Source organism: Pseudophryne corroboree, chromosome 9 (genome assembly GCF_028390025.1).
Source record: "Pseudophryne corroboree isolate aPseCor3 chromosome 9, aPseCor3.hap2, whole genome shotgun sequence".
Taxonomy (NCBI): Eukaryota; Metazoa; Chordata; class Amphibia; order Anura; family Myobatrachidae; genus Pseudophryne; species Pseudophryne corroboree.
This window is the reverse complement of record NC_086452.1, coordinates 335,895,481-335,967,569: the sequence shown is the minus strand read 5'-3', so window position 1 is coordinate 335,967,569 and position 72,089 is coordinate 335,895,481. Positions and strand designations below refer to the sequence as shown.

The 72,089-nt window shown below is 47.9% G+C and overlaps 1 protein-coding gene across 1 annotated transcript; it reads left to right on the top strand.

The window, feature by feature from the left end:
* Positions 1–19,788: 19,788 nt before the first annotated feature.
* RAB43 (RAB43, member RAS oncogene family) lies at positions 19,789–52,813 on the top strand. Its single transcript, XM_063940587.1, has 3 exons — positions 19,789–20,190; positions 38,175–38,358; positions 51,815–52,813. Exons 1-3 carry the CDS (start codon positions 19,999–20,001, stop codon positions 52,066–52,068), a joined length of 630 nt encoding a protein of 209 aa, XP_063796657.1. The 5' UTR covers positions 19,789–19,998; the 3' UTR covers positions 52,069–52,813.
* Positions 52,814–72,089: the final 19,276 nt, after the last annotated feature.

Here is a 72,089-nt window from a genome sequence, read left to right as displayed (position 1 = left end):
AAGCTGGGGGGCGGGGCTAAGCTTTGGGCAGTGAAAGCCCATTAAAATAATCCGCAGAAGCGGCACTTACTATAAGTGCCTCTGTGACAGGGGGCGTGCTTTCTGCCTAAATGAAAGCACGCCCCTGTCACTACCAGTGATGTAATTGGCCAGTCGCGAATCAACGGGATGGAGGGGAAGGGACGAGACACAGCGTGTGCGGCCGCCTATTAGCTCCCCGCCCTCCTATCACCCGGCAATGCAGTCCGGCCAGAGGGGAGATAGGAGCCGCCACCGCGATACCCTTTCCACTCGGCTACTCCCCCTTCCCCCCCCCACCTCCGCCCGGCGCACAGACTCCTCGTCTGCATGGTGTGAGGCAGCCAGAGCAGAGGAGAGCCGCTTGTAATAGGAGGGAGAGATCGCGGCTGGGGGCCGGGAGCTGCTACAGGTGAGGTGACATAGCAGAACTAGACGCTACCGAGGTGACACTGATGCTTAACTGCCTGCTCCTTCCCAGCACTGTTCCCATCCTGCCCCCCCCAACTCAGCACCATTACTCCCATCCTGCCCCCCCTGCTCCACAACACTACTCCCATCCTACCCCCCTGCTATGCACCACTACTTCCATCCCGCCCCCCTGCTATGCACCACTACTCCCATCCTACCCCCTGCTATGCACCACTTCTCCCATCCCGCCCCCCTGCTATGCATCACTACTCCCATCCTGCCCCCCTGCTATGCACAACTCCCATCCTGCCCCCTGCTATGCACCACTACTCCCATCCTGCCCCCCTGCTCTGCACCACTACTCCCATCCTACCCCCTGCTATGCACCACTACTCCCATCCTACCCCCCTGCTATGCACCACTACTCCCATCCTACCCCCCTGCTCCGCACCACTACTCCCATCCTACCCCCTGCTCCGCACCACTACTCCCATCCTACCCCCTGCTATGCACCACTACTCCAATCCTACCCCCCTGCTATGCACCACTACTCCCATCCTACCCCCCTGCTCCACACCACTACTCCTATCCTACCCCCTGCTCCGCACCACTACTCCCATCCTACCCCCTGCTATGCACCACTACTCCCATTCTACCCCCCTGCTCCGCACCACCTGCTCCCATCCTATCCCCCTGCTCTGCACCACTACTCCCATCCTACCCCCCTGCTCCACACCACTACTCCCATCCTACCTCCCTGCTCTGCACCACTGCTCTCATTCTGCCGCCCTGCTCTGCACTACTACTCCTACTATCCTGTCCCCTTGCCCCACACTGCTCCTATCTTACCTCCCTGAGCCACACTACTATTCCTCCTATTCTGCCCCTTTCTCTGCACTACTCCTCCTCCTATCCTACCCCATTGCCCCACACTACTCCTCCTGCTCAGCACTACTCCTCCTCCTATCCTGCCCCTTTGCCCCACACTAATGTTCCTCCTATCTTACCCCCCTGCTCCGCACTACTCCTATCCAGCACCCCCTGCTCCACACCACTACTCCCATCCTGCCCCCCTGCTATGCACCACCACTCCCATCCTACCTTCCCTGCTATGCACCACTACTCCCATCCTGCCCACTGCTCCACACTCCTCCTCCGCCACAATGTACTGTGCGATGTGACCCGATGACGTCACACCACGCGAACGGTCGCCCACCTGCCCGTGTTCTCCTGCTGGGCCCACCAACTCCACTGATGAGGCTGAGAGACAGTGAAGGGCGGGCGACTGAGAGGCACAGACAGAAGGGTGAGAGGCTCAGAGTGAAATGGGAGAATGAGAGACAAAGTGAGGGGTATTGCGAGAGATTCAGATGGGAGATGATGGTGTGACTGAGAGACGACGCACGGAGGAGATAATGGTGTGGCTGAGAGACGACGGTGTGGCTGAGAGACGATACAGGGCAGAGATTATGTTGTGGCTGAGAGATGCAGGGAAGGGGTTGATAGATACAGGGGGTAGGAGGTGACACGAGTCTGGTTGAACCTCTGTTGTATGATGATCACATTGGTTATATTCCTACAAAAACAGGCATCTTCCAGATCATGTGATCTCCTACATGAATAGTGATTACCGACTGAAGACGCTGTCTGCCCAGGAAGGATACATTTCTTCAGAGGTTCCCCGTTATGAGAAGCCACCATATAGGTAAGGTGCATATTGAATAGAAAAGAATGCCAATAGGCGGTGCTAGACACACCCAGTAGGCGGTGCCAGACACGCCCGATAGGTGATGCTAGACATGCCCAGTAGGTAGGTGGTACTAGACACTCCTCTACGACGGTGCACCCCCTAATAAAATGTGCTGCGCACGCCTATGTGTGGCGGGGGCTGCGGCGGGGGAGAGTGGCGGGTACTTTAGTTTGTAATGGGCTGAGCTCACCCATTCTTCATCAGGGACCCAAGGCTCAGGGCAGTACTCCTTATGTTGTATTCTATACTGCTGGTAGAGAGGGACAGTAATGTGCTCTCTCTGGCATCACCCTCTTTCAGTCACCCTTTCACTGTCACCGACTGCTGTAACCCACAGCTGGCACCGACTGCTGGTATCCTCTCACTGTCACCCTCTCCCTGGCTTCACCCTCTCGACATCACCCACAGCTGGCACTGACTGCTGTCACCCTCTCCCTGTCAACCCCCCCTGGCGTCACCCTTTTCCTGTCACCCACAGCTGGCGCCGACTGCGGTAACCCTCTCCCTGTCACCCTCTCCCTGACGTCACCCTCTCTCCGTTACCCAGAGCTGGCACAGACTGCTCTACCCTCTCACTGTCACCCTCTACCTGGCGTCAACCTCTCCCTGTCAACCTCTCCTTGTCTTCCTCTCCTTGTCACCCTCTCCCCGTTGCCCACAGCTGACACTGACTGCTGTCACTCTCTACCTGGCGTTACCCTCTCTCCGTCACCCACAGCTGGCGCCAACTGCAGTCACCCTCTCCCCCTCTTCCTGTCACCAACACCCTGGAATCAACCTCTTCCTGTCACCCTCTCCCTGTGACCCTCTTGCTGTCACCAGCTTCCTGGCATCCTCCTCTCCCTGGCGTCAACCACTGCTGTCTCCCTCTCCCTGTTACAAACTGCTGTCGTTCTTTCCCTGGCGTCACCCACTGCTATCACCCTCTCACTGGCAACACCCTCTCCCTAGCATCACCCACTGCTGTCACCCACTGCTTCTCCCTGGAATTGCCCACTGCCTTTCTTTGTCTCCCACTGACCCAGGGACAGTGGTGGTAGCAGGCATTGGCTTGGGTGCGGTGGCGGGCATCGCGGGACACAGCAGACATTATGGCTGCAGTGCCTCACCAGCCACTGACCTCACCACACGCCACTGCCCTGGGGCAAGAGTGGAGTGGTGAGGGGATACAGGCCTTTGGGATAGGATGGGGGAACAGGGAGTGTAGTATTGAGTCATTGGGGAGAGACAGACTGTGGGGTGTGTGTAAGGAAGAAGAGAGGGAGCCACATATATATTTATATATGTGTATAAATATATATATATATATATATGCACATTTCTTCTTCTTCTTCTCTCTCTCTCTCTCTCTCTCTCTCTCTATATATATATATATATATAAAAGAACACATGTCCATCCCTCAGCAGCAAGCGTATTTTACTCCATAGTGCCAACAAAGTACATAAGACAAAGTTCAACATATACTCAACATAGTGCAGCAGAAACATAGCATGGGTGGCATCCCAAACAGACGTTTTCTGTATCAAACCTTCTTCAGGGGAATAACCAGCTAAAGTGCCATAGTGCCTACAAGTACAAAGTGTCTGCGTGCAGTGCAAATATTGCTAATCAAGAAGGGCCCTATTTGTACCCTACTAACCATACTTGCCAGCCACACCTGTGATCACAGCACAGCTGCGGAGGTCAGCCGAAGCCAGCAGCACACTGCAGGAGCCCCCCGTTGGTGAAACGCACGCCGCGCACCATGAGACCGGAAGTTCCGATCCGTGGAACGCAAGCTGCGTTTCACCTGAAAGGAAGTAGCCCACCACGGCCCGCAACTGGCATTGAGCTAAGAGCAGTGTGCTGGTTCTGTTCATACCCCAACATTGCTGCTGAGGGATGGATATGTGTTCTTATGAAATCAAGTTATAACCGGACACCTGCAATTTGGTCTGAGAGTGTCAGTGCGGCTTCCCGGGACTGTGTTCTGTGATAACCTCTATTTTAATATTGGAGCTGCACCAGAATTGGATTTTTAATATTGTGTTGTTTTGTTTCTTTAGTTTTTTTGTTTTCCATCTATTATTATTAAGTGTCATTGTGTGCTTTTAGCATTTATTAGCTTCACACATTATAGTATGGCGCATGATATCGGTGACCTTACTGGTACTAAAAGGTTTTTGGACAAAGATGTTACACGTATATTGTTTAACACTACAGACCAACTGGTCTTTGATGTAGACACACAGTCTGAAATTAATTCTGATTTGCTGAAATTGCACAAACGATTGATTGAATTAGAACTCCATGGGCTTACATTGTCCCAATACCACAAGGAGAACCTTTTCCCTAGAGGATTAAGAATTAAAAATCAACCTACTATAGGGCGCAACAGCAAATAATTTTGCAGACAGTGGTGTCAAATTCTAAACCAATGTAGTTTTGGATAGAGATGTGCACCGGACATTTTTCGGGATTTGTGTTTTGGTTTTGGATTCGGTTCCGCGGCCGTGTTTTGGATTCGGACGCGTTTTGGAAAAACCTCCCTGAAAAATGTTTGTCGGATTCGGGTGTGTTTTGGAAACCCTCAAAAACAGCTTAAATAATAGAATTTGTGGGTCATTGTGATCCCATAGTATTATTAACCTCAATAACCATAATTTCCACTCATCTCCAGTCTATTCTGAACACCTCACACCTCACAATATTATTTTTAGTCCTAAAATTTGCACCGAGGTCGCTGGATGACTAAGCTAAGCGACCCAATTGGGCAGCACAAACACCTGGCCCATCTAGGAGTGGCACTGCAGTGTCAGGCAGGATGGCACTTAAAAAAATTAGCCCCAAACATCACATGATGCAGAGATACATTTTTAAAAAAAGAGGTGCAAGATGGAATTGTCCTTGGGCCCTCCCACCCACCCTTATGTTGTATAAACAGGACATGCACACTTTAACAAACCCATCATTTCAGTGACAGGGTCTGCCACACGACTGTGGCTGAAATGACTGGTTGGTTTGGGCCCCCACCAAAAAAGAAACAATCAATCTCTCCTTGCACAAACTGGCTCTACAGAGGCAAGATGTCCACCTCCTCCTCATCGTCCGATTCCTCACCCCTTTCACTGTGTACATCCCCCTCGTCACAGATTATTAATTCATCCCCACTGGAATCCACCATCTCAGGTCCCTGTGTACTTTCTGGAGGCAATTGCTGGTGAATGTCTCCACGGAGGAATTGATTATAATTAATTTTGATGAACATCATCTTCTCCACATTTTCTGGAAGTAACCTCGTACGCCGACTGCTGACAAGGTGACCGGCTGCACTAAACACTCTTTCGGAGTACACACTGGAGGGAGGGCAACCTAGGTAAAATAAAGCCAGTTTGTGCAAGGGCCTCCAAATTGCCTCTTTTTCCTGCCAGTATACGTATGGGCTGTCTGACGTGCCTACTTGGATGCGATCACTCATATAATCCTCCACCATTCTTTCAATGGTGACAGAATCATATGCAGTGACAGTAGACGTATCACTGACCTAGGTTGGGAGTGTTGAGAACTCGGGGGTTCTTCCGATGATCAGGAAGAGGGACCACAGCTGGGCCGGAGTAGAGATGGCCGGATATAGGTTTTCCTCATGCAGAACTTAGCAGCCACCAAAGCTCGTAGTTGATGCTAGAGATTCTCAGAATGGCCGGAACTTGAGTGCGATGCTGAGGAACACTGAATGATGAGAAGCTTGCGAGCGATGCTAAAGAGCACTGAGTGATGTGAGGCTTGTGAGCGATGCTAAAGCACACTGAATGGTATGAGGCTTGTGAGCAATGCTGTAGCACACTGAATGGTGCGAGACTTGTGAGCGATGCTGAAGCACACTGAATGGTGTGAGGCTTGTGAGCGATGCTGAAGCACTCTGAATGGTGTGAGGCTTGTGAGCGATGCAGAAGCACACTGAATGGTATGCTAAGAAATATGCTGGAAACACTGGAGACTTGTACCATAGGAAAGCACACTGGACGCTGGGAGCACACAGAACGGTGTGCAACGAAATATGCTGGAAACACTGGAGACTTGTACCGTAGGAAAGCACACTGGATGCTGGGAGCACACAGAATGGTGTGCAAAGAAATATGCTGGATACACTGGAGACTTGTACCATAGGAAAGCACACTGGACGCTGGGAGCACACAGAACGGTGTGCAAAGAAATATGCTGGAAACACTGGAGACTTGTACAGCAGTAGAGCACAGCAACAGGGGCACTGGAGATCACTTCCAAGAAGAGACGATACTCAGGTGCCGGGGCTCTGCCCGGCATCTGCTTTTGAATTCCCCACCCTGGCTTGATTGGCAGAAGGGGCCGATGACGCCACCCGCCCCCCGCAGCCCCATGGACCATGGGCGCAACGGCGGCGTCCACACTCCGGGAGCCCGCCGGGGACAGCGCCGATGAGAGGCAGAGACCCGGAGCCCACCAGAGGCGACGACCGCCGGGAGACCCAGCGCACACGGAGGGGTAAGCGCGGCAGCGCAGCGGATGTGACAAGACGACATGTCAGTTATCGTTGGCAGGTCCTTCAGTCCAGACCAGATGTAAGCACTCGCTCCAGACTGCCCTGCATCACTGCCAGCGGGTGGGCTCGGAATTCTTAGCCTTTTCCTCGCAGCCCCAGTTGCGGGAGAATGTGAAGGAGGAGCTGTTGACGGGTCATGTTCCGCTTGACTTGACAAGTGTCTCACCAGCAGGTCTTTGCACCTCTGCACACTTGTGTCTGCCGGAAAGAGAGATACAACGTAGGGTTTAAACCTAGGATCGAGCACAGTGGCCAAAATGTAGTGCTCTGATTTCAACCGATTGACCACCCGTGAATCCTGGTTAAGCGAATGAAGGGCTCCATCCACAAGTCCCACATGCCTAGCGGAATCGCTCCGTTTTAGCTCCTCCTTCAATCTCTCCAGCTTCTTCTGCAAAAGCCTGATGAGGGGAATGACCTGACTCAGGCTGGCAGTGTCTGAACTGACTTCACGTGTGGCAAGTTCAAAGGGTTGCAGAACCTTGCACAACATTGAAATCATTCTCCACTGCGCTTGAGTCAGGTGCATTCCCCCTCCTTTGCCTATATCATAGGCAGATGTATAGGCTTGAATGGCCTTTTGCTGCTCCTCCATCCTCTGAAGCATATAGAGGGTTGAATTCCACCTCGTTACCACCTCTTGCTTCAGATGATGGCGGGGCAGGTTCAGGAGTGTTTGCTGGTGCTCCAGTCTTCGGCATGCGGTGGCTGAATGCCGAAAGTGGCCCGCAATTCTTCGGGCCACCGACAGCATCTCTTGCACGCCCCTGTCGTTTTTTAAAAATTCTGCACCACCAAATTCAATGTATGTGCAAAACATGGGATGTGCTGGAATTTGCCCACATGTAATGCACGCACAATATTGGTGGTGTTGTCCGATGTCACAAATCCCCAGGAGAGTCCAATTGGGGTAAGCCATTCTGCAATGATGTTCCTCAGTTTCCGTAAGAGGTTGTCAGCTGTGTGCCTCTTATGGAAAGCGGTGATACAAAGCGTAGCCTGCCTAGGAACGAGTTGGCATTTGCGAGATGCTGCTACTGGTGCTGCCGCTGCTGTTCTTGCTGCGGGAGGCAATACATCTACCCAGTGGGCTGTCACAGTCATATAGTCCTGAGTCTGCCCTGCTCCACTTGACCACATGTCCGTGGTTAAGTGGACATTGGGTACAACTGCATTTTTTAGGACACTGGTGACTCTTTTTCTGACGTCTGTGTATATTCTCGGTATCGCCTGCCTAGAGAAATGGTACCTAGATGGTATTTGGTACCGGGGACACAGTACTTCAATCAATTCTTTAATTCCCTGTGAATTAACGGTGGATACCGTACACACGTTTAACACCACCGCAGCTGCCAAGACCTGAGTTATCCGCTTTGCAGCAGGATGACTGCTGTGATATTTAATCTTCCTCGCAAAGGACTGTTGGACAGTCAATTGCTTACTGGAAGTAGTACAAGTGGTCTTCCGACTTCCCCTCTGGGATGACGATCGACTTCCAGCAGCAACAACAGCAGCACCAACAGCAGTAAGCGTTACACTCAAGGATCCATCGGAGGAATCCCAGTTAGGAGAGGACTCGTCAGACTTGCCAGTGACATGGCCTGCAGGACTATTGGCTTTCCTGTTTAAGGAGGAAATTGACACTGAGGGAGTTGGTGGTGTGGTTTGCAGGAGCTTGGGTACAAGAGGAAGGGATTTGGTTGTCAGTGGACTGCTTCCGCTGTCACTCAAAGTTTTTGAACTTGTCAATGACTTCTGATGAATGCGCTCCAGGTGACGTATAAGGGAGGATGTTCCTAGGTGGTTAACGTCCTTACCCCTACTTATTACAGCTTGACAAAGGCAACACACGGCTTGACACCTGTTGCCCGCATTTCTGTTGAAATAATTCAACACCGAAGAGGTGATTTTTTTTGTAATTTGACCAGGCATGTCAATGGCCATATTCGTCCCACGGACAACAGGTGTCTCCCCGGGTGCCTGACTTAAACAAACCACCTCACCATCAGAATCCTCCTTGTCAATTTCCTCCTCAGCGCCAGCAACACCTATATCCTCATCCTGGTGTACTTCAACAGTGACATCTTCAATTTGACTATCAGGAACTGGACTGCGGGTGCTCCTTCCAGCACTTGCAGGGGGCGTGCAAATGGTGGAAGGCGCCACCTCTTCCCATCCAGTGTTGGGAAGGTCAGGCATCGCAACCGACACAATTGGACTCTCCTTGGGGATTTGTGATTTAGAAGAACGTACAGTTCTTTGCTGTGCTTTTGCCAGCTTAAGTCTTTTCATTTTTCTAGCGGGAGGATGAGTGCTTCCATCCTCATGTGAAGCTGAACCGCTAGCCATGAACATAGGACAGGGCCTCAGCCGTTCCTTGCCACTCCGTGTGGTAAATGGCATATTGGCAAGTTTACGCTTCTCATCAGACGCTTTTAATTTTGATTTTTGGGTCATTTTACTGAACTTTTGTTTTTTGGATTTTACATGCTCTCTACTATGACATTGGGCATCGGCCTTGGCAGACGACGTTGATGGCATTTCATCGTCTCGGCCATGACTAGTGGCAGCAGCTTCAGCACGAGGTGGAAGTGGATCTTGATCTTTCCTATTTTACCCTCCACATTTTTGTTCTCCATTTTTTAGTGTGTGGAATTATATGCCTGTAATATATCAATAGCAATGGCCTACTGTACTGTACTATATATATATATATATATATATATATATATATATATACTGTTGGTCACCAAAATTCTGCACTGTAATACTAGAAGCTATAGAAAAGTATATATATATTATTGTTTATACTGTATATCAGTACAGAGCAGTGTAACTGTGACACGTGTCCTGACAAGCAGTATAGCAGCTATAGAAAATGATTTAAAATTATTGTATATATTAGTACAGAGCGGTGTAACTGTGACCCATGTGTCCTGACAAGCAGTATAGAAGCTATAGAAAATGATTTAAAATTATTGTATATATCAGTACAGAGCAGTGTAACTGTGACACGTGTCCTGACAAGCAGTATAGAAGCTATAGAAAAGTATATACACTGCTCAAAAAAATAAAGGGAACACTAAAATAACACATCCTAGATCTGAATTAATGAAATATTCTTATTAAATACTTTGTTCTTTACATAGTTGAATGTGCTGATAACAAAATCACACAAAAATTATCAATGGAAATCAAATTTATTAACCCATGGAGGTCTGGATTTGGAGTCACCCTCAAAATTAAAGTAGAAAAACACACTACAGGCTGATCCAACTATGATGCAATGTCCTTAAAACAAGTCAAAATGAGGCTCAGTAGTGTGTGTGGCCTCCACGTGCCTGTATGACCTCCCTACTACCCACACAAGTGGCTCAGGTAGTGCAGCTCATCCAGGATGACACATCAATGCGAGCTGTGGCAAGAAGGTTTGCTGTGTCTGTCAGCGTAGTGTCCAGAGCATGGAGGCGCTACCAGGAGACAGGCCAGTACATCAGGAGACATGGAGGAGACTGTAGGAGGGCAACAACCCAGCAGCAGGACCGCTACCTCCAGCTTTGTGCAAGGAGGAACAGAAGGAGCACTGCCAGAGCCCTGCAAAATGACCTCCAGCAAGCTACATTTGTGCATGTGTCTACTCAAACGATCAGAAACAGACTCCATGAGGGTGGTATGAGGGCCCGACACCCACAGGTGGGGGTTGTGCTTACAGCCCAACACCGTGCAGGACGTTTGGCATTTGCCAGAGAACACCAAGATTGGCAAATTCGCCACTGGCGCCCTGTGCTCTTCACAGATGAAAGCAGGTTCTCACTGAGCACATGTGACAGATGTGACAGAGTCTGGAGATGCCAAGGAGAATGTTCTGCTGCCTGCAACATCCTCCAGCATGACCGGTTTGGCAGTGGGTAAGTAATGGTGTGGGGTGGCATTTCTTTGGGGGGCCACACAGACCTCTGTGTGCTCGCCAGAGGTAGCCTGACTGCCATTAGGTACCGAGATGACATCCTTAGACCCCTTGTGAGACCATATGCTGGTGCGGTTTGCCCTGGGTTCCTCCTAATGCAAGACAATGCTAGACCTCATGTGGCTGGAGTGTGTCAGCAGTTCCTGCAAGACGAAGGCATTGATGCTATGGATTGGCCCGCCCGTTCCCCAGACCTGAATCCAATTGAGCACATCTGGGACATCATGTCTCGCTCCATCCACCAATGCCACGTTGCACCACAGACTGTCCAGGAGTTGGCGGATGATTTAGTCCAGGTCTGGGAGGAGATCCCTCAGGAGACCATCTGCCACCTCATCAGGAGCATGCCCAGGCATTGTAGGGAGGTCATACAGGCACGAGGAGGCCACACACACTACTGAGCCTCATTTTGACTTGTTTTAAGGACATTACATCAAAGTTGGATCAGCCTGTAGTGTGTTTTTCCACTTTAATTTTGAGTGTGACTCCAAATCCAGACTTCCATGGGTTAATAAATTTGATTTCCATTGATAATTTTTGTGTGATTTTGTTGTCAGCACATTCAACTATGTAAAGAACAAAGTATTTAATAAGAATATTTCATTAATTCAGATCTAGGATGTGTTATTTTAGTGTTCCCTTTATTTTTTTTGAGCAGTGTATATTATTGTATATATCAGTACAGAGCGGTGTAACTGTGACATGTGTCCTGACAAGCAGTATAGAAGCTATAGAAAAGTATATATATTACTGTTTATCAGTAGTAGTACAGAGCGGTGTAACTGTGACACATGTGTGTCCTGACAAGCAGTATAGAATCTATAGAAAAGTATATATATTACTGTTTATCAGTAGTAGTACAGAGCGGTGTAACTGTGACACATGTGTGTCCTGACAAGCAGTATAGAAGCTATAGAAAATGATTTAAAATTATTGTATATATCAGTACAGAGCGGTGTAACTGTGACACATGTGTCCTGTCAAGCAGTATAGAATCTATAGAAAAGTATATATATTACTGTATATCAGTAGTAGTACAGAGCGGTGTAACTGTGACACGTGTGTCCTGACGAGCAGTATAGAAGCTATAGAAAATTATTTAAAATTATTGTATATATCAGTACAGAGTGGTGTAATTGTGACCCATGTGTCCTGACAAGCAGTATAGAAGCTATTATTATTGTACATATATCAGTACAGAGCAGTGTAACTGTGACACATGTGTCCTGACAAGCAGTATAGAAGCTATAGAAAAGTATATATATTACTGTATATCAGTAGTAGTACAGAGCGGTGTAACTGTGACACATGTGTGTCCTGACAAGCAGTATAGAAGCTATAGAAAAGTATATATATTACTGTATATATCAGAACAGAGCAGTGTAACTGTGACACGTGTCCTGACAAGCTAAGTATAGAGGCTATAGAAAAGTATATATATTATTGTATATATATCAGTACAGAGTGGTGTAACTGTGACCATGTGTCCTGACATGCAGTATAGAAGCTATAGAAAAGTATATATATTATATACTGGTGGTCCCCAGTCCCCACAATGCAGCACACTGATCAGATATTTGCAGCACACTGAGCACAGATATGGAGCTTTTTCAGGCAGAGAACGTAGATATTTTCAGCACACTGAGCACAGATTATTTGCAGCACACTGAGCACAGATATTTTCAGCACACTGAGCACAGATTACGGAGCTTTTCAGGGATAGAACGCAGCCACGTCCTCTCCGTTCAATCTCCAAGGCACGAGTGAAAATGGCAGCGACGCGCGGCTCCTTATATAGAATACGAATCTTGCGAGAATCCGACAGCGGGCTGATGACGTTCGGGCGCGTTCTGGTTAACCGAGCAAGGCGGGAAGATCCGAGGCTGCCTCGGAACCGTGTAAAATAGGTGAAGTTCGGGGGGGTTCTGATCCCGAGGAACCGAACCCGCTCATCTTTAGTTTTGGATTAATGATTCTTATAGTCCAGCAGGTGAATTTAGATACTGAAAATGTGAAAAAGGATATAGCCATATGTGAATCTCAGGGTCTGACCATATTGAGAGCAGATAACTCAATGGATTGGTTGGCACAGCTTGATGAAAACCAGGTATAATTTAAAAATGAATTATTGGCCTTTAAAAAAGTCAAATACAGAAAGGTTAAGGATGACTATAAGGAACTGAGGGTATATCCCTGGATTTTTTTCTCCTTCTAATCGTCGACCCTGGCGAGCTGGACAAGGTTATACGAGAAGGGTTAAGACACAATATACTGATCTAGAACCCCAAACATCACATAGTGACTCAGATCACTCCTCCCAGAATAAGAATACGGCCTCTTTTTTAGGCAAAAGGGCCAACACCAGGAGTTATGTAAGGGGAAGCAGAAACCCAAAAAACCCTGTAGACGAGGAGGCAAGAGGCACAAAAGCCAACAGAAAAAATCAGAGTGGAGGCAGGAGATAACTGTGTTGAACTTGTCCTCGTATACACGCACAGAAGTTGAGAGGGCTGTTTTATCCAAAGGGCTGTCATATGTACAGACATATCGTCAGAATGCATTTGACTGCGAGATTGATCTGTAGAAATTCCAACGGCAATTACGTTTAAAGGACTTTTTTTCTGGTAGGGGTGAGGTAGCGGGACAAATAGCACAATTCAGGGGTAAAAGTACTTTTGATCCACCAGCACGTAATGCCTCGATTGAAACCTTTATGAGATTGGTACGCACAGAGTTGCAAACCATTATTCAGAAAACCAGAAAGCGCTTTTCCAATATGACTAAACAGGAGACAGAGGCTGTTAAAGGTTTGCGTGATAATTCCAACATCACCATACGCCACGCTGATAAGGGCGGGGCAATTGTCTTATTGAATCGTTGTGATTACATTAATGAGATCTTGCGCCAACTCTCTGATACTGATTGTTATATGCCACTCCCGTTTGATCCAACAGAACTGTTTAAGAGGGAAATAGATGTGGTGATTTTGATGGGGCTGTCTAACGGTTGGATTGATTAGTCCACAGTGGACTTTTTGATGCAGGAGTTTCCAGTTATCCCACTCATTTATATTTTACCCAAGGTACACAAGTCGCTTATTGCCCTGCCTGGTAGGCCCATTATATCGTCACGAGGGTCGTTAGGCCAACCAGTCTCACAATACCTTGATTTTCATTTGCAACCAGTGGTTCAATCCACTCCATCAGGGACGTGCAGTCAGGGGAGGCAGTGCCTCCCCTGTCATTAATAATTCAAATAATACTACTAAGAAGATACTTATGACACAAATTCTGTGCCATAAGTATCTGACTTTGCCCTGAAATTACTTTAAAAAAAATTCCCCAGTGAAACTGTTTTAAATGTGTTATGGAGGCACCGCTCTCGGTGCCTCCCACTGTCAGTGTTAAGGGGATGGAAGTGGGGGGCGGTTCCAAGAGTTGGGCAAGGAAAGCCTTTTAAAAAAAGCAGCAAAAGCGGCACCTATCAGAGGTGCCGCTTTGGAAGGGGCGTGCTTTCAGCTCATATGAAAGCACGCCCCTCGCTCTCACATGCAGATGCGATTGGCCAGTGGTGGATCATATCCCCCCCCTTCCCCCTTATTTTACTGAGCAGGCGAGGATTCGATGGACGCTGTAAGCTGCGGCCGCTGCCTCCCCTCCTCCCCTTTCAGCTGCTGTGTGGCTGAGAATGCAGACATGTCACACAGTCTGACATGTCTGCTGCAGTACAGCTATCAGCAGCAGCAGTGCTCAATGCCTGCTCCCCCCTACCCTATCTGCATGGCTGCTCCCTCCCCCGCCCCGGGACCTGCCACCAATCTACTGCAGCAATATGTCCCTGCTTCCTCCCCTCCTGAGGCTCCGCCCCCTCACGCCGAAGACCACGCCTCCTTCCTGTTCTAGTGTGGTTGTCTGGAAGATGTGATTCCTCCCCAGCCAGCTCCGTGAAGCAGGGAATATACATAGTCTGCAACCTCCCACAATGAGAGGTAAGTATCTGTGCGGGGATGTTTTTAATTTTTTCTTATACTGTATATGGAGTTGGGGTATATATTAATATTATCTAGGGGTTTGGTATTAGTGTTATCTTAAGGGGAGTGGGCTGGTAAATAATATTGGGTGGGGTAATGTGATGTTCGCCTCATACTGTGTGGCGTAATGTGATGTTCGGCTCATACTGTGTGGGGTAATGTGATGTTCGCCTCATACTGCGTGGGGTAATGTGATGTTCGGCTCATACTGCGTGGCGTAATGTGATGTTCGGCTCATACTGCGTGGGGTAATGTGATGTTTGGCTCATACTGTGTGGGGTAATGTGATGTTCGGCTCATACTGCGTGGGGTAATGTGATCGGCTCATACTGCGTGGGGTAATGTGATCGGCTCATACTGTGTGGCGTAATGTGATGTTCGGCTCATACTGTGTGGGGTAATGTGATGTTCGGCTCATACTGCGTGGGGTAATGTGATGTTCGGCTCATACTGCGTGGGGTAATGTGATGTTCGGCTCATACTGTGTGGGGTAATGTGATGTTCGGCTCATACTGCGTGGCATAATGTGATGTTCGCCTCATACTACGTGGCGTGATGTGATGTTCGGCTCATACTGTGTGGCGTAATGTGATGTTCGCCTCATACTGCATGGCGTAATGTGAATGTGGCTCATACTGTGTGGCGTAATGTGATGTTCGCCTCATACTGCGTGGCGTAATGTGATGTTCGCCTCATACTGCGTGGCGTAATGTGATGTTCGCCTCATACTGCATGGCGTAATGTGAATGTGGCTCATACTGTGTGGCGTAATGTGATGTTCGCCTCATACTGCGTGGCGTAATGTGATGTTCGCCTCATACTGCATGGCGTAATGTGAATGTGGCTCATACTGCGTGGCGGAATGTGATGTTCGGTTCATACTGTGTGGGGTAATGTGAATTTGGCTCATACTGTGTGGGGTAATGTGAGTTGTTTTTTTTACACACACAAACACACACACACACACACACACAATACGTGTGTATTTAGCAAGGAGGGAGTCCGTGTGCCATCTCCATCTGGGCCCCCTTGGCCCACGCAGGGACAGTGGCGGTAGCAGGCATGGTAGATGCTAGAAACAAGTGGGCTAAAGGACCTCTGACGTCAGGGGGAGGAGCTAGGCTGGTGGGATACTGTGTGGCGTAATGTGATGTTCGCCTCATACTGCGTGGCGTAATGTGATGTTCGCCTCATACTGCGTGGCGTAATGTGATGTTCGCCTCATACTGCGTGGCGTAATGTGATGTTCGCCTCATACTGCGTGGCGTAATGTGATGTTCGCCTCATACTGCATGGCGTAATGTGAATGTGGCTCATACTGTGTGGCGTAATGTGATGTTCGGTTCATACTGTGTGGGGTAATGTGAATTTGGCTCATACTGTGTGGGGTAATGTGAGTTGTTTTTTTTACACACACACACACACACACACACACACTACGTGTGTATTTAGCAAGAAGGGAGTCCGTGTGCCATCTCCATCTGGGCCCCTTGGCCCAAGCAGGGACAGTGGCGGTAGCAGGCATGGTAGATGCTAGAAACAAGTGGGCTAAAGGACCTCTGACGTCAGGGGGAGGAGCTAGGCTGGTGGGATAGTTCTTTCACTATCCACGCCATCTTTCACTGTCCACGCCACCAACTTTAGTAACCTCTGCTTGCCACCGTGCCCGAAACGTGGTGAGCATACATTTCGGGTACCATGTTCTGGCCTTGCTCTTCCCCATGGTGATGTCAGAGGTCTTTTCTTCAACTTGGTTTTAGCCATAACCTAGCGGGCATTGGCTCGACAGCGGTAGGGGTCATCGGTAGACTCGGTAGACATTACAGCTGCAGTGCCTCACCAGCCACTGACCTCACCGCACGCCACTGCACTCCATATTATATTAAACATACTACAGATTTTTTTATGCAAGCTGAATGCCATTGATCCACTATTACCAGGTTGCCTGATGGCGACCCTGGATGTGACTAGTTTGTATACGAATATAGGGCATGCCGAGGGAATTTCTGCTGTTAGGAATGTTGTTGGCTGCAGTCCATAGTATGCAGGTCCTCCATTGGAATTTTTACTTTTGTTGCTTGAGCTTGTCCTACAAAATAATTATTTTTTGTTTAATAATTCTTTTTACCTGCAATTGAGAGGCACAGCGATAGGGTCCAATGTGGCCCCATCGTATGCCAATTTATTCATGTATCATTATGAACAACAACACATTATGGGGGATTCATTGTTTTCAAGGTACATTAAGTTTTACGTACGCTACATAGATGACCTGTTCATGCTGTGGACTGGTGGCGAGGAATTGCTTAATGATTTTGTTGACAAATTGAACATGATACCGGGGTCTATCCGATTCACCAGTATCCACAGTGCAGTTGAAATCAACTATTTGGATGTTTCTGTGAGTGTGCAAGATGGACACTTATCTACAGGGATCTATAGGAAGCCAACTGACAAAAACTCTCTGTTGCTGGCATCGAGTTTCCACCCGATTGCATTGAAAAGAGGTCTACATATTCGCAACTCGTTCGTGTGTCTAGAATTACTTCGGATCATGAGAAATTACCTGATGCCCTCGCCCATGGGTGAAACATTTATTGACAGAGGCTATGACAAGAATGAGGTCAGACAAGCCATCAAGAGATGTGGGCAGCTTTCTCGAGAGGAGCTATTAATACCTCGAGTAAAGGCTGAATTTGATCGGTTAGTTTTTGCAAGCACGTATTCCACTGCATCGGATAAAATAGGTCAATCCATTCTCAAACACTGGCATGGACAGATGGACCCGGTGATGAAAGCTCACTGTGTTAAACCACCGTTATTTTGTTATTGACGCAGTCGTAATTTGAAAGAGCAAGTAAACTTCACTGATATTGGCCCGCGAGTAGGCAGTGGAACCAGCTAGCTGCAATTACAAAAGGGTACCTTTAAATGCCACGGTTGTGTCAACTGTATGTTTATGCTGACTGGCAAGAGCTGCCTACATCCAATTAAGGGGACTCAGTATCCCATACATCATCGGATGACATGTGATACGAAATTTGCTACGTACATGATTGTTTGTCCTTGCAAAAACATCTACATAGGGAAAACGATACGGATGCTTAAAGAAAGGATTGTGATGCACATCTATTAAAAAGGCCTATTTTATGTGGAATTAAAAAAGGGGAAGCCAAATTAGGGCAAAGAAAACCCAGTCGACACAGTGTTACTTTGAAGTTATTTACCAGTGTATTCATTGAGGGGAGCATATGACCTTGTTATATCCGGATGTAACCTTGTCAGCTGAAATCCATCTCTGTTTCCCACTCTGGGTACGATTGGTTGTTTGTTTGTATCTTTTAAAAATAAAGGGGTTTTCTTTGCCCTAATTTGGCTTCCCCTTTTTTAATTCCACATAAAATTTTCCATGAGTGGCATCCATCCATATTATATGGCCTAAAGAGGAAAGAAGATATACCTCCTCTAAAGAAACCTTTACGTGTGTTCTACCATATTTTTACAAGTAAGCATACATGTAAGAACCTATTGTCAAGTTATCATCACATTATTTTGGGTGACCCTATAAGAAGGTGGACGTTTGATCTCTACTGGGACTTTTTTCCATCACTTATCATCTCCGCTGCACAGGGGAGAAGAACTTTATTTACCAACAGTATCACACTATTTTGTGTTTTATTTTTCTGTTTCATGTATTTATCATCGATGTGAGGATTATCCAAGTGAAGGGACATTTGGAGCGCAAACTGTGAGATTGTACCTTTTTCTTTTTACTGGTTCTGTTCATACCCCAACGTTGCTGCTGAGGGATGGCTATGTGTTCTTATGAAATCAAGTTATAACCGGACACCTGCAATTTGGTCTGAGAGTGTCAGTGCGGCTTCCCGGGACTGTGTTCTGTGATATATATATATACATTTATTTATTAACAGTATCTTATATAGCGCAGCAAATTCCATTGCATGTGTATATATATATATATATAAATGTGTCAATGGTGCCCGGCACTCCCGGTCCTGTTGGTGTAGATTGCCTGGGTGCCCTCCGTACTGGTCACAACATGCATTCAAAAAGAAGACGGCGTCACTCCAGGTCTTTCAAATAGTAAAAGTGTATTTCAAATAAACATCACAGAATCCAACGTTTCGGGGCCCGTAGCCCCTTTGTCAAGGTGTGTGCAGGCACACACCTTGACAAAGGGGCTACGGGCCCCGAAACGTTGGATTCTGTGATGTTTATTTGAAATACACTTGTACTATTTGAATTGAAAGACCTGGAGTGACGCCGTCTTCTTTTTGAATATATATATATATATATATATATATATATATATATATTTATTCTGTGGGGGCCCCAGAGATATCACTGTACCGGGCCCCAAGATTTCTGTTGCCGACCCTGTCCTTTCCCCAAATATTTGTCTTATCTACACTTGATAAAAAGTCTCCTTAAAGTGCTATTGCAGAATTAACTGATGTAAGAAGCCACCACAGTTTATTCCAACTTTACTCTTTGAGCTTTAAGAACGTCTTACATTAATAAATTGGTTAGCTTTAAAAGTTACTAAGGAAAATTTTAAATACACAAAAGACAAATACTAAAGGTTAGTGATACATGCAAATAATAGTGTACTACTTATACTAAACAGTACTGGTAAACAGAATCATGAACTAGGATATAAATGTGTATCGGGACGAAGCTGAACCGGGGACAGTTCGTGATATCATGTTCGTGATATGATGATCGGTAGCGTCTAGATTCTCTTCGTGCATGAGGATCGTGGAGGGTCTGTAGCCTGCACGAACTGAGCGTGATAAACATGTAAATGACAACATAACAAGTTGGAAGCATCACGTTCGTTACAAAGACTACAGAAGATACACTACATGGCAAAAATAAAATCTTCATACGTTGCAAAGTTCAAGGAAATGCCTTTTGTTTATAATTGAAACAGGCAATAACGCAGGTTGCTATGTGAACATGGTATATCCTTTGCATTGACGTGCAGTCGGGCAGTAGCGAGGACCTCTATCTGCAAGTGGTGTATCAGTTACATTACACCTGAGACAGGCAATAACGCGGACAGCTATATGCAAGTGGTGTATCACTTGCTGTGTATTGGAGTAAGGCACTGTAAAGGGGCAGCTCTGGTGTCCTCGCCTCACACAGAGGGGTCCTGCAGTTCCGCGTTGTCAGATCCGCGAGTGTTCGCACCACCACGTCACGGGCTGCTGGAGGTGCCATCAGTTCCCGGGACCCCGGCATGTCCGCTCCACTGGACTCGGACGATGCCTATGATTTCCTCTTTAAGATCGTGCTGATTGGGGATGCCGGGGTGGGCAAGACGTGCGTGGTGCAGCGTTTCAAGAGCGGTGTGTTTGTGGAGCGACAAGGGAACACTATCGGTGTGGACTTTACCATGAAGACTCTGGATATCCAGGGGAAGCGGATTAAGGTGAGAGACATTGGTCAATGAATAGTAGTCACCAGCAGTTGTGGAACTACAAGTTCCAGCATGCCCTTCGCCGTGCCGGAGTTTAAATCCACAAAGTCCGGAGAGTTTCTGAGGTTGCTTAAGTGCCTATATGTTGTGTTATGAAAGCTCTCTATAGAAATCCATAAACTATGTGGCAGGTGTCCCAAGATTGCCATTTACACTAGAACCAGCTGTACTGTGCTGCCCATCTCACCTGCTGCTGCTACATTCAGATACTGTATCCTAGTTTAGAAACCCTGCCTGTGTCCTTTGTAAAGTAAAATTCACCTCTTTGTGTCTAGGTCTAATGATATTGCAGAAAGTTTGCTGCTATTGTTACATGTATAAAAGATAAACGGGTTTCTCCACTTGCACAGTATTGTCTTCCTGTAAATAACCTCAGTGGCTTCTCTCATGCTCTTTAATAGTATACAAATGAGGTTATGTACACATTATGACTGTGCTATGTGTCTGGCCCTCATAACAGGAAACCCCCCTCCTCTACACTGCCTTGTGGATTAGTAAACTCTGCTGACTGCCTGGTTTTATCTGATCTCTGAAGGGAAAGATTGGGGGATTACAGGATTTAATTGTTTTTTTGGACAGCAAATGAGTGCCTCATCTATGATCTAGGTGCTAGCCCCTGAATACCACTTCACAGAAGTAACCTCTACAAAATCTATTGTGCAATTTATCAGGTGGGCACAAAGGGTTACCCATTCTTACTGTGCTGTTTGCTTGCACAACGTCATATCCTTCTGTTTTCTTTTACAAGTATCTGTTAGAACATACAATGTGACACGGATATCAACAACCTTCATGTAACAGTGTCCTTAGTTCATAAATGTGCCCCTGACATTTAATTTCATGGAACTACTGAAACAGTCATAATATAACATGGGCACCAAGTTAACATAAATCAGTGTCCATGGTGCGTCTTTTCTATGACTTTAAAGTTTAATCATGTTTCAAAACATCTTTTCTATAACTTTATGTACAGACCTGGGGCTAACTGCTTATATATAGATTTATTAATCTTTTAAAATACTTGTTTTCATGGTGTGTCTCAGCTATTTGCTATGGGACGTCCTAATTTTCTTGTTTGATGGATAAGATAGTGAGGACAGGTGTACCATAGTCTTTCATATAAAGATCAGACAGCTGAGTAAAGAAGACTCTTATTTAGGAGCATATTTATTATGCGCCACATTTTACCTTTGAAACAAATCATTTATCGTGGCAATATCAAATGTTTTTCCTGGGAATATATTATACATGTCTAGCAAGGGCATCGGTATAGGAGCCCGTCTCTGCGAAGACAAAATAGTAACATGGGACCTAATTCAGATCTGATCGCTGGGCTGCATGTTCTGCTGTCCTGCGATCAGATAGTTGCCGCCTACGGGTGGGGGGGGGTGGGGGGAGTGTAAATTCGCCATGCAGGTGTGCGATCACAGGTGTAGCTGAGCCGCAAAAATCCACTTTGTGCAGTCTGTGCGCAACCCAGGACTTACTCCTACAGTGCGATGAGAACAGGCTGTTCGGGGCCGGAGCTGACGTCAGACACCCTCCCTGAAAACACTTGGGAACGCCTGCGATTTTGTGGACACTCCCAATAAAACACTCAGTTGCCACCCACAAATGGCCTCTTAAAGTCAATCACCTTGCGAAAGCACGTGCGATCGGATTTTTCGCACCATCCCGTCGCTGACTGGGGATGTCCGATGTTGTTGCCCAATGCGCGTGCGCATTGCGGTGCATGCGCACTTAGGATCTGATCGCCCGATGTGCGAAAACACACAGCAACGATCAGATCCGAAGTACCCCCCATGGTCGCTTAGTGTTTGGACCTGTCATTCTTCCTGAACATCACAGTTAAGTGCAACAGTTTGACATTTCTAGGAACAACTGTAAAGCACAATGGATTATCCTGGTGCTATAAAAATAACTGATAATAATAATAACAGTAATATACAGCAATAAAATAACAGACTAGGTAGGACGAGGAGACAGGGTAAGAAAACGTACTACCTTGCAGGGCAAGCAGCGATAGGTCAAGGAGGAGGCACTGAGGGAGAGACTTAAGGGCCCTAGAGACTGGGCGACCCGCCGCCGAGATGCCTGACCACCGATACGGCAGACGGGCAACCCGGTGGCGGGGAGGAGGTGACGGGGGGGGTGAAGTTTCACCGGCTCTATAGCAATGCATGCCAATATGGACAATCTCGTCCATATTGGCCCGCATGCATAAGCGACGGGGCTCCAACGATTAATGAGTGCAGTGCCTACACACTGCACGATATGAACGAAAACCTGTCGCTCAGACAAACTGGTTAAATGCAAATTTAATCAACTTGTATAAACAACTGTTTTTGTCTGTTTTGCAGTGTTTGGAAGCAAATGGTTGATTGTCATTTGCTCTCTTCCATTACCAGATTTCCATTCCAACCAGCTAGATCTGCCATAGAATTGTATAGTGTGTAACTAGCTTAAGGGGTATATTTACTCAAATGCGGGTTTATAGAAGTGCAGATGTTGCCCATAGCAACCAATTAGATTCTAGCTATTTTCATTTAGAAGGTGCTAGATAAAAAAATAAGTAGCATATTATTGGTTGCTATGGGCAACATCTCCATTTCTATAAACCCGCACTTTAGTAAATATTTAAAGTGAGCTGCTACAGAGCTCTCTCTTGAGAGATAGACCAAGATGCATTTTGAGAGAGAGAGAGAGCACAGCTATAAAAGAAGGGACTTCCTGAGAGATGCAGATCCTTTGGTGAACACAGTGCAAGAACTTAGAGATGGAGAGATCCTGTATATTGTACTGACTGTGGAAAGGTTTTGCTAGTATCGGCACTAGCCCAGAGACTGCCTTTGTACAAGGAAAGTATACAGAAGAACCCGAGCTTAACATTGGGACTACATATGTGATAGGATCTTCCTGCTAAAGACTGCTAGGATGCACTCTGTACTGTATGTAGGTCAGTATTTTGCTCTTTGTACGGTATAGTGGTCACCGAAACTATACCTTTTTAAAGGGATGCGGTTATGTTACCAGTGCTCGGGATCCTGGCGGTCAGCATACAGACGCCGGGATCCCGAACATTAAAAATGCCGGCAGTTGGAATGCCGACCCACAGGGTCTATTCCCACTCGTAGGTGTCCACCAAGCCCGCAAGTGGCTTTGTTGCGCTCGCCCCCCCGGCATTCTGCTGCCAGGATCCCGGTGACTTAATGCTGACCTCTGGGATCCCGGCAGCCAGCATATCATACCAAACCCTTTTTTAAATGGTATACATTTTTGCTTTGTGTATTTTAAGTGTTGTAACTTTGTGGATAATACACAAATATCTACAATTTTATTTGTATGAACTGTGTTTATTATACCTTTTTCACATCTCCAATGCCGGATCCCACCCGAGAATTGGAAACCGCATTGGACCCTTATAGCAGGCTTCTCGACACGGCAATATGCTGGGTCGGGTTGCCATAGCGGCGGGCCGGAGGAAACGCTGGGAGATGAGATCATCTCTGCGCTGCCTCTCCCTATGTAGTGAGCGGGTCCCGGGTCGCATCGACCTGGTATTCAACCCGGGAATAACCCTTCTTATTACCCTGGTTGAATTACCGGGTCAGGCGACCCGGGAATTCTCTATGGGCCCTTTCACATCGCACAGTGACCCGTGTTGACCCGGCAATACGTCAGGTCGTTATCTGGTTATTTTTGCAATATAAAAGGGTATTAAAAGTACAAAATATTGTTCTGCCCTTGACTGTTTACGGAAACTTGTTAGGGAACCAACCTGCCACCTGAAATAATTGCCCACGCTGGTATAAACAATGTGGTCTCTATATTTATTTAAACTGATTGTTTCTCATTGTATCTGAAATATCTTGTTACCTTGTGGTCTTATTGCAGCATCTGCTTGGGAAGTTGTAAAATTATTTTCATTTCTGCTCAAAGACCTTTTAACATATGTGTCTACATGATACATAAGGTCTTTCTTTTATGCCTTGTCAGCATTTTCACTTGAGCTGCATGGGCATACCTGGGTGGCGATGGGGGTTTGCGTGGTCTTTCATTTTCAAATTCCTAATTGCCTAATTAATTAAGTTAAGTTTTCTTGCTGATTGCCATGCACTCCCAGCACCATCTGTGTGTGAGTGGTGAGGAAGGTATTAGTAATTACTTATTTTAACAATACAATTCATGACAATGCTACTTATCAATTCAGTAGAAACAATGGGGCAGATGTATTAAGCCTGGAGAAGGGATACAGAAGTGATAAAGCGGTGATAAGCTCAAGATGATAACGCACCAGTGAGTCAGCTCCTGTCATTTTTCAAATCCTTAATGATTGGCTGGTGCGTTATCACTTTGCACTTATCACTGGTTTATTACTTCTTTATTCCTTCTCCAGGTTAATACATCTGCCCCAATGACCCCACCAGGGCACTTCACTACCAAGTACTGGTTTGTAGCTGAGCTAAACTGGCAACATAAAGATTGCTTCAATCCACAAAGCTTCCTAAATTATGCCCAAGTTACAGGAGAACTTTTTAGAGGCATTACAAAGCGCCCTATTAAATATATTGTTGTCCTCCATTCTCCCCCTTCCCTCTTCTTCTCCTCCTCCTTCTTTCTCCCCCAATTTATTATATCTCTCTCTTGTATGGTTTTTTACGTATGTGAAAGGTTATAAAATAAAAAAAATCTCTGCAGACCCTGATTCCTTCTGTATACTGGCAGCTGCTCGAAGTGTTGTTCCCAGACTAGCTGGTTTCTGACTGTTTGCTTTAGTTGATAATTTGATGCATTCTGCCTTATGATAATACATTAAGAGCCTATGGGGTATATTCAATTAGGGTCGGATCCATTCCGACATGCATTTGTCGGAATGGATCCGACAACCCCTATTCAATCTCATCTCAATTCGACTTTTCAAAAGTTGAATTGAGATGAGGGACCCAGAGGAGGAGGAGGAGGAGGGGGGAGTGGAGCCGAGGGGGGGGAGTGGAGCCGAGGGGAGACCAGCGGGGACAGCCGCGGGCAGACTGAGGAGAGCAGCACTACAGCAGCGCTGCAGGAGGATGTCTCACAGCCGCCAGACCTCACGGCAGTGTCCACCCGGCTCCAGCAAACGTGACCTCACTTGCTGGAGCCGGGTGGATGCTGCCGTGAGCGCCGCGGCTGTGAGACATCCTGCTGCAGCGCTGTGCTGTAGCGGTGCTCTCTCCTGTATGCCTGCGGCTGTCCCCCATCTTACCCAGTCTCAGTCCGACATTTTTTTTATGTCTGACTGAGATGGTGGGAAACGGGGCCAGATCCTGTCGCATTTGGCCCTGTTTCACTCAAAAGTACGTGAATCGGCAGCTATACCTCCGATTCACGTACTATTCCACAAGTCAAATTCCACGACTTATCGAATAAAAACTGATGGGACTGAATAGGTTGAATCACTATTCAACCTTAAAAAGTCGAAAACTGCCGTCTTTTCGACAGACGGCAGTTTTCGACCCTAATTGAATATACCCCTATGTCTTATTTTGTAACTGTACAAATATTTAGTAAGTCTTAAGGGCCCTACACACTTGAAGATCTAACTGAACGATATGAACGTTCTCGTTCATTAATGAACGAGAACTCGTTCATATCGTTCAGTGTGTAGGCACCAAAGATGAACGATGAGCGGCCACGCGCTCGTTCATCGTTGGTGCCCTGTCGATTTTGCCTGCAGGTCAATATGAACAATCTCGTCCGAACCACCCACATAACTTTCATAAACCTTCTTATCAAATTGCATCCACTCTGTATAGTCCACACATATCCTCACGTCTTCTCATTCTTCACTTTCCCTTCCTCTGAAACCCGGTTCATCATTGCTGTATGACCATATCATACAGCCCTCCAAGAACCTTTGCAATCTGGTGGACAGCTATGCAATAGATAGCACCTATCCTTGTGTACACATGCCTATTTCCCTATAGATTGTAAGCTTGTGAGCAGGGCCTTCCTACCTATGACTGTTTGTTATCACCCAGTTTGTTATTGCTATTTGAAATTGTAAAGTGCAACGGAATTTGCTGCGCTATATAAGAAACTGTTATTAAATAGATAAATATTAGCATGCACTGCTATGAAGCGGATCGCCGAGTGGATAGGGGGCATTAAGGACAAATCTCTGCTGGAATTTATGCCAATGTTTTATGTATAAAAATTCTCTTTTAATAAAACTTCGAGAATAGGCAGCTTATCTATGATCTTACTTCCTGTCCACATGCAATTGCAATCTTTGGACCTATGATACTAGTCACTAATACTAGTTTGCAAGTACAGTCTTTGGATGACCTATACCTTTTTAATCTCTTTAAACAGTAGCAATGACCTTTTAGACTTGGGCCTAATGCAGAGGTGAATATATGGTTATTTGTGCGTTTCGCTCTGTGCATGCTGCTGAACCATACATACACAAGAAGTACGTGATACAAAGCGCTACGCATTTCAGTTGCATTCCCACTTGCGACTGAAGGGGTGTAATCAGGTCTCACGTACGCAAGGTCCAGAGGGGTCTGTTTGTGGAATTCCGGGCTATGCAGTGTTGGATGGGAGTGTAAATACTGGCGTTCCGCATGTGTAATGAGCCCATAAAGGATGATAAATAGGCCCCTATTGTGCAATACGGCCCAGGAAATTGATATAGGGTAACGAAAGAACTGCAATCCATAATGTGTTTTTGTTTTGATAGTGGTTTACAACCGGGTGTGCTATGTTAGATAGCCTAGACTTAGGTCGACAGTAAGTAAGTCGACCTGAGGTTTTAAAAAAAAAAAAAATTGGTGTAGTTTTCTTCGTAGAGTGACCAGGAACCCCAATTAGTGCACAGTGTGCCCTCGCATGGCGAGTGAACTTTGGGCAAGGTGCCTTGCTCCGCTGCGCACGGCACAGGTTACCGTTCCCAATTGTAGTCCACGTGATTCGTAAAGTACGAAAATGTTCAATAAATAAAAAAAAAGTGAAAAACTCATGTCGACCTACAGTCCCTGTCGACCTAGAAACCATGTCAACCTACTTACTGTCGACCAAGACATTCCATGTCAACCTACTTACTGTCGACCAAGACATTGTCGACCTAGAGACCGGAACCCTTTACAACCATAGGCTTATAGACCTACTCAATTGCGTACATGTATTCTTTAAAAAAATCACTGCGTCTTTTTTTTTTTTTTTCACAGCCTCAGAGCAAGTTTGATTTGAACTAAAACCTGAAAAGAATTACGGGACCTGCTCTGGATCTCTGCGCCCCCCACCTGCCCCTTGACGAATTCAGTAAATTGGAAGTTTCCAATTAGCTTAACTAGTCCAGTAATTACTCATCTTCTGGCAGCGCTGTTCTCATACTACACTTCTCCACATGTGTGTGCTGTGCCATCACTTACCTCTGTCTGGGTAGAAGTCCGTGCAGCAGCCAGTCGCAGCAGAGTCGGGGGAGTGTGGTGAAGCAGCAGCCAGTCGCAGCAGAGTATGGGGAGTGTGGTGAAGCAGCAGCTGGGTACAGCAGAGACCGAAGCAGCCACAACATTATTTATTCTCTTCTTGCCCCACGGGATTTTGGCTGCAAAAAGCCTACACCCAATTTTATAGGATACCACGGGTTTTGGGAGCGCGGATACCCACAGTGATCAAAAATTGTTCACGGATTTTCGAAATCTTTTGCGGGCAAAATCCAGTGAGTAATTGAATATGCCATTTATTTCACATTGCAATGCCGGGTCGCACCCGGGAAATGGAAACGGGTCCTTCCCGGGTGTGACCCGGCATTGGACTCGAACACTGGCTTCCCTGACCTGGCAATAAGCCGGGTTGGGTTGCCATCGGGGGTGGGTGTGTAGGCGGCGCTGGGAGATGAATGTCCGCGCCACCTCTCCCCATGCAGTGAACGGGTCCCGGGTGGCATCAACCCGGCAACCTATTCACACTGCACCTGACCCAGTCATTACCCGGGAATAACACTGCTTTATTCTCGGGTTGAATTACCTGGTCAGGTGACCTGGGAATTCGTCATGGCCCCTTTCACACAGCAATATACCGGGTCGATACCGGGTTATTTGTGCGGTGTAAAAGGGGTATTAGTATTCTGAGATAGGGTATTAGATCTGTGTTCATATTCCCTTTAAAATGCAGCTACAAAATGATGAGGACATTTGTGGGTCAGTTTCACACCATTTAGGGAGAATGACACCTTGCAGTTGCTAAGCGGGCACAAGAGACCCGAGTTAGGTGTAACTGTAACTTTAGTATCATGAGGTAAGCTAACTGTGAAGGAATGAGTAATACAGCAACCCTCCCTTTATAGAACTACTGCCTTGGGCAGCAATACAGTGACTCTGCATGAGTCAGCCTGTGCTGTGTATTTGTATAAAACCTTCACTGGCTTTATTACGTTTTTCCCAGGTAGAGGAAACACCGCTAAACATTTGTCTTCTATTCACCCATGAGGTATGCTAGGTGCTGTGACAGTGGCCTAAGGCAATAAAATCTCAATAGCAAAAATAAAATCTATATATATATATATATATATATATATCTATATCTATATATATATATATACACTGCTCAAAAAAATAAAGGGAACAATAAAATAACACATCCTAGATCTGAATGAATTAAATATTCTTATTAGATACTTTGTTCTTAACATAGTTGAATGTGCTGACATCAAAATCACACAAAAATTATCAATGGAAATCAAATTTCTCGGACGTCCTAAGTGGATGCTGGGACTCCGTAAGGACCATGGGGAATAGCGGCTCCGCAGGAGACTGGGCACAACTAAAGAAAGCTTTAGGACTACCTGGTGTGCACTGGCTCCTCCCACTATGACCCTCCTCCGGACCTCAGTTAGAATCTTGTGCCCGGCTGAGCTGGATGCACACTAGGGGCTCTCCTGAGCTCCTAGAAAGAAAGTATATTTTAGGTTTTTTATTTTACAGTGAGATCTGCTGGCAACAGACTCACTGCAGCGAGGGACTAAGGGGAGAAGAAGCGAACCTACCTAACTGGTGGTAGCTTGGGCTTCTTAGGCTACTGGACACCATTAGCTCCAGAGGGATCGACCACAGGACCCGACCTCGATGTTCGGTCCCGGAGCCGCGCCGCCGGCCCCCTTACAGAGCCAGAAGCAAGAAGTGTTCCGGAAAATCGGCGGCAGAAGACTTCTGTCTTCAACAAGGTAGCGCACAGCACTGCAGCTGTGCGCCATTGCTCCTCATGCACACCTCACACTCCGGTCACTGATGGGTGCAGGGCGCTGGGGGGGGGGGCGCCCTGAGGGCAATATATGACACCTTGGCTGGCAAATCATCACAATATATAGTCCCAGGGCTATATATGTGATAAATTACCCCTGCCAGAATCCATGAAAAAAGCGGGAGAAAAGTCAGCCGAAAAAGGGGCGGGGCTATCTCCCTTAGCACACTGGCGCCATTTTTTCTTCACAGTGCAGCTGGAAGACAGCTCCCCAGGTTCTCCCCTGTAGTTTTCAGGCTCAAAGGGTTAAAAAGAGAGGGGGGGCACTAAATTTAGGCGCAATATGTGTATACAAGCAGCTATTGGGGGAAAACTCACTCAGTTATAGTGTTAATCCCTGCATTATATAGCGCTCTGGTGTGTGCTGGCATACTCTCTCTCTGTCTCCCCAAAGGACTTTGTGGGGTCCTGTCCTCGGTCAGAGCATTCCCTGTGTGTGTGCGGTGTGTCGGTACGGCTGTGTCGACATGTTGGATGAGGAAGGTTACGTGGAGGCGGAGCAGAGGCCGATAAATGGGATGTCGCCCCCTGTGGGGCCGACACCAGAGTGGATGGATAGGTGGAAGGTATTAACCGACAATGTCAACTCCTTACATAAAAGGCTGGATGACGTGACAGCTGTGGGACAGCCGGCTTCTCAGCCCGCGCCTGCCCAGGCGTCTCAAAGGCCATCAGGGGCTCAAAAAAACGCCCGTTACCTCAGATGGCAGACACAGATGTCGGCACGGAGTCTGACTCCAGTGTCGACGAGGTTGAGACATATACACAATCCACTAGGAACATCCCTTGCATGATCTCGGCAATGAAAAATGTGTTACATATTTCTGACATGAACCCAAGTACCACATAAAAGGGGTTTTATGTTTGGGGAGAAAAAGCAGCCAGTGTTTTGTTCCCCCATCAGATGAGTGAATGAAGTGTGTAAAGAGCGTGGGTTCCCCCGATAAGAAAATGGTAATTTCTAAAAAGTTACTGCTGGCGTACCTTTTCCCGCCAGAGGATAGGTCACGTTGGGAGATATCCCCTAGGGTGGATAAGGCGCTCACACGTTTGTCAAAAAAGGTGGCACTGCCGTCTGGGGATACGGCCACTTTGAAGGAGCCTGCTGATAAAAAGCAGGAGGCTATCCTGAAGTCTTTATATACACACTCGGGTACTATACTGAGACCTGCATTTGCCTCAGCATAAATAGTGCTGCTGCAGCGTGGTCTGATACCCTGTCAGATAATATTAATACCCTAGACAGGGATAATATTTTGCTAACATAGAGCATATTAAAGACGTCGTCTTCTATATAAAGGATGCACAGAGGGATATTTGCCGGCTGGCATCCAGAATTAATGCAATGTCCATTCTGCCAGGAGGGTATTAGAGACCCGGCAGTGGACAGGTGATGCTGCCTTTAAAAGGCACATGGAGATTCTGCCTTATAAGGGTGAGGAATTGTTTGGGGATGGTCTCTGGGACCTCGTATCCACAGCAACAGCTGGGAAGAAATTTTTTTACCTCAGGTTTCCTCACAGCCTAAGAAAGCACCGTATTTTCAGGTACAGTCCTTTCGGCTTCAGAAAAGCAAGCGGGTCAAAGGCGCTTCCTTTCTGCACAGAGACAAGGGAAGAAGGAAAAAGCTGCACCAGACAGCCAGTTCCCAGGATCAAAAATCTTCCCCCGCTTCCTCTGAGTCCACCGCATGACGCTGGGGCTCCACAGGTGGAGACAGGTGCGGTGGGGGCGCGTCTCGGGAACTTCAGGGACCAGTTGGCTTGCCCACAGGTGGATCCCTAGGTTCTGCAAGTAGTATCACAGGGATACAGGCTGGAGTTCGAGGCGACTCCCCCTCGCCGTTACCTCACATCAGCCTTGCCTGCTGCCCTGGGAGAAAGGGAGGTAGTACTGGCGGCAATTCACAAGCTGTACTTCCAGCAGGTGAAATCAAGGTACCCCTCCTTCAACAAGGACGGGGTTACTATTCCAGAATGTTGTGGTACCGAAACCAGACGGTTCGGTGAGACCCATTCTAAAATTTAAATCCTTGAACACTTATATACGAAGGTTCAAGTTCAAAATGGAATCGCTCAGGGCGATTATTGCAAGCCTGGAGAATTTTATGGTATCACTGGACATCAAGGATGCTTACCTACATGTCCCTATTTACCCTTTTCACCAGGAGTACCTCAAAATTGTGGTACAAGATTGTCATTACCAATTCCAGACGTTGCCGTTGGTCTGTCCCCGGCACCGAGGGTATTTACCAAGGTAATGGCCGAAATAATTATCCCGTACTTGGACGATCTCCTTATAAAGGCGAGGTCCAGGGAGCAGTTGTTCGTCGGAGTAGCACTATCTCGGGAAGTGCTACAACAGCACGGCTAGATTCTGAATATTCCCAAGTCGCAGCTGGTTCCTACGACGCGTCTACTGTTCCTGGGTATGGTTCTGGACACAGAACAGGATAAAAAGGGTTTCTCCCGGAGGAGAAGTCCAAGGAGTTGTCGTCTCTAGACAGAGACCTCCTAATACAAATACAGGTGTCGGTGCATCAATGCACGCGAGCCCTGGGAAAGGTGGTAGCTTGTTACGAAGATATTCCATTCGCCAGGTCCCATGCAAGGATCTTCCAGTGGGATCTGTTGGACAAGTGGTCCGGGTCGCATCTTCAGATGCATCGGCGGATAACCCTGTCTCCAAGGGCCAGGGTGTCGCTGTTGTGGTGGCTGCAGAGTGCTCATCTTCTAGGGGGCCGCAGATTCGGCATACAGGACTGGGTCCTGGTGACCACGGATTCCAGCCTTCGAGGCTGGGGGGCAGTCACACAGGGAAGAAACTTCCAAGGACTATGGAAAAGTCAGGAGACTTCCCTACACATAAATATTCTGGAACTAAGGGCCATTTACAATGCCCTAAGTCAGGCTAGACCCCTGCTTCAACACCGGCCGGTGCTGATCCAGTCAGACAAGACAGGGCGGCACAAGAAGCAGGATGGCGATGGCAGAAGCCACAAGGATTCTCCGATGGGCGGAAAATCATGTGTTAGCACTGTCAGCAGTGTTCATTCCCGGAGTGGACAACTGGGAAGCAGACTTTCTCAGCAGGCATGGCCTCCACCCGGGAGAGTGGGGACTTCATCCAGAAGTCTTCCAAATTATTGTACACCGTTGGGAAAGGCCACAGGTGGACATGATGGCGTCCCGCCTCAACAAAAAAAAAGCTACAAAGATATTGCGCCAGGTCAAGGGACCCTCAGGCGATAGCTGAGGACGCTCTGGTAACACCGTGGGTGTACCAGTCGATGTATGTGTTCCCTTCTCTGCCTCTCTTACCCAGGGTAATGAGAATAATAAGAAGGAGAGGAGTAAGAACTATACTCATTGTTCCGGATTGGCCAGGAAGAGCTTGGTACCCAGAACTCCAAGAAATGATCTCAGAGGACCCATGGCCTCTGCCGCTCAGACAGGACCTGCTGCAGCAGGGGGCCTCTCTGTTCCAAGACGTACCGCGGCTGCGTTTGACGGCATGGCGGTTGTACGCCGGATCCTGAAGGAAAAGGGCATTCCGGAGGAAGTTATCCCTACGCTAATTAAAGCTAGGAAAGAAGTGAACGCAAACCATTATCACCGCATATGGCGGAAATATGTTGCGTGCTGTGAGGCCAGGAAGGCCCCAAAGGAGGAATTTCAGCTAGGTCGATTTCTGCACTTTCTACAGTCAGGGGTGACTATGGGCCTAAAATTGGGTTCCATTAAGGTCCAGATTTCGGTTCTATCGATTTTCTTCCAAAATAGAGCTGGCTTCACTGCCTGAAGTTCAGACTTTTGTTAAGGGAGTGCTGCATAGTCAGCCCCCGTTTGTGCCTCCAGTGGCACCGTGGGATCTCAACGTGGTGTTGGATTTCCTGAAGTCGCATTGGGTTGAGCCACTTAAATCCGTGGAGCTTCAATACCTCACGTGGAAAGTGGTCATGCTGTTGGCCTTGGCCAGGCGTGTGTCAGAATTGGCGGCTTTGTCATGCAAAAGCCCTGATCTGATTTTTTTATATGGATAAGGCGGAATTGAGGACTCGTTCCCAATTCCTTCCTAAGGTGGTATCAGTTTTTCATGTAAACCAACCTATTGTGGTGCCTGCGGCTACTTGGGACTTGGAGGATTCCAAGTTACTGGACGTAGTCAGGGCCCTGGAAAGTGTATGTTTCCAGGACGGCTGGAGTCAGGAAAACTGACTCGCTATTTATCCTGTATGCACCCAACAAGCTGGGTGCTCCTGCTTCTAAGCAGACTATTGCTCGCTGGATCTGTAGCATGATTCAACTTGCACGTTCTGCGGCTGGACTGCCGCACCCTAAATCTGTAAAAGCACATTCCACGAGGAAAGTGGGCTCTTCTTGAGCGGCTGCCCGAGGGGTCTCGGCTTTACAAAATTGCCGAGCTGTTACTTGGTCGGGTTCAAACATTTTTGCAAGAGTCTACAAGTTTGATACCCTGGCTGAGGAGGACCTAGAGTTTGCTCATTCGGTGCTGCAGAGTCATCCGCACTCTCCCGCCCGTTTGGGAGCTTTGGTATAATCCCCATGGTCCTTACGGAGTCCCAGCATCCACTTAGGACGTCAGAGAAAATAAGATTTTACTCACTGGTAAATCTATTTCTCGTAGTCCGTAGTGGATGCTGGGCGCCCATCCCAAGTGCAGATTGTCTGCAATACTTGTTTATAGTTATTGCCTAACTAAAGGGTTATTGTTGAGCCATCTGTTGAGAGGCTCAGTTATATTTCATACTGTTAACTGGGTATAGTATCACGAGTTATACGGTGTGGCTGGTATGAGTCTTACCCGGGATTCAAAATCCTTCCTTATTGTGTCAGCTCTTCCGGGCACAGTATCCTAACTGAGGTCTGGAGGAGGGTCATAGTGGGAGGAGCCAGTGCACACCAGGTAGTCCTAAAGCTTTCTTTAGTTGTGCCCAGTCTCCTGCAGAGCCGCTATTCCCCATGGTCCTTACGGAGTCCCAGCATCCACTACGGACTACGAGAAATAGATTTACCGGTGAGTAAAATCTTATTTTATTAACCCATGGTGGTCTGGATTTGGAGTCGCCCTCAAAATTAAAGTGGAAAAACACACTACAGACTACCAACTTTGACGTAATGTCCTTAAAACAAGTCAAAATGAGGCTCAGTAGTGTGTGTGTCCTCCACGTGCCTGTATGACCTCCCTACAACCCACACAAGTGGCTCAGGTAGTGCAGCCCATCCAGGATGGCACATCAATGCGAGCTGTGGCAAGAAGGTTTGCTGTGTCTGTCAGCGTAGTGTCCAGAGCATGGAGGCGCTACCAGGAGACAGGCCAGTACATCAGGAGACGTAGAGGAGGCCGTAGGAGGGCAACAACCCAGCATCAGGACCGCTACCTCCGCCTTTGTGCAAGGAGGAGCACTGCCGGAGCCCTGCAAAATGACCTCCAGCAAGCCACAAATGTGCATGTGTCTACTCAAATGATCAGAAACAGACTCCATGAGGGTGGTATGAGGGCCCGACGTCCACAGGTGGGGGTTGTGCTTACAGCCCAACACCATGCAGGATGTTTGGCATCTGCCAGAAAACACCACGATTGGCAAATTCGCCACTGGCGCCCTGTGCTCTTCACAGATGAAAGCAGGTTCTCACTGAGCACATGTGATAGACGTGACAGAGTCTGGAGACGCCAAGGAGAACGTTCTGCTGCTTGCAACATCCTCCAGCATGACCGGTTTGGCAGTGGGTCAGTAATGGTGTGGAGTGGCATTTCTTTGGGGGGCCGCACAGCCCTCCATGTGCTCACCAGAGGTAGCCTGACTGCCATTAGGTACCGAGATGAGATCCTCAGACCCCTTGTGAGGCCATTTGCTGGTGCGGTTGGCCCTGGGTTCCTCCTAATGCAAGACAATGCTAGACCTCATGTGGCTGGAGTGTGTCAGCAGTTCCTGCAAAACGAAGGCATTGATGCTATGGACTGGCCCGCCCGTTCCCCAGACCTGAATCCAATTGAGCACATCTGAGACATCATGTCTCGCTCCATCCACCAATGCCACGTTGCACCACAGACTGTCCAGGAGTTGGCGGATGCTTTAGTCCAGGTCTGGGAGGAGATCCCTCAGGAGACCATCCGCCACCTCATCAGAACCATGCCCAGGCGTTGTAGGGAGGTCATACAGGCACGTGAAGGCCACACACACTACTGAGCCTCGTTTTGACTTGTTTTAAGGACATTACATCAAAGTTGGATCAGCCTGTAGTGTGTTTTTCCACTTTTATTTTGAGGGTGACTCCAAATCCAGACCTCCATGGGTTAATAAATTTGATTTCCATTGATAATTTTTGTGTGATTTTGTTGTCAGCACATTCAACTATGTAAAGAACAAAGTATTTAATAAGAATATTTCATTCATTCAGATCTAGGATGTTATTTTAGTGTTCCCTTTATTTTTTTGAGCAGTGTGTGTGTGTGTGTGTATGTGTGTGTATATATATATAATTTTTTTTTTTTTTTATTATTATAGAATCTCAGGTTTATACAAATAGAATTGCGATCCATTTTTAAGACAAATCAAAGAGAGTGAAGAAGGATAAACTCCATTACATACATCCACGTGGCAAAAACAGACACATTTATTAACCACTTGCCTGGTTGCTCCGAGCTTGATGTGACCGGAGCCAGCTGGGTGCCCGGCTTTTAGATTAGGAGGTAAATTTTGCACAAGTGCAGAACGGATCTCCTCTGGCTCTCTGGACTCCCTGCAGTGATGTCGGTGGTCAGATATATTAGTCACGGCATAGAAGAGGTGTGTGAAAGGAGGGGCTTTTTACAAGGGGGGGTTTGGTTTATAAAACATGTTTTTTGTTTTCATACTACTAAGGGTGTGTGGGGGTACTATTATTAGGAATTACGAACACTGGGGGGGTCTATTGCCAATGGGGTGTGGGAAGTTATTTTATAATGGTGGAGGCCTATGAACAAGGATGGGGGGGGGATGGGGTGATAAAACACCCCACAGGGAGATATATAGGTGTGTGTCTTTAACATGGTATACAGAGGATGGGTAGGTAGTAGGTCCACCCCATATGGGCGACAACCATCATTTTGTACTTTTTAATGCTTTTTCATACTTTACCATCCACGTGAACTACGATTGGGAGTGGTAACCTGCCTAAAGCATGATAAGCCGAACAGTACACTACTTTGCATACCATGTGGTTCAACATACAAAATGACACCCAAAAATGCAAAAAAAAAAACATGTAATGACCATTTCCGTGACTATCTTTTCACTGTGTTTGATTTTATTTTTTACCGACCTTTTCAGGTGTCTACCTTTCACTAACAAGTGCATTTTGCCCATATGGGATTGACCTAGCGACTGTTGACCTAATGATCCACACCTGTTAAACACTGGAACTGCATTTGTTCAGGAGTACATTACATTTTCCCCAGAGATGCGTGTCTGGTAATGTTCCTGTATCAGTTCAGTTTAGCTTTCTTTCTTTTTTTTTTTTTTGTTTAGAAGTGAACTTGGATTTTTGGCTCTTTAAAGTGTTGTACAATTTCTTATAATCATGTTCTGGTTACACTTAAGCTTGGATCATTTCTGATCAATTGAGGTGTCAGGTAACACAGCTGCACGGATGGCAGGCTGTGTAGTGGGCCAACATTTCCTGGAAGGTAAATCAATATACCACAGCTATTGTGATTATAATAATCTCCACCTGCCCTGAGACTTGATGTTTTCATAAGCAAATGCTATGTAAACCCCAGATGTTTTAGTCCTGCATGCCGGGTAATGCTGTTTTATACTGTGATTTATGAAAACATGTTGCTATACCTTTTATTTGGTATCTGGACTGTGTGTTGACACTGTCTAGGTTGACACCTATTGGTTGACATGGAGTAGGTCGACATGGAAAAAGGTAGACGTGAGTTTTCACTTTTTTTTTTTTTCCATTGTCTGAACTTTTTCATACTTAACGATCCACGTGGACTACAATTGGGAATGGTAACCTTGCCCGAAGCATGGCGAGTGAAGCAAGCCATGCGAGGGGACACGGTGCACCAATTGGGGTTCCCTGTCCTTTTACGACGAAAACGACACACAAAGCATACTCATGTCGACCTTTTTACATGTGACCTTTTTACATGTGACCTTGTTCATGTCGACCTAATGGCCATGTTGACACATTTCCTGTGTCGACCTAGTCACTGTTGACAAATAGGTGTCGCCCTAATGTGTGTCAACCTAGACACTGTCGACCCTGAGTCCCATACCCCCTTTATTTGATGTAACTTTTTTTTTCTCAGGAGTTTTTCCATACAATGTGTTGTGACTTGAAGGAACACTGTTGACATATCCTGGCAAAGGACTGTACACATAACAAGCAGAAAGCTCATACCTGTGTATGGTGGGCAAAGTCTGGTGATTGTGAAATCTACTTTTATGTTTTCAGTACCCAGAAAAATGAACTGAAATTGTGTATTTGTCCTAATGGGGCCTATACCCTTGATGTAATTCTCCTTATTGTCCTGCAGCCTACATGCACTCTGAGACACATACTGTACACGTATATATTGCAGACAGGGAACGTGTTGGTGGTTGCACATTACAGATGTTGGTCTATTTTTCTGTACCCCAGTTGCAGATCTGGGACACTGCTGGACAGGAACGTTTTCGGACCATAACACAGAGTTACTACAGAAGCGCCAATGGTGCCATCATCGCCTACGACATTACCAAGAAGAAATCATTTGAGTCCATTCCTCGCTGGATAGAGGATGTCAAGAAGTACGCTGGTTCCAACATTGTGCAGCTGCTGATTGGTGTGTTTAACATTACCTTCTTTTACTAGGTGTTTGTAGTGACCTGATCCTTAGTTACTGCACTGATATGCTTTTTACCCTGATTTTGTGACATCTGTCTGTCGTTTATTTCTTTGTTTCCACTGGATACAACAGCTCTGCTTTTCACTCCACTGGCTAGAATTACATTTCTAGTGCAATTAAAACCTGCCTAACATTAATGTCTGAAAAGTACAGAAGGATGCAAAAAATAAGAATTTACTCACCGGTAATTCTATTTCTCGTAGTCCGTAGTGGATGCTGGGACTTCGTAAGGACCATGGGGAATAGCGGCTCCGCAGGAGACTGGGCACAACTATAAAGAAAGCTTTAGGTCTAACTGGTGTGCACTGGCTCCTCCCACTATGACCCTCCTCCAGACTTCAGTTAGGATACTGTGCCCGGAAGAGCTGACACAATAAGGAAGGAATTTGAATCCCGGGTAAGACTCATACCAGCCACACCAATCACACCGTATAACTCGTGATACAATACCCAGTTAACAGTATGATAACAACTGAGCCTCTCAACAGATGGCTCAACAATAACCCTTTAGTTAAGCAATAACTATATACAAGTATTGCAGACAATCCGCACTTGGGATGGGCGCCCAGCATCCACTACGGACTACGAGAAATAGAATTACCGGTGAGTAAATTCTTATTTTCTCTGACGTCCTAAGTGGATGCTGGGACTCCGTAAGGACCATGGGGATTATACCAAAGCTCCCAAACGGGCGGGAGAGTGCGGATGACTCTGCAGCACCGAATGGGCAAACTCTAGGTCCTCCTCAGCCAGGGTGTTAAACTTGTAGAATTTTGCAAATGTGTTTGACCCCGACCAAGTAGCTGCTCGGCAAAGTTGTAGAGCCGAGACCCCTCGGGCAGCCGCCCAAGAAGAGCCCACCTTCCTCGTGGAATGGGCTTTCACTGATTTAGGATGCGGCAGTCCAGCCGCAGAATGTGCAAGCTGAATCGTACTACAGATCCAGCGAGCAATAGTCTGCTTAGAAGCAGGTGCACCCAACTTGTTGGGCGCATACAGGATAAATAGCGAGTCAGTCTTTCTGACTCCAGCTGTCCTGGAAACATATTTTCAGGGCCCTGACTACGTCCAACAACTTGGAAGCCTCCAAGTCTTTTGTAGCCGCAGGCACCACGATAGGTTGGTTCAGATGAAACGCTGATACCACTTTAGGGAGAAACTGGGGACGAGTCCTCAATTCTGCCCTATCCATATGGAAAATCAGATAAGGGCTTTTACATGACAAAGCCGCCAATTCTGATACACGCCTGGCCGAAGCCAAGGCCAACACCATGACCACTTTCCACGTGAGATATTTAAAATCCACGGTCTTAAGTGGCTCAAACCAATGTGACTTTAGGAAATCCAACACCACGTTGAGATCTCAAGGTGCCACTGGAGGCACAAAAGGGGGCTGAATATGCAGCACTCCCTTAACAAAAGTTTGAACTTCAGGTAGTGAAGCCAGTTCTCTCTGGAAAAAAATCGATAGAGCTGAAATCTGGACCTTAATGGAACCCAATTTTAGGCCCATAGTCACCCCTGACTGTAGAAAGTGCAGGAAACGGCCCAGCTGAAATTCTTCCGTTGGGGCCTTCCTGGCCTCACACCACGCAACATATTTTCGCCATATGCAGTGATAATGGTTTGCGGTTACTTCTTTCCTAGCTTTAATCAGCGTAGGAATGACTTCCTCCGGAATGCCCTTTTCCTTCAGGATCCGGTGTTCAACCGACATGCCGTCAAACGCAGCCGCGGTAAATCTTGAAACAGACAGGGCCCCTGCTGCAGCAGGTCCGGTCTGAGCGGCAGAGGCCATGGGTCCTCTGAGATCATTTCTTGAAGTTCCGGGTACCAAGCTCTTCTTGGCCAATCCGGAACAATGAGTATAGTTCTTACTCCTCTTCTCCTTATTATCCTCAGTACCTTTGGTATGAGAGGAAGAGGAGGGAACACATAAACCGACCGGTACACCCACGGTGTCACTAGAGCGTCCACAGCTATCGCCTGCGGGTCTCTTGACCTGGCGCAATACTTTTCTAGCTTTTTGTTTAGGCGGGACGCCATCATGTCCACCTGTGGCCTTTCCCAACGGTTTACAATCATTTGGAAGACTTCTGGATGAAGTCCCCACTCTCCCGGGTGGAGGTTGTGCCTGCTGAGGAAGTCTGCTTCCCAGTTGTCCACTCCCGGAATGAACACTGCTGACAGTGCTAACACGTGAATTTCCGCCCATCGGAGAATCCTTGTGGCTTCTGCCATCGCCGTCCTGCTTCTCGTGCCGCCCTGTCGGTTTACATGGGCGACCGCCGTGATGTTGTCTGACTGGATCAGTACCGGCTGGTTTTGAAGCAGGGGTTTTGCCTGACTTAGGGCATTGTAAATGGCCCTTAGTTCCAGAATATTTATGTGCAGGGAAGTCTCCTGACTTGACCATAGTCCTTGGAAGTTTCTTCCCTTCCCAGGACCCATTCCTGTATGCCGAATCTGCGGCCCTCTTGAAGATGAGCACTCTGCAGCCACCACAGCAGAGACACCCTTGTCCTTGGAGACAGGGTTATTAGCCGATGCATCTGAAGATGCGATCCGGACCACTTGTCCAGCAGGTCCCACTGAAAGGTTCTTGCATGAAACCTGCCGAATGGAATCACTTCGTAGGAAGCTACCATTTTTCCCAGGATCCGCGTGCAGTGATGCACCGACACCTGTTTTGGTTTTAGGAGGCCTCTGACTAGAGATGACAGCTCCTTGGCCTTCTCCTCCGGGAGAAACACTTTTCTCTGTTCTGTGTCCAGAACCATCCCCAGGAACAGTAGACGTGTCATAGGGACCAGCTGTGACTTTGGAATGTTTAGAATCCAGCCGTGCTGTTGTAGCACTTCCCGAGATAGTGCTACCCCGACCAACAACTGTTCTCTGGACCTCGCCTTTATCAGGAGATCGTCCAAGTACGGGATAATTAAAACTCCCTTCTTTCGAAGGAGTATCATCATTTCGGCCATTACCTTGGTAAAGACCCTCGGAGCCGTGGATAGACCGAACGGCAACGTCTGGAATTGGTAATGACAATCCTGTACCACAAATCTGAGGTACTCCTGGTGAGGATGGTAAATGGGGACATGCAGGTAAGCATCCTTGATGTCCAGTGATACCATGTAATCCCCCTCGTCCAGGCTTGCAATAACCGCCCTGAACGATTCCATCTTGAACTTGAATTTTTTTATATATGTGTTCAAGGATTTCAAATTTAAAATGGGTCTCACCGAACGGTCCGGTTTCGGTACCACAAACATTGTGGAATAGTAACCCCTTCCTTGTTGAAGTAGGGGCACCTTTACTATCACTTGTTGTGAATACAGCTTGTGAATTGCCTGTAACACTGCCTCCCTGCCTGAGGGAGTGGTTGGCAAGGCAGATTTGAGGAAACGGCGGGGGGGAGACGTCTCGAATTCCAGCTTGTACCCCTGAGATACTACTTGAAGGATCCAGGGATCCACCCGTGAGCGAGCCCACTGATTGCTGAAATATTTGAGACGGGCCCCCACCGTACCTGGCTCCGCCTGTGAAGCCCCAGCGTCATGCTGTGGACTTAGAGGAAGCGGGGGGAGGACTTTTGCTCCTGGGAACTGGCTGTATGCTGCAGCTTCTTTCCCCTACCTCTGCCTCTGGGCAGAAAGGACGCGCCTTTAACCCGCTTGCCCCTATTGGGCCGAAAGGACTGTACCTGATAATACGGTGCTTTCTTTGATTGTGAGGGAACATGGGGTAAAAATGTAGACTTCCCAGCTGTCGCTGTGGAAACGAGGTCCGAGAGACCATCCCCGAACAACTCCTCCCCCTTATAAGGCAGAACTTCCATATGTCGTTTGGAATCTGCATCTCCTGTCCACGGCCGAGTCCATAACCCTCTCCTGGCAGAAATGGACATTGCACTAATTTTGGATGCCAGCCGGCAAATATCCCTCTGTGCATCCCTCATGTATAAAAGTGCGTCTTTTATATGCTCTACGTTTAGCAATATAGTGTCCCTGTCTAGGGTATCTATATTTTCTGACAGGGAATCTGACCACGCAGCAGCAGCACTGCACATCCAGGCTGAAGCAATAGCCGGTCTCAGTATAACACCTGTGTGTGTATATATAGATTTCAGGATAGCCTCCTGCTTTCTATCAGCAGATTCCTTCAGGGCGGCCGTATCCGGAGACTGTAGTGCCACCTTCTTTGACAAGCGTGTGAGCGCTTTATCCACCTTAGGGGATGTTTCCCAGCGTGACCTATCCTCTGGCGGGAAAGGGTACGCCATTAGTAACCTCTTAGAAATTACCAGCTTTTTATCAGGGGAAGCCCACGCACCTTCACACACTTCATTTAACTCTTCAGATGGAGGAAAAGCTACTGGTAGTTTTTTCTCTCCAAACATGTTACCCCCGGTACCACAAAAAAGGGTATTATCAGAAATGTGCAACACATTTTTCATTGCCTCAATCATGTAACGTGTGGCCCTACTGGAAGTTACATTAGTCTCATCGTCGTCGACACTGGAGTCAGTATCCGTGTCGACATCTGTGTCTGTCATCTGAGATAGCGGGCGTTTTAGAGCCCCTGATTACTTTTGAGACGCCTGGGCAGGCACAGGCTGAGAAGCCGGCTGTCCCACATTAGGTATGTCGTCAAACCTTTTATGCAAGGAGTCGACACTGTCGCGTAATTCCTTCCACAGCACCATCCACTCAGGTGTCGACCCCGCAGGGGGTGACATCACGTTTACAGGCATTTGCTCCGCCTCCACATAAGCCTCCTCATCAAACATGTCGACACAGCCGTACCGACACACCGCAAACACACAGGGAATGCTCTGACAGAGGACAGGACCCCACAAAGCCCTTTGGGGAGACAGAGAGAGAGTATGCCAGCACACACCAGAGCGCTATATAACACAGGGATCCCACTATAAATGAGTGTTTTCCCTTATAGCTGCTTTTTTTATATATCATATATATATATATATATATATATATATATATATCTCTATACTGCGCCTAAATTTAGTGCCCCCCTCTCTTTTTTACCCTTCTGTAGTGTTCAGACTGCAGGGGAGAGCCAGGGAGCTTCCTTTCAGCGGAGCTGTGAGGGAAAAATGGCGCCAGTGTGCTGAGGGAGATGGCCCCGCCCCTTTTTCGGCGGACTTTCTCCCGCTTTTTCTGGAATACTGGCAGGGGTAATTTTACATCTATATAGCCTCTAGGACTATATATGATGTATATTTGCCAGCCAAGGTGTCATATATTGCCCTCAGGGCGCCCCCCCCCCCCAGCGCCCTGCACCCATCAGTGACTGGAGTGTGAGGTGTACATGAGTAGCAATGGCGCACAGCTGCAGTGCTGTGCGCTACCTTGGTGAAGACCGAAGTCTTCTGCCGCCGATTTTCCGGACCTCTTCGTTGCTTCTGGCTTTGTAAGGGGGACGGCGGCGCGGCTCCGGGAACGAACACCAAGGTCGGGTCCTGCGGTCGATCCCTCTGGAGCTAATGGTGTCCAGTAGCCTAAGAAGCCCAAACTACCACCTGTTAGGTAGGTTCGCTTCTTCTCCCCTTAGTCCCTCGCTGCAGTGAGTCTGTTGCCAGCAGATCTCACTGTAAAATAAAAAACCTAAATATACTTTCTTTCTAGGAGCTCAGGAGAGCCCCTAGTGTGCATCCAGCTCAGCCGGGCACAAGATTCTAACTGAAGTCTGGAGGAGGGTCATAGTGGGAGGAGCCAGTGCACACCAGTTAGACCTAAAGCTTTCTTTATAGTTGTGCCCAGTCTCCTGCGGAGCCGCTATTCCCCATGGTCCTTACGGAGTCCCAGCATCCACTTAGGACGTCAGAGAAAAATAAATCCATATTATGGGGCTGTTTCAGGGTCCGTTTTGGGCAACATATAGTTTGTGTGTTCTTAGTACACAAATACAAACAAACCACAATTGTACTCATTTCAGTTGTTTGTGGCTCAAGGAGTGAAACAATGCAGTAACAGGACATTCTCATAAAGTCAGCACGTTGACTACAACTGTGCCCTAAATAGTTGTGCCTATGCATAATTCTGCATGTGTTGAGGCTGATCTTTTGCACCAGGGATAAATCTGGTGTAAATGTGCACTGATAATGGTGATGGCTGTGAAACCTAGCGTACAGATACAATTATATGCATACATGCAAATATATCCAACTAGTTCAGTGCATGCAATGCCAATTACTTCAAACTTGTGTTCTAGTCTGCATCAGGCTCTAATAGCAGTAAGTTGTACAATGATGTATACAAGCTTCTTTTTCTTTACCTTGAGAATAGACAAATTGTCTTGGTCTATACAGCAAAATACAAATTTTTGTCACCTGATTGTAATAACTATCTGACACCCGGCTAGCCTGGGACAGGCATATGGCTAAGCAGTCATCCAGTGAGATCCTTATGCTCTTTCCTATCTTTAACATTAATAAATGATAGAAGGAAGTGTGTGATATACTTTTGAACAGATAAACCCAATGGTTGGTTTATGTACATCTCCAATGTTTGTTGGACTGCACAGATGCAGGATCTGATATTTTCATGTGCAGAACGAGATCTGCAAGATTGCATGCAGTGCCTCCAATCCACAGCATGGCTGACATGTCGTCGTCATTTGGAACACTGCACTGCCTGCATTCCCAGAAAACGGGCATATCAGCCCCATTTTCTGAATGTCAAGCCCAGCGCCTGTGTCTTCCAAGGTAGACTTTCTGGCCTTGCTAACAGCCAGGAGGTGGCCATTCTGCGTAAGCTTACTCAGATGGCCAATGCTGCTGCCATCACAGCTGATGATTGCGATGGTGATACAAGGCTATATCTTCAGACGCAGCAATTAAATCTGAGATGCTGGCAGGAGTGGTCTTTCACCTTCAGACGCATCCTACAGGCATTAGCTTATTTTTGCACAGCAGCTGCATGCAAATGTGTCCACTTATGAATCACCCCCCCTTCCCCCCATATAGCCTGCCAGACCTACAAACGTTTTATCAGACTACCTGCAACCCAGCATATATCACGGCTATACTTTGTGGTATCTTAATGTATATGGCTACGATTTCTGGGTTCCTCTCATGTGAAAGAACGCAGTCGCTTGCAACTCCAAAATTATCACTTTGGCGACATCTGGATGATTCGGCAAGTCTGACCGATAGCTATTTTGAGATCGGTAGTGGAAATACACAGCACAATTATCTGGGCAATCTGCAGATATATCAGGTGGATTTTCAGATAATTGTATAACTATGCTCAGCCTAACCAAAGAATGGAAGCAAGGGCTATATTGGCATGGCATGGCTGAGGGAATAAATTCTCTAGTTATTGTTAGTAGTCTGATATGGTGAAACGGTTTCTATAAAAAAAAAAAAAAAATAGGATTTTGGTTACCTACCGGTAGATCCTTTTCTCGTAGTCCATAGAGGATGCTGGATTCGTACCATGGCATATAGATGGGTCCACCAGGAGCCATTGGCACTTTAAGAGTTTGAGAGTGTGGGCTGGCTCCTCCCTCTATGACCTTCTTACCAGACTCGGTCTAGAGACTGTGCCTGAGGAGACGGACATCTTTGAGAGAAGGATTTAACACAGATAGTGGTGAGATTCACACCAGCTCACACATACATGGCATATCAAGCTAACTAGCTTGAAAAACTCAGCAACTGCTGAAACATTACTTACCATGTAACAATGCAGTACATAACTAAACAAAGTTGTACTGAACCAGATAACGGTTGCAGGAAAACGAAGCGCTGGGTGGGCGCCCAGCATCCTCTACGGACTACGAGAAAAGGATTTACCGGTAGGTAACCAAAATCCTATTTTCTTTTACGTCCTAAAGGATGCTGGGGTCCACATTAGTACCATGGTGATGTACAAAATCTCCCAGAACGGGAGGGAGAGCGCGGAGGCTCCTGCAGAAGTGATTGACTGGACTTCAGATCATCAGAGGCCAAAGTATCGAACTTGAAGAACTTAGCAAACATGTTCGACCCAGACCAAGTTGCCGCTCGGCCTAGTTGTAACACCAAGACACCCTGGGCAGCCGCCCAGGAAGAACCCACCTTACGAGTAGAGTGGGCCTTAACAGATTTTGGACACGGCAATCCTGCCGTAGAATAAGCATGCTGGATAGTGAACCTAATCCAGAGAGAGTCTGCTTTGAAGCAGGACACCCAATTTTCTTGGGATCATACAGGACAAACAGAGTCCGATTTCCTGTGACGAGCAGTCCTCTTCACATAGATTCTCAAAGCCCTCACCACATCCAAGGATTTTGACGAAATTGAGGAGTCAGTAGCCACAGGCACCACATTAGGTTGGTTGATATGAAATGCCGACACAACCGTTGGAAAAAACTGTGTCCGGAGCTCAGCTCTATCTTCGTGGAATATCAAGTAAGGGCTTTTACAGGACAAAGCCCCCAATTCTGACACACGTCTAGCAGAAGCTAAGGCCAACAACGTGACAACCTTCCATGTAAGAAATTTGACCTCAACCTCCTGTAGAGGCTCAAAACAGTCCGACTGGAGAAACTGCAACACCACGTTAGGTCCCAAGGCGCCGTAGGCGGTACAAAGGGAGGTTGGATGTGCAGAACTCCCTTCAAAAAGGTCTGAACCTCAGGGAGGGCAGCCAATTGTTTCTAGAAGAAAATGGACAGGGTCGAAATCTGGACCTTCACAGATCCCAACCTCAGGCCCATATCCACACCTGCTTGCAGGAAGAGGAGAAAATGTCCCAGTTGAAACTCCACCGCAGGAAACTTCTTGGACTCACACCAAGAGACATATTCCTTCCAAATACGATGGTAATGTTTAGACGTTACCCCTTTCCTAGCCTGTATCAGGGTAGAAATTACCTTCTTCGGAATGCCCTTCCGAGCTAGTATCAGGTGTTACACCTCCATGCCGTCTAACATAGCCGCGGTAAGTCTTGATAGGCGAACGGCCCCTGCTGCAGCAGGTCCTCCCGAAGAGGAAGAGGCCTCGGCTCTTCCTGCAAGAGATTCAGAAGGTCCGCGTACCAAGCCCGCCTTGGCCAGTCTGGAGCAATGAGGATCACTTGAACTCTTGTTCTCCTTTACAAGCTTTAGAACTCTTGGAATGAGTGGGAGTGGTGGAAACGCGTACACCGACTGGAACACCCACGGAGACACCAGGGCTGCCACTGCTTGTGGGTCCCTCGACCTGGAACAATATCGTCGAAGCTTCTTGTTGAGACAAGAGGCTATCATGTCTATTTGGGGTAACCCCCAAAAGTTTGTTATTTCCTTGAACACCTCCCGATGGAGACCCCACTCCCATGATGGAGATCGTGTCTGTTGAGGAAGTCTGTTTCCCAGTTGTCTACTCCCGGAATGAAGATGGCTGACAGCGCCAACGCGTGTTTTTCTGGCCAGAGGAGTATTCTTGTCACCTCTGACATTGCCACTCTGCTCTTCGTTCTGCCCTGCCTGTTTATGTAAGCCACTATTGTCATGTTGTCCGACTGCACTTGAATGGCCCGATTTCTTAGAAGAGGGGCCGCCTGAAGAAGATCTTTGTAGACGGCTCTTAGTTCCAGGATGTTGATGGGCAGGCAGGCTTGACCACCGTCCTTGGAAAATTACTCCTTGAGTGACTGCTCCCCAGCCCCGAAGGCTCGCATCTGTGGTTAGAAGGACCCATTCCTGAATCCCGAACCTGCGGCCCTCCAGAAGGTGAGGTAACTGTAACCATCAGAGGAGCGAAATCCTAATCTTTGGCGACAGACAAATTCTCTGGTGCATGTGGAGATGAGATCCCGACCACTTGTCCAGAAGATCCAGTTGGAAGGTCCGAGCGTGGAACCTCCCGTACTGGTGAGCCTCTTAAGAGGCCACCATCTTTCCCAACAGCCGAATGCATTGATGAACCGACACCCGGGCTAGCTTCAGGACATCCCGGACCATAGTTTGTATCACCAATGCCTTTTCCTGCGGAAGAAACACCTTCTGCAAATCAGTGTCCAGGATCATTCCCAGAAAGGACAACCTCTGGGTTGGTTCCAAATGTGACTTTGGAAGGTTCAGAATACAACCATGACTCTTGAGGAGGCGTGTTGTGAGAATGGACTGCAGCAGCTTCTGCTTGGACGATGCCTTTATCAGCAGATCGTCCAGATATGGAATTATGTTCACCCCTTGTTTGCGGAGGAGAACCATAATCTCTGCCATCATGGTGCTGTGGAGAGGCCGAATGGCAGGGCCTGGAACTGGAAATGACAGTCCAGCAATGCGAAACGGAGATAAGCCTGATGCGGCAGCCATATCGGAATGTGGGGGTACGCATCCTTGATATCCAGGGATACCAGGAATTCCCCATCTTCCAGACGTGATATCACTGCCCGGAGAGACTCCATCTTGAACTTGATTCAATGATTTTAGGTTCAGAATGAGCCTGACCGAACCATCCGGTTTCGGTACCACGAAAAAGGTTTGAATAGTAACCTGTGGCCTTCGCAGGAGGAGGAACTGGCACAATGACCTGTGCCTCCACCAGCTTTTGGACAGCTTCTTGTAGTACAGTGCTGTCTATCAACAGAGCTGGTAAGCCTGATTTGAAAAAACGATGAGGAGGGAGACTTTGAAATTCCAGCCTGTATCCCTGGGATACAATATCTATCACCCAGGGATCCAGGCCGGACGATACCCAGACGTGACTGAAATGTCTGAGTCTCGCTCCCACCGCCCCACCATCATGCGGAGGACTTTGGTGAACCTGAAGCAGGCTTTTGTTCCTGGGAACCTGCAGCGGCAGGTTTCTTGGACTTAACTCAATCTCCCCTAAAGAAGGTATTGGACGGTCTGACCTTTCTAGGCTTGTTAGGCCGAAAGGACTGTGTTGCAGATGAAGAGAAGGATTTTTTTCGGAGCAGGTGCTGAGGAGGGAAGAAACTGAGACTTACCCGCTGTAGCCGTGGAAATCCACGCGTCTAGAGCTTCCCCAAAGAGAGCCTGACCTGTATAGGGTAGGGACTCCCACACTTTTTCTGGATTCCGCGTCGGACGACCACTGGCACAGCCACAGTCCCCGACAAGCTGAAACAGACATGGAACCCAGGTCTTTCATGGATTCTACCATAAAACCTGCTGAATCATGTATGTTGCGTAAAAATAATGCACCATCGTATCCAAATCCTCAAGTAAGCTAGCCGACCACTTTACTATAGCCTTTGCAATCCATGCACTAGCAATAGTGGGACGTAATATGGCCCCTGAAGCAGTGTACATTGATTTAAGTGTGTTATCAATTTTTCGATCAGCCGGCTCCTTTAAGGCGGTAGATCCTGGAACAGGCAAAACTACCTTTTTTGAGAGTCTGGACAAAATCGGCGGGATTTCCCATTTTTTCCTATCCTCCGCAGGGAAAGGAAATGCCACCTGTACCCTTTTAGGGATCTGGAATTTTTTTCTCAGGGTTTTCCCATGCTTTCTCAAATATAGCATTCAATTCCTTTGACGCAGGGAAGGTTAGCGAGGCCTTTTTTATTTTCAGTGAAAAAGGCTTCCTCAACCTTGTCAGGTGTGGTATCATTAATATTCAACACATCCCTGATAGCCTCCATCAGAGATGCGGACCCCCGCAACCCATCCCCATCACAGTCTGTGGTGTCAGAATCGGTGTCCGTGTCGTCTTGTGTGACATGCACAAGCGCACACTTATAGGGGTATATAGCGGAGCGTCCCGAGGTACCAGAAACCGGACGTACTGCCATAGAGTTCTGTAATACCTGGGTTGCAGATTCATTACTTGCAACCCTGTCAGAAATCTGAGAAATCCAAGATTTGATAAAGGAAAGCCACTCAGGCTCCCTTGCTGGTATCTGTGCTAAACCAGTGCTATCATGATTACATGGAATGGGATCATCTTGGGAGGACACATCCTCTGCAGCATATGACAGTGTCCCTGGACATAGCTAAAGGAGACCACCACACACACACACGGGAGGGCAGACAGAGTCCGCCCCCCCCCCTCCCCAAGAATGGCAAGAGACACAGCGCTTTTACCAAAGGGAGACCCTTTATCAGTGCTGACTGTGCACCTTAATAGGAGACACAGTCGTATTACAGCCTCCCCTCCCTTCTACAACCCCGTGGTTCCTTACAGATAGCTGGAGTTGCTGTGGAGGGACCTGATTCTCCTCAGCGCTGTGCAGGCAGGAAAATGGCGCCGAAATGCTGCTGGGTCCGCTCTGAGAAGCTCCTCCCCCTTAATGGTGTCTTCCCTCTCTTCATGGATTATACTGGCCTGAGGAATTAGTGCTGGCTGAGATCCAAGAACCCCGACAGGCTTCTGGACCAGTGTAGGGGGTAAGCGCTGGCCCAGGGCGCCCCTCACAGTGCCGCACCATGTACCACTGAGCCTTCCCAGGAGCGCAGTTAATACTGCACTCCCTCCCCGCTGCCGCCATCTTCACACCGGCCCCCCGCTTGCTAGGGGGGTCGGTGTCTCACTTGCCACGATCTTCAGCTCTGTAAGGGGGTGGCGGCAGGCTGCTGGGGTGAGCGATCCCCTGTGGCAGGGAACGATCTCTCCCCTCTGGAGTTCAGTGTCCAGTCAGCGGCTCAGACCCCGCAGGGTGGACACTGCTCCCCCCCTTAGTCCCACGCTGCAGGGAGGCTGTTGCCAGCAGCCTCCCTGTAAAATAACAAAAAAACTCTAAAATCAAACTTTACTAGAAAAGCTCTGTAGAAAATTTCCCCTAGCTGTGATCGGCTCCTCCGGGCACATTTTCTAAACTGAGTCTGGTAGGAGGGGCATAGAGGGAGGAGCCAGCCCACACTCTCCAACTCTGAAAGTGCCAATGGCTCCTGGTGGACCTGTCTTTACCCCATGGTACTAATGTGGACCCCAGCATCCTCTAGGATGTAAGAGAAAAAGGAAGAACTATTGCCCATATTTATCAAGCCTTGGAGAGTAAAATTGCATGGTGATAAAGTACCAACCAATCTGCTCCTAACTGCCATGGTACATGGTGTGTTTGAAAAAGGACAGTTAGGAGCTGATTTGTTGGTAATTTTATCACTCTCCAAGGCATGATAAATCTGGGCCTATGTTACAAGACACTGCCTATAGTCACTACCTAATCAGAATTTGCACTATACAAATACTTAGAATCTCTTACAGGTAAATACCTTTTATGGCTAGTAAACAGGTATGTGTGTAGAGCTGAAGTTGCCTTAGGCACTGTGATGAGAATGCAAAACATTTAGTAAATGAAGTTCTATAAAACTTACATTCATTTTGCTTGGGGGTGGGATGGAGGTATAGCAAAACAAAACATGAAAAACAGACTCCCCTAGGGCAGTATGTATAAGGTGCACCATCTAACTGCAGCCTCTTATTCCACAGGAAACAAGTCTGATATGCACGAATTTCGCGAAGTCCAGCTAGAAGACGCTGAAGCCCTGGCAAAACATTATGACATCATCAGCGCCATTGAAACATCCGCCAAAGATTCCAGTAATGTGGAAGAGGCTTTTGTGAAGATGGCCACTGAGCTGATGATGAGGCACGGTGGTCCAGTATTCAGTGACAAATCCACAGACAGCATAAAACTTGACAGCAAAGACATGGCTGGAGACTCCTGGAACTGTGCCTGTTGATGAATGCTTTCATTAGCATATTATAGGTAGCTAATTCTATAATTGCCTGAAATTAGTATGGCTATAGAATGCGTCATCAGGTTATCTGCGCTCCAGTTGTTGAACTACCTCTCCCAGCATGTTTGATTTCATGCTGAGTGTTGTAGTTCAGCCACAGCATGGAAATACTGGCTGAGCAACTCTGCTCAACTTTTTCTTTTTTGTTTTTCAAAGTGCTACCTGAATCTGTACATTATCTAGACAAAAGAAGAGGAAGGGGACCAACAAGTGAAAATGTTGTGGAACCGGTTTCCACAGCTGTGAATTAGGCAGAGCCTGGTAACCCTATGCGCTGTAGATGTAGAACACCGAATGCCTTTAGTAACTGGTTTGCTCTGAAAGTTCAGAACTCTAGTTGATTCTTTAAAATTCCACATGATTTTAATAACTTTCTTGTATGATACCATTCTAGTGTGTGGTGGGCAGCCACGGAAATAATTTTTAGGACCACCTGCGTTATTGCAGACCTTTTTTCTAAAGTTTGTAAAATTTTTAAGAGTTTTTTTTCTTGCCCATTCCTGAATTTTTAAAACCTTTTGGGGGTGATGTATGGAACATTTCAAGACTGGGAATAATGTGCAATCTCTTAAAAGTTAAATATCAATTAACATTTCAGGACATGTTACTTAGGAAATGTTTTTTTCTTCTTAAATAGATATATATTTATCACCAGCAAATGAATTTGAAATAAATCATTTTAAATGTATGAGTAATTTGAGTCAACTAATAATTTTTGTTTTTATGTATTTTGTTACAAATATGGGGGTCTATTACCTATGCCTTGGGAGAGAGAGAAAGTACCAACTAGCTCCTAACTTTCACAGTCTCTAACATGGCAGTTAGAAGCGCATTGACTGGTATTTCTGTCTCTTAGGCTTAGTAAAAAGGCCCCATGGATTCAGATCTGGTCTTCACCTTTATGTCTCACACGTTCATGTAGAACCCCATTTACAAATGTGTAGTCAGAACATTGCCAGGGGATTCCTTAATACATTTCCATCAGCTTGTCTTTTATTGGTTTGAAGTATGCACTTACCAATGCGGCTCCCCTGCGCGCTGGGCCCGATGTGATCGTGCTGTGTGTACCTAGCTTAAGCGCCATCTTCTTTCTTCTTCAGTTCAGCAGTTACTCAGGTTTAAAATGTCTCATCTGTATCACGCACAACATTTTTCTGCATTAAGCTCAATTTGACACCAAACTCTCTATTAGAGATTGATTTTAAATTCTTCATTTTGTATGGTCAGGCAGAGTAGAAACAGTACAGATAGAAGTAGCAAACGGGCAACCAAAGCCCAAAAATGGCCATATTATTTTAAGGAATAATATAAACCAAAAAACAAAATAAATTTTGAATTGGTATTGAGGTGGGGGGGATGAGGAGGAATGGGGGGGGGGGGGGGGGGTTGAAGAATGGAGGAGGGAGGGGAACCACGATACAGTCTTACAATAATAAGTATATAGCGAACTTTCATATGAAGAATAAGAGGGAGAAGCAAAAGAGTATAAAAAGACCACAGAAAAGTATGGGGAGCGGGAGCTAGAAGAAAGGGGGGGGGGGGGAGAGAGGAGGAGAACAGTCGTTGTCCACGTGTCTGCGGCAATGTAAAGGGGGGAGAGATGGTCTGCGCTCTGCAAGGAGCCAAAACCTTGTCAAAAGCATACCCTTGGTCATGGAGGTAGTAGGTGATTCTCTCCATTGCTGCAATGTGCCAGATTTTGGATTTGAGGGCAGAGGGTTTTTTTTCTTCCAATTAAGAGCAATCAGTGATTTTGCCGCTGTTACGGTGTGTGTTGCTAGGGCTGGGGGGGGGGGGGGGGGGAGCAGAGGGGGTTCAAGAGGGCATGAACTAAGTCCCAAAAAGGGGTAATTATCAGACAGTTCCACCATATGTGGAGCATAGTACCTCTACAGCCACAACCTCTCCAACAATTTTGAGAAAACGACGGAAAGAGCTTATTGAGTCTGTCAGGAGTACAATACCAGCGATAATAAATCGTGTATGTAGTCTCTTTGATATTGGTAGCAATAGAGCACTTTGCAATCCCCAGTCTCATGTCATCCCAGTCCTCAGCTTTCGGGGGAGGTCCAAGATCTCGTTCCCAAGCAATTTCATGGGGTCTGGAAGGGGGAAGGGTGGCATCTAGTAGAAGGGCATAAAGCTGGGAAATTAGGCCTTTGGAGAGGGGGGAGTTTTAACACATTTTCAAAAGGGGTAAGGGCACGAAGTATTTTGAGTGGAGACAGGGAGCATAAAAATAGGCAAATTTGTAGAAATTCAAAGGGGTTAAGAGTTCATGAGGGGGTTTTCTGTTGGAGATCAGACCGGGATAGCCATTGGCCCTGATTGGCAAAATCAGCTGGGAATTTAAACCCAAGTTGAGTCCATGTACGGAATCTCGTAACAGAGGATCCTGGAGGAAATAATAAGAATTTACTCACCGGTAATTCTATTTCTCGTAGTCCGTAGTGGATGCTGGGAACTCCGTAAGGACCATGGGGAATAGACGGGCTCCGCAGGAGACTGGGCACTCTAAAAGAAAGATTAGGTACTCTATCTGGTGTGCACTGGCTCCTCCCTCTATGCCCCTCCTCCAGACCTCAGTTAGGGAAACTGTGCCCGGAAGAGCTGACATTACCAGGAAAGGATTTGGAATCCAGGGTAAGACTCATACCAGCCACACCAATCACACTGTACAACTCGTGAGAACCATACCCAGTTAACAGTATGAACAACAACTGAGCCTCAGTAACAGATGGCTCATAACAATAACCCTTTAGTTAAGCAATAACTATATACATGTATTGCAGAGAGTCCGCACTTGAGAGGCGCCCAGCATCCACTACGGACTACGAGAAATAGAATTACCGGTGAGTAAATTCTTATTTTCTCTGACGTCCTAGTGGATGCTGGGTACTCCGTAAGGACCATGGGGATTATACCAAAGCTCCCAAACGGGCGGGAGAGTGCGGATGACTCTGCAGCACCGAATGAGCAAAGGCAAGGTCCTCCTCAGCCAGGGTATCAAACTTGTAGAACTTAGCAAACGTGTTTGAACCCGACCAAGTAGCAGCTCGGCAAAGCTGTAAAGCCGAGACCCCTCGGGCAGCCGCCCAAGAAGAGCCCACCTTCCTTGTGGAATGGGATTTTACTGATTTAGGATGTGGCAATCCTGCAGCAGAATGAGCTTGCTGAATCGTGCTACAGATCTAGCGCGCAATAGTTTGCTTTGAAGCAGGAGCACCCAGCTTGTTGGGCGCATGCAGGATAAACAGCGAGTCAGTTTTCCTGACTCCAGCCGTCCTGGCTACATATATTTTCAAAGCCCTGACTACATCTAGCAACTTGGAGTCCTCCAAGTCCCTAGTAGCCGCAGGCACCACAATAGGTTGGTTCAAATGAAACGCTGATACCACCTTAGGGAGAAATTGGGGATGAGTCCTCAATTCTGCCCTGTCCATATGGAAGATCAGATAAGGGCTTTTACACGACAAAGCTGCCAATTCTGACACACGCCTAGCCGAAGCTAAGGCCAATAGCATGACCACTTTCCACGTGAGATATTTTAGCTCCACGGTCTTAAGTGGCTCAAACCAGTGGGATTTCAGGAAATCCAACACAACGTTAAGGTCCCAAGGTGCCACTGGAGGCACAAAAGGGGGCTGAATATGCAGCACTCCCTTAACAAACGTCTGAACTTCAGGCAGTGAAGCCAGTTCTTTTTGAAAGAAAATAGATAGGGCCGAAATCTGGACCTTTTATGGATCCTAATTTTAGGCCCATAGTCGCTCCTGACTGTAGGAAGTGCAGGAATCGACCCAGCTGGATTTCTTCTGTAGGGGCCTTCCTGGCCTCACACCAAGCAACATATTTTCACCATATACGGTGATAATGTTGTGCTGTCACGTCTTTCCTAGCCTTTATCAGCGTAGGAATCACTTCATCTGGAATGCCCTTTTCCGTTAGGATCCGGCGTTCAACTGCCATGCTGTCAAACGCAGCCGTGGTAAGTCTTGGAACAGACAGGGCCCCTGCTGTAACAGGTCCTGTCTGAGAGGCAGAGGCCATGGGTCCTCTGAGATCATTTCTTGTAGTTCTGGGTACCAAGTTCTTCTTGGCCAATCCGGAACGATGAGTATAGTTCATACTCCTCTCTTTCTTACAATCCTCAGTACCTTGGGTATGAGAGGAAGAGGAGGGAACACATAAACCGACTGGTACACCCACGGTGTCACTAGTGCGTCCACAGCTATCGCCTGAGGGTCTCTTGACCTGGCGCAATATCTTTTTAGCTTTTTGTTGAGACGGGACGCCATCATGTCTACCTGTGGCCGTTCCCAACGATTTACAATCAGCGTGAAGACTTCTGGATGAAGTCCCCACTCTCCCGGGTGGAGGTCGTGCCTGCTGAGGAAGTCTGCTTCCCAGTTGTCCACTCCCGGAATGAACACTGCTGACAGTGCTAGCACGTGATTCTCCGCCCATCCTTGTGGCTTCTGCCATTGCCATCCTGCTTCTTGTACCGCCGTGATGTTGTCTGACTGAATCAGCACCGGTTGGTTTTGAAGCAGGGGTTCTGCTTGACTCAGGGCGTTGTAAATGGCCCTTAGTTCCAGAATATTTATGTGAAGGGAAGTCTCCTGACTTGACCACTGTCCTTGGAAGTTCCTTCCCTGAGTGACTGCCCCCCAACCTCGGAGGCTTGCATCCGTGGTCACCAGGACCCAGTCCTGTATGCCGAATCTGCGGCCCTCGAGAAGATGAGCACTCTGCAGCCACCACAGCAGAGACACCCTGGCCCTCGGGGACAGGGTGATCAGCCGATGCATCTGAAGATGCGATCCGGACCACTTGTCTAACAGATCCCATTGAAAGATCCTTGCATGGAACCTGCCGAAGGGAATTGCTTCGTAAGAAGCTACCATCTTTCCCAGGACTCGCGTGCAGTGATGCACCGACACCTGTTTTGGTTTCAGGAGGTCCCTGACCAGAGATGACAATTCTTGGGCCTTCTCCACCGGGAGAAACACCTTCTTCTGTTCTGTGTCCAGAATCATGCCCAAGAACAGCAGACGCGTCGCAGGAATCAGCTGCGACTTTGGGATATTCAGAATCCAGCCGTGCTGTTGCAGCACTTCCCGAGATAGTGCTACGTTGACTAACAACTGCTCCTTGGACCTCGCCTTTATAAGGAGATCGTCCAAGTACGGGTTAATTATAACTCCCTTCTTCCGAAGGAGTATCATCATTTCGGCCATTACCTTGGTAAATACCCTCGGTGCCGTGGACAGACCAAACGGCAACGTCTGGAATTGGTAATGACAGTCTTGTACCACAAACCTGAGGTACTCCTGGTGAGGTGGGTAAATGGGGACATGCAGATAAGCATCCTTGATGTCCAGCGACACCATAAAATCTCCCTCTTCCAGGATTGCAATAACTGCCCTGAGCGATTCCATTTTGAACTTGAACTTCCTTATATAAGTGTTCAAGGATTTTAAATTTAGAATGGGTCTCACCGAACCGTCTGGTTTCGGTACCACAAACATTGTGGAATAGTAACCCCGTCCCTGTTGAAGGAGGGGAACCTTGATTATCACCTGCTATAGGTACAGCTTGTGAATAGCCGCCAGCACTACCTCCCTTTCCCTGGGAGCCGCTGGCAAGGCTGATTTGAGGTAACGGCGAGGGGGAGTCGCCTCGAACTCCAGCATGTATCCCTGAGATACCACTTGTAGAACCCAGAGATCCACCTGTGAGCGAACCCACTGGTCGCTGAAGTTCCGGAGACGCGCCCCCACCGCACCTGGCTCCACCTGTGGAGCCCCAGCGTCATGCGGTGGACTTAGTGGAAGCAGGGGAGGATTTTTGTTCCTGGGAACTGGCTGTCTGGTGCAGCTTTTTCCCTCTACCCCTGCCTCTGGGCAGAAAGGATGCGCCTCTGACCCGCTTGCCTTTCTGAGGCCGAAAGGACTGTACTTGATAATACGGTGCTTTCTTAGGCTGTGAGGAAACCTGAGGTAAAAAAGTCGACTTCCCAGCTGTTGCTGTGGATACAAGGTCCGAGAGACCGTCCCCAAACAATTCCTCACCCTTATAAGGCAAAACCTCCATGTGCCTTTTAGAATCAGCATCACCTATCCACTGCCGAGTCCATAATACTCTCCTGGCAGAAATGGACATTGCATTAATTCTAGATGCCAGCCGGCAAATGTCCCTCTGTGCATCCCTCATATACAAGACAACGTCCTTTATATGCTCTATGGTTAGCAAAATAGCATCCCTTTCGAGGGTATCAATGTTGTCTGACAGGGTATCAGACCATGCTGCTGCAGCACTACACATCCATGCTGAAGCAATAACAGGTCTCAGTATAGTACCTGAGTGTGTATATACAGACTTCAGGATAGCCTCCTGCTTTCTATCTGCAGGCTCCTTTAGGGCGGCCGTATCCTGAGATGGCAGTGCCACCCTTTTAGATAATCGTGTGAGCGCCTTGTCCACCCTAGGGGATGTCTCCCAGCGTAACCTATCCGTTGGCGGGAAAGGGTACGCCATCAGTAACCTCTTAGAAATCACTAGTTTTTTATCAGGGGAACCCCACGCTTCTTCACACAATTCATCAGAAGGGGGAAAAGTCACTGGCTGCTTTTTCTCCCCAAACATAATACCCTTTTTAGTGGTAATGTCAGAAATGTGCAACACATTTTTCATTGCCGTAATCATGCATCGGATGGCCCTTGTGGACTGTACATTTGTCTCGTCCTCGTCTACACTGGAGTCAGACTCCGTGTCGACATCTGTGTCTGCCATCTGAGCTAGCGGGCGTTTTTGAGCCCCTGATGGCCTCTGAGACGCCTGGGCAGGCGCGGGCTGAGATGCCGGCTGTCCCAAGGCTGTTACGTCATCAAACCTTTTATGTAAAGAGTTGACACTGTCGGTTAATACCTTCCACATATCCATCCACTCCGGTGTCTGCCCCGTAGGGGGTGACATCACAGTTATCGGCTCCTGCTCCGCCTCCACGTAGCCCTCCACATCAAACATGTCGACACAGCCGTACCGACACACCGCACACACACAGGGAATGCTCTGACTGAGGACAGGACCCCACAAAGTCCTTTGGGGAGACAGAGAGAGAGTATGCCAGCACACACCACAGCGCTATATAACACAGGGATTTCCACTATACTGAGTGATTTTTCCCAATAGCTGCTTATTAACACTAATTTGCGCCTAAATTTATGTGCCCCCCCTCTCTTTTTTTACCCTTGTCGTACTGAATACTGCAGGGGAGAGCCTGGGGAGCGTCCTTCCAGCGGAGCTGTGAAGAGAAAATGGCGCTGGCTGTGCTGAGGAAGATAGCCCTGCCCCCTCAGCGGCGGGCTTCTCCTGCTTTTTATAATGTTAATGGCGGGGGTTTTTGCACATATACAGTGTTATACACTGTATTATGTGCTATTTTTGCCAAAAGGTAAACTAATTGCTGCCCAGGGTCTCCCCCCCCCCCCCCCCCCCCCCCCAGCGCCCTGCACCCAACAGTGACCGGAGTGTGTGGTGTGCTATGGGAGCAATGGAGACCGGAGTCTTCAGCCGCCGTTTTTCATCTTTATCTTCCGTCTTCTGGCTCTGCAAGGGGGACGGCGGCGCGGCTCCGGGAACGGGCGATCGAGGTCAGGCCCTGTGTTCGATCCCTCTGGAGCTAATGGTGTCCAGTAGCCTTAGAAGCACAAGCTAGCTGCAAGCAGGTAGGTTTGCTTCTCTCCCCTCAGTCCCTCGTAGCAGTGAGTCTGTTGCCAGCAGATCTCACTGAAAATAAAAAACCTAACAAATACTTTCTTTTCTAGTGAGCTCAGGAGAGCCCACTAGGTGCATCCAGCTCTGGCCGGGCACAGATTCTAACTGAGGTCTGGAGGAGGGGCATAGAGGGAGGAGCCAGTGCACACCAGATAGAGTACCTAATCTTTCTTTTAAGAGTGCCCAGTCTCCTGCGGAGCCCGTCTATTCCCCATGGTCCTTACGGAGTTCCCAGCATCCACTAGGACGTCAGAGAAAAAGGGTTCTGCCAAATAGGGGTCAAGGGGGAGGGGAGGGAGGCAAGATTCAGCTTTGCAGAATAAATAACATTAAATTTGATGGTAGGAAGTAATTTGGAAGTAAGGGGTTGGGATGTGGAGGGTAGACCCCATAAGGGTGTCAGATCTGGGAGGGTAATGTAAGCCGATTCAATATCAAGCCAGGAAACAGAGCCAGAGGGAGCATAGGAGGCTACAATATGAGGGGCGAGGTAGTAGAGTAATTTCAGGAAGACCCCTACCACCGCCGGAAACCGGTCTTTCTCTTACGTCCTAGAGGATGCTGGGGTTCCGTTTAGCAGCATGGAGTATAGACGGGTCCCTTGGGAGCCATGGGCACTTTGAGAGTTTAATAGTGTGGGCTGACTCCTCCCTCTATGCCCCTCCTACCAGACTCCCTGCTGGGGGGGGGGGGGGTAGGGACCAACTCTAGAAGTTAATGGTTCTCTATCTCCGCTGACAGGACACTGAGCTCCTGAGGGTGCTGATCGCAAGCCCACGAGGCGACCACTCACTCCCGCAGCACGGCCGCCACCCCATAACAGAGCAAAAAGAAAGAAGAGTGGTGAGTACAGCTCTCCAGGCCGCTGGCGTGAATGGCGGCACAAGCTTGGGAGCGCAGCTCTGACAAGCTGCGCTCTGGAAGGCTCAGCGGCACACTGTGTACGGCGCTGTGAGGCGTGTCCTGAGCCAGCACAATCACCCTACACTGGTCAACACTGCTAACAGGGTCTAATCCCGCTGTTAGCGGAAAAAATACCTCAGGCCAGTATAATACAAAGTGCGAGAAGACGCACTATTACAGCACTCACCAGCTCCATTTTCTCCCTGCAGTTCATCAACAGAAACGCTGACAGGGAGCGCTGCCCTCCAGATAAATAACACTGTTATAGATAAGAGGGGGGGGGGAAGAGTTTCATTCGATACTAGCTACCCTGTTAAGGTTCAGCTAGTCAGAGGGTTTTTTCATCATAATAAAAGCCTATAGGGGCACGGTGTGGCTGGCTCCTTGTACTTTGTGACTCTGAAGGTATTCTGGGGGGGAAATTGTACTGACATTTTCTCTGACGTCCTAGTGGATGCTGGGAACTCCGTAAGGACCATGGGGAATAGCGGCTCCGCAGGAGACTGGGCACAAAAGTAAAAGCTTTAGGACTACCTGGTGTGCACTGGCTCCTCCCCCTATGACCCTCCTCCAAGCCTCAGTTAGATTTTTGTGCCCGGTCGAGAAGGGTGCACACTAGGGGCTCTCCTGAGCTTCTTAGTGAAAAGTTTAGTTTTAGGTTTTTTATTTTCAGTGAGACCTGCTGGCAACAGGCTCACTGCAGCGAGGGACTAAGGGGAGAAGAAGCGAACTCACCTGCGTGCAGAGTGGATTGGGCTTCTTAGGCTACTGGAAACCATTAGCTCCAGAGGGACCGAACACAGGCCCAGCCTCGGAGCTCGGTCCCAGAGCCGCGCCGCCGGCCCCCTTACAGAGCCAGAAGCAAGAAAAGGTCACTGAGGGTGCAGGGCGCTAGGGGGGGGGGGCGCCCTGAGCAGCAATGTAAAACACCTTGGCTGGCATAAATACACCACATATAACCCCATGGGCTATATGGGTGTATTTTAACCCCTGCCAGAACTCACCTAAAAAGCGGGAGAAAAGGCCGTCGAGAAGGGGGCGGAGCCTATCTCCTCAGCACACGGGCGCCATTTTCCATCACAGCTCCGCTGGAAGGACGTCTCCCTGACTCTCCCCTGCAGTCCTGCACTACAGAAAAGGGTAAAAAAAGAGAGGGGGGGCACTAATTTGGCGCAGTTTTATACTAACAGCAGCTATAAAGGGAAAAGCACATTTTATTGTGGTATTCCTGTATATATATATATATATATATATATATATATAGCGCTCTGGTGTGTGCTGGCATACTCTCCCTCTGTCTCCCCAAAGGGCTAGTGGGGTCCTGTCCTCTATCAGAGCATTCCCTGTGTGTGTGCGGTGTGTCGGTACGATTGTGTCGACATGTTTGAGGAGGAAAATGAGATGGAGGCGGAGCAATTGCCTATTTCTCTAACGTCCTAAGTGGATGCTGGGACTCCGTAAGGACCATGGGGAATAGCGGCTCCGCAGGAGACAGGGCACAAAATAAAAGCTTGAGATATCAGGTGGTGTGCACTGGCTCCTCCCCCTATGACCCTCCTCCAAGCCAGTTAGATTTTTGTGCCCGGCCGAGAAGGGTGCAAACTAGGTAGCTCTCCAGTGCTGCTTAGAATAAAAGTTTAGTTAGGTTTTTTTATTTTCAGTGAGTCCTGCTGGCAACAGGCTCACTGCATCGTGGGACTAAGGGGAGAAGAAGCGAACTCACCTGAGTGCAGAGTGGATTGGGCTTCTTAGGCTACTGGACGTTAGCTCCAGAGGGACGATCACAGGTTCAGCCTGGATGGGTCACCGGAGCCGCGCCGCCGTCCCCCTTACAGAGCCAGAAGAGACGAAGGTCCGGTGAAAGCGGCGGCAGAAGACATCCTGTCTTCAAGACTAAGGTAGCGCACAGCACCGCAGCTGTGCGCCATTGCTCTCAGCACACTTCACACTCCGGTCACTGAGGGTGCAGGGCGCTGGGGGGGAGCGCCCTGAGACGCAATATAACACACATATACCTTAGCTGGCAAAAGGAATACATCACATATAGCTCCAGGGCTATATGGATGTATTTTTTCCCCTGCCATTTTACACAAAAAAGCGGGAGTTAAGGACGTCGTGAAGGGGCGGGGCCTATCTCCTCAGCACACTGGCGCCATTATTCCCTCACAGCTCCGCTGGAAGGACGGCTCCCTGATTCTCCCCTGCAGTACTGCATCTGATTCAGGGTAAAAAAGAGAAGGGGGGGCATTTTGGCAGCAAATAACTAGATTAACAGCAGCTATAAGGGATTAACACTTATATAAGGTTATCCCTGTATATATATAGCGCTGGGTGTGTGCTGGCAGACTCTCCCTCTGTCTCTCCAAAGGGCTAAGTAGGGTCCTGTCCTCTATCGGAGCATTCCCGGTGTGTGTGCTGTGTGTCGGTACGCGTGTGTCGACATGTATGAGGAGGAAAATGAGGTGGAGGCGGAGCAGTTGCCTGTGTTAGTGATGTCACCCCCTAGGGAGTCGACACCTGACTGGATGATTGTGTTTAAGCAATTAAGTGATAATGTCAGCAATTTACAAAAAACTGTTGACGACATGAGAAAGCCGGCAAATCAATTAGTGCCTGTTCAGGCGTCTCAGACACCCTCAGGGGCCCTAAAACGGCCGCTACCTCAGTGGGTCGACACGGATCCAGATACAGATACTGAATCTAGTGTCGACGGTGACGAGACAAACGTAATGTCCAGTAGGGCCACACGTTACATGATCACGGCAATGAAAGAGGCATTGAACCTTTCCGACACTACAAATACCTCAAAGGCGGGTATTATGTGGGGTGTGAAAAAACTGCCAATAGTTTTTCCTGAGTCTGAGGAAATAAATGAGGTGTGTGAAAAAGCGTGGGTTTCCCCCGATAAAAAACAGCTAACTTCTAATAAGTTATTAGCACTATACCCTTTCCCACCAGAGGTTAGGGCACGGTGGGAAACACCCCCTAGGGTAGATAAGGCGCTCACACGTTTATCTAAACAAGTAGCGTTACCGTCCCCTGATACGGCCACCCTCAAAGAACCAGCTGATAGGAGGCTGGAAAATATCCTGAAAAGTATATACACACATACTGGTGTTATACTGCGACCAGCAATCGCATCAGCCTGGATGTGCAGTGCTGGAGTCGCATGGGCGGATTCCCTGACTGAGAATATTGATACCCTGGATAGGGACAATATTCTGTTAACTATAGAACATTTAAAGGATGCATTGCTATATATGCGTGATGCGCAGAGGGATATTTGTACCCTGGCATCAAGAGTAAGCGCAATGTCCATCTCTGCCAGAAGAGCATTATGGACCAGACAGTGGTCAGGGGACGCAGATTCCAAACGGCACATGGAAGTATTGCCGTATAAGGGGGAGGAGTTATTTGGGGCTGATCTAACAGACCTGGTGGCCACGGCAACGGCTGGAAAATCCACCTTTTTACCCCAGATTACTTCACATCAATCACTCGCAAGTGGATCCCTGGATTCTACAGGTAGTATCACAGGGGTACAAACTGGAATTCGAGGCGTTTCCTCCTCATCGGTTCCTGAAGTCTGCTTTACCAAAGTCTCCCTCCGACAGGGAGGCAGTTCTGGAAGCCATTCACAAGCTGTACTCCCAGCAGGTGATAATCAAGGTACCCCTCTTACAACAGGGGAAGGGGTATTATTCCACACTATTTGTGGTACCGAAGCCGGACGGCTCGGTGAGACCAATATTAAATCTAAAATCTTTGAACACTTACATAAAAAGGTTCAAATTCAAGATGGAGTCACTCAGAGCGGTTATAGCGAACCTGGAAGAGGGGGACTATATGGTGTCGCTGGACATCAAGGATGCTTATCTCCACGTCCCAATATATCCTTCTCACCAAGGGTACCTCAGGTTTGTAGTACAAAACTGTCATTATCAGTTTCAGACGCTGCCGTTTGGATTGTCCACGGCGCCTCGGGTCTTTACCAAGGTAATGGCCGAAATGATGATTCTTCTACGAAGAAAAGGCATCTTAATTATCCCTTACTTGGACGATCTCCTGATAAGGGCAAGAACCAAGGAACAGTTAGAAGTCGGAGTGGCACTATCTCAGGTAGTGCTAAGTCAGCACGGATGGATTCTAAATATTCCAAAATCGCAGCTGATTCCAACGACACGTCTACTGTTCTTAGGAATGATTCTGGACACAGTCCAGAAGAAGGTGTTTCTCCGGGAGGAGAAGGCCAGGGAGTTATCCGAGCTAGTCAGGAACCTCCTAAAACCAGGACAGGTCTCAGTGCATCAGTGCACAAGGGTCCTGGGAAAAATGGTGGCTTCTTACGAAGCGATTCCATTCGGAAGATTCCATGCAAGAACTTTTCAGTGGAATCTACTGGGAAAATGGTCCGGATCGCATCTTCAGATGCATCAACGGATAACCCTGTCGCCAAGGACAAGGGTGTCTCTCCTGTGGTGGCTTCAGAGGGCTCATCTACTAGAGGGCCGCAGATTTGGCATTCAGGATTGGATCCTGGTAACCACGGATGCCAGCCTGAGAGGCTGGGGAGCAGTCACACAGGGAAGGAATTTCCAGGGCTTGTGGTCAAGCATGGAAACATCTCTTCATATAAACATTCTAGAACTAAGGGCCATTTACAATGCCTTAATTCAAGCAAAACCCCTGCTTCAGGGTCAGGCGGTGTTGATCCAGTCGGACAACATCACGTCAGTCGCCCACATAAACAGACAGGGCGGCACGAGAAGCAGGAGGGCAATGGCAGAAACTGCAAGGATTCTTCGCTGGGCGGAAAATCATGTGATAGCACTGTCAGCAGTGTTCATTCCGGGAGTGGACAACTGGGAAGCAGACTTCCTCAGCAGACACGACCTTCACCCGGGAGAGTGGGGACTTCACCCAGAAGTCTTCCACCAAATTGTAAACCGTTGGGAAAGACCAAAGGTGGACATGATGGCGTCACGTCTAAACAAAAAACTGGACAGATATTGCGCCAGGTCAAGGGACCCTCAGGCAATAGCAGTGGACGCTCTGGTAACGCCGTGGGTGTACCAGTCAGTGTATGTATTCCCTCCTCTGCCCCTCATACCGAAAGTATTGAGAATCATAAGAAGGAGAGGAGTAAGAACTATACTCGTGGTTCCGGATTGGCCAAGAAGGTCTTGGTACCTGGAACTTCAAGAGATGCTCACGGACGAACCGTGGCCTCTACCTCTAAGACAGGACCTGCTACTGCAGGGGCCTTGTCTGTTCCAAGACTTACCGCGGCTGCGTTTGACGGCATGGCGGTTGAACGCCGGATCCTGAAGGACAAGGGCATTCCAGAAGAAGTCATCCCTACTCTGGTAAAAGCCAGAAAGGAAGTAACCGCAAAACATTATCACCGCATTTGGCGTAAATATGTTGCGTGGTGTGAGGCCAAGAAGGCCCCTACACAGGAATTTCAACTGGGTCGTTTCTTGCATTTCCTGCAAACAGGACTGTCTATGGGCCTAAAATTAGGGTCCATTAAGGTTCAAATTTCGACCCTGTCGATATTCTTCCAGAAAGAACTGGCTTCAGTACCTGAAGTTCAGACATTTGTGAAAGGGGTGCTGCACATACAGCCTCCTTTTGTGCCTCCAGTGGCGCCTTGGGATCTCAATGTTGTGTTGAGATTTCTAAAATCACACTGGTTTGAACCATTGTCTACGGTAGATTTAAAATATCTCACGTGGAAGGTGTCGATGCTGTTGGCCTTGGCTTCAGCTAGGCGTGTGTCAGAATTGGCGGCTTTATCATGTAAAAGCCCTTACCTAAATTTTCATTCTGACAGGGCGGAATTGAGGACTCGTCCTCAATTTCTACCTAAGGTGGTTTCTGCATTTCACATGAACCAACCTATTGTGGTACCTGCGGCTACTAGGGACTTAGAGGACTCTAAGTTGCTGGACGTTGTCAGGGCCTTGAAAATATATGTTTCCAGGACGGCTGGAGTCAGGAAAACTGACTCGCTGTTTATCCTGTATGCACCCAACAAGCTGGGTGCTCCTGCTTTAAAGCAGACGATTGCTCGTTGGATTTGTAGTACAATTCAGCTTGCACATTCCGTGGCAGGATTGCCACAGCCAAAATCAGTAAAAGCCCATTCCACAAGGAAAGTGGGCTCATCTTGGGCGGCTGCCCGAGGGGTCTCGGCTTTACAACTTTGCCGAGCAGCTACTTGGTCAGGGGCAAACACGTTTGCTAAATTCTACAAATTTGATACCCTGGCTGAGGAGGACCTGGAGTTCTCTCATTCGGTGCTGCAGAGTCATCCGCACTCTCCCGCCCGTTTGGGAGCTTTGGTATAATCCCCATGGTCCTTACGGAGTCCCAGCATCCACTTAGGACGTTAGAGAAAATAAGATTTTACTTACCGATAAATCTATTTCTCGTAGTCCGTAGTGGATGCTGGGCGCCCATCCCTAGTGCGGATTGTCTGCAATACTTGTATATAGTTATTGTTACAAAAAATTCGGGTTATTATTGTTGAGCCATCTTTTCAGAGGCTCCTTTAAATTTATCATACTGTTAACTGGGTTCAGATCACGAGTTGTACGGTGTGATTGGTGTGGCTGGTATGCGTCTTACCCGGGATTCAATATCCTTCCTTATTATGTACGCTCGTCCGGGCACAGTATCCTAACTGGCTTGGAGGAGGGTCATAGGGGGAGGAGCCAGTGCACACCACCTGATATCTCAAGCTTTTATTTTGTGCCCTGTCTCCTGCGGAGCCGCTATTCCCCATGGTCCTTACGGAGTCCCAGCATCCACTACGGACTACGAGAAATAGATTTATCGGTAAGTAAAATCTTATTTATACAGTTGTCACCCCCTAGGGAGTCGACACCCGAGTGGATGAGCTTGTGGAAGGAATTGCGTGACAGTGTCAGCTCCTTACGACAGACCGTTGACGACATGAGACAGCCGGCTACTCAGCTTGTGCCTGTCCAGGGGTCTCAAACGCCATCAGGGGCTTTAAAACGCCCGTTACCTCAAATGGCAGACACAGACACGGATTCCGACTCCAGTGTCGATGATGAGGAGACAAACGTGACTTCCACTAGGGCCACACGTTACATGATTGAAGCAATAAAAAATGTATTGCATATATCTGATAATACAAGTACCACTAAAAAGGGTATTATGTTTGGTGAGAAAAAACTGCCTGTAGTTTTTCCTGTATCCGAGGAATTAAATGAAGTGTGTGATGAGGCGTGGGTTTCCCCCAATAAAAAACTGATAATTCCTAAAAGGTTATTGGCATCGTACCCTTTCCCGCCAGAGGATAGGGCACGTTGGGAAACACCCCCTAGGGTGGATAAAGCGCTCACACGCTTGTCTAAACAGGTAGCACTACCCTCTCCTGATACGGCCGCCCTAAAGGAACCTGCCGATAGAAAACTGGAGAATATCCTAAAATGTATATACTCTCACACGGGTGTTATACTGCGACCAGCTATCGCCTCAGCCTGGATGTGCAGTGCGGGCCTGGCGTGGTCGGATTCCCTGACTGAAAATATTGATACCCTAGATAGGGACAGTATATTACTAACTATAGAGCATTTGAAGGATGCATTTCTATATATGCGTGATGCACAGAGGGATATCTGCCGACTGGCATCAAGAGTTAGCGCGCTGTCCATTTCTGCAAGAAGAGGTTTATGGACGCGGCAGTGGTCAGGTGATGCGGATTCTAAAAGGCACATGGAAGTATTGCCTTATAAGGGGGAGGAGTTATTTGGGGTAGGTCTATCTGACCTGGTAGCCACGGCAACTGCTGGAAAATCCACATTTTTACCCCAGGTAGCTTCTCAACCTAAGAAGACGCCATATTATCAGGCGCAGTCCTTTCGGCCCCATAAAGGCAAACGGGCAAAAGGCGCCTCATTTCTGCCCCGTGGCAGAGGGAGAGGAAAAAGGCTGCAACAAACAGCCAGTTCCCAGGAACAAAAGCCCTCTCCCGCCTCCGCAAAGTCCTCAGCATGACGCTGGGGCTTTACAAGCGGACTCAGGCACGGTGGGGGCCCGTCTCAAGAAGTTCAGTGCGCAGTGGGCTCACTCGCAAGTGGACCCCTGGATCCTTCAGGTGGTATCTCAGGGGTACAAATTGGAATTCGAGACGTCTCCCCCTCGCCGTTTTCTAAAGTCTGCTTTACCGACGTCTCCCTCAGACAGGGAGGCAGTATTGGAAGCCATTCACAAGCTGTATTCCCAGCAGGTGATAATCAAGGTACCCCTCCTACAACAGGGAAAGGGGTACTATTCCACACTATTTGTGGTACCGAAGCCGGACGGCTCGGTGAGACCAATTTTAAACCTAAAATCCTTGAACACTTACATACAAAGGTTCAAATTCAAGATGGAGTCACTCAGAGCAGTGATTGCAAACCTGGAAGAAGGGGACTATATGGTGTCTCTGGACATCAAGGATGCTTACCTACATGTCCCAATTTACCCTTCTCACCAAGGGTACCTCAGGTTTGTGGTACAGAACGGTCACTATCAGTTTCAGACGCTGCCGTTTGGATTGTCCACGGCACCCCGGGTCTTTACCAAGGTAATGGCCGAAATGATGATACTCCTTCGAAGGGAGTTTTAGTTATCCCTTACTTGGACGATCTCCTGATAAGGGCAAGATCCAGGGAACAGTTGGAAGTCGGAGTAGCACTATCTCAGATAGTGCTGCGCCAGCACGGTTGGATTCTCAATATTCCAAAATCGCAGCTGATCCCGACGACACGACTTCTATTCCTAGGGATGATCCTGGACACAGTCCAGAAAAAGGTGTTTCTCCCGGAGGAGAAAGCCAGGGAGTTATCCGAACTAGTCAGAAATCTCCTAAAGCCAGGCCAAGTCTCAGTGCATCAATGCACAAGGGTCCTGGGAAAGATGGTGGCTTCTTACGAAGCAATCCCATTCGGCAGATTCCACGCAAGAACCTTCCAGTGGGATCTGCTAGACAAATGGTCCGGGTCGCATCTTCAGATGCATCAGCGGATAATCTTGTCACCAAGGACAAGGGTGTCTCTCCTGTGGTGGTTGCAGAGTGCTCATCTTCTAGAGGGCCGCAGATTCGGCATTCAGGACTGGGTCCTGGTGACCACGGATGCCAGCCTGAGAGGCTGGGGAGCAGTCACACAGGGAAGAAATTTCCAGGGCTTGTGGTCAAGCCTGGAGACATCACTTCACATAAATATCCTGGAGCTAAGGGCCATCTACAATGCTCTAAGCCTAGCAAGACCTCTGCTTCAAGGTCAGCCGGTGCTGATCCAGTCGGACAACATCACGGCAGTCGCCCACGTAAACAGACAGGGCGGCACAAGAAGCAGGAGGGCAATGACAGAAGTTGCAAGGATTCTTCGCTGGGCGGAAAATCATGTGATAGCACTGTCAGCAGTGTTCATTCCGGGAGTGGACAACTGGGAAGCAGATTTCCTCAGCAGACACGACCTCCACCCGGGGGAGTGGGGACTTCACCCAGAAGTCTTCCACATGATTGTGACCCGTTGGGAAAAACCAAAGGTGGACATGATGGCGTCCCGCCTCAACAAAAAACTAGACAGGTATTGCGCCAGGTCAAGGGACCCTCAGGCAATAGCTGTGGACGCTCTGGTAACACCGTGGGTGTACCAGTCAGTGTATGTGTTCCCTCCTCTGCCTCTCATACCCAAGGTACTGAGAATCATAAGGAGGAGAGGAGTAAGGACTATACTCGTGGCTCCGGATTGGCCAAGAAGGACTTGGTACCCGGAACTTCAAGAGATGCTCACAGAGGACCCGTGGCCTCTACCTCTAAGAAGGGACCTGCTCCAGCAGGGACCCTGTCTGTTCCAAGACTTACCGCGGCTGCGTTTGACGGCATGGCGGTTGAACGCCGGATCCTGAAGGAAAAAGGCATTCCGGATGAAGTCATCCCTACCCTGATCAAAGCAAGAAGGATGTAACCGTACAACATTATCACCGTATTTGGCGTAAATATGTTGCGTGGTGCGAGGCCAGGAAGGCCCATACAGAGGAATTTCAACTGGGTCGTTTCCTGCATTTCCTGCAAACAGGACCGTCTATGGGCCTAAAATTAGGGTCCATTAAGGTTCAAATTTCGTCCCTGTCGATTTTCTTCCAAAAAGAACTGGCTTCAGTTCCTGAAGTTCAGACGTTTGTCAAGGGGGTGCTGCATATACAGCCTCCTTTTGTGCCTCCAGTAGCACCTTGGGATCTCAATGTAGTTTTGGGGTTCCTAAAATCACATTGGTTTGAACCACTCTCCACTGTGGACTTAAAATATCTCACATGGAAAGTGGTAATGCTGTTAGCCCTGGCTTCAGCCAGGCGTGTCTCAGAATTGGCGGCTTTATCCTATAAAAGCCCTTACCTAATTTTTCATACGGACAGGGCAGAATTGAGGACTCGTCCTCAATTTCTCCCTAAGGTGGTTTCAGCGTTTCACTTGAACCAGCCTATTGTGGTACTTGCGGCTACTAGGGACTTGGAGGACTCCAAATTGCTGGACGTAGTCAGGGCCCTGAAAATATATGTTTCCAGGACGGCTGGAGTCAGAAAATCTGACTCGCTGTTTATCCTGTATGCACCCAACAAGCTGGGTGCTCCTGCTTCTAAGCAGACTATTGCTCGTTGGATTTGTAGTACAATTCAGCTTGCACATTCTGTGGCAGGCCTGCCACAGCCAAAATCTGTAAAAGCCCATTCCACAAGGAAGGTGGGCTTATCTTGGGCGGCTGCCCGAGGGGTCTCGGCTTTACAACTTTGCCGAGCAGCTACTTGGTCAGGGGCAAACACGTTTGCTAAATTCTACAAATTTGATACCCTGGCTGAGGAGGACCTTGAGTTTGCTCATTCGGTGCTGCAGAGTCATCCGCACTCTCCCGCCCATTTGGGAGCTTTGGTATAATCCCCATGGTCCTTACGGAGTTCCCAGCATCCACTAGGACGTCAGAGAAAATAAGAATTTACTTACCGATAATTCTATTTCTCGTAGTCCGTAGTGGATGCTGGGCGCCCATCCCAAGTGCGGATTGTCTGCAATACTTGTACATAGTTATTGTTACAAAAATCGGGTTATTATTGTTGTGAGCCATCTTTTCAGAGGCTCCTCTGTTATCATGCTGTTAACTGAGTTCAGATCACAGGTTGTACGGTGTGATTGGTGTGGCTGGTATGAGTCTTACCCGGGATTCAAAATCCTTCCTTATTGTGTACGCTCGTCCGGGCACAGTATC

Coding starts and splice junctions, on each gene's coding strand:
- RAB43 (XM_063940587.1), top strand. CDS start 19,999: ATGTCCGCTCCACTGGACTCGGACGATGCCTATGATTTCCTCTTTAAG. Junction 20,191..38,174: donor TCCAGGGGAAGCGGATTAAG/GTGAGAGACATT, acceptor TCTGTACCCCAG/TTGCAGATCTGGGACACTGC. Junction 38,359..51,814: donor CATTGTGCAGCTGCTGATTG/GTGTGTTTAACA, acceptor CTTATTCCACAG/GAAACAAGTCTGATATGCAC.